Raw genomic sequence first — 63,368 nt, 5'->3', positions numbered from 1 at the left:
TCCTCTGGGTAGCATAAATATCTGTAACAAACGGCAATTGATCCAATAAAAAAAAAAAAAAAACTCAACAGCAACCTCTCTTTCCACAAAAAAGGGCCTTAATCTCTGGTAAATAAATGTAACTTCTGAAAATGCTAAATCCTATTTTTTAATGCTGTGAGCAAAACAAATAAAATTCCATCCACCTCCTCTGTATTGGGATGGAGGCAAAAATCTCAGAAACAGTGTTCTCAAAACCGGGACAAATAAAACCAACACTTGAAACCACCAGTGATTTAATTTCAGTGAACCAATCCTTTAAAAAGTCAGTAACAGAGAGATGTGGCTCACAGTGGATGATGGGACTGTGAGCAGCTGTGGGGTTCATGTCTGGAGCTGCTCTGCACAGTTAGAGTCCAATCACACAGTCTAACTGAGCTCCTGAGGGGCGCTTTAGTTACCAGCACCTGCCTGAGTGGGTGTGTGAAGAGATGGTCCAGAACAGATTACAATAACATTACATTTCTCAGTCTGGAAGTCTAATGTAAGACATCACTCAGAACTTGAAATCCTTAACATTTTTTACATCAGTAAATGTCTGTTTTGGCAGCCAGTGAGTGTGAAGGCTTATCTCAATCATCCAGGTGGTATGATGTCTGGGAAAAAATTTAACCAAAATAATTAGATGTTCTGCTGTTCTCCTATTTTCATTACATACGATACACCCCTGAGTAGGATTAATCAGGATTAATTAGTTTAAATCAAATAAAAAAGAAAAGACAGAACCTCAACATGACATCTGAGGGCAAAGTGCTGGTGACACTGTGTAATAACTTTATGATTTCTTCAAGGTGTGGCTAAGAAACGCTCACCGTCACTCACATGAGTTACAGTAAATTACATCAGATTATTGCTGCAGCCACTAAGGCAGCGGCATGAGCAGCGTTTCATGCCATGAAACTGAAGGTGAAACAAATGGCTGTAATAACCTGTAATGATGACCCCAGGTCTGAACCGTTATCAGGGCGAGAGGAAATTAGTTCAGTGCAGATATTACACAAGAGCAATGCGAGTGAAAGAGAAAGAAAGATAAATGAGCACATAAAGGCAGGGAAGGGAAAATTCCAGCACAGAGAATTCACAGAAGACGAGTTGGCTAAAGGAAAGAAAAAAAATGGATGCAGGAATTCCCGGTGCCACACCAAAGCCAATAACACACAAGGTTCAACCTAATCAACTGGGGCACCCCACCTTGTGCAAAGAATCTGCTAAATGATTTTCAATTCATCTTTCACATCTAGGAAATGGTCTGACATGAGCAAAGACATAAAACAACACACATTATGCATGAAGATAAACCATTTTGGATGCAGTTTTATCAGTTAATTTGGCACCAAACATATATCAGAATCATATGAAATAATTTCCATGACCTCATATTGTGGCATTTTGTCCATAGTTTGTTGCAGAAAAGTTTTCGTACAATGGTGTGGTAGGTTTTGCATTTTGTGTACAAAAGGAGGCAATTTCTACCTTAGCAGTATATTTGTTTAACATTACATTACATGATATTTCCAGTTTAAATTTTGTGTGAAAGGAATGAAAAGATATTGAATGAAAGACCACTGTTGCAAACTTTTGCTAAAAGAGTTTGGAAAACTGTCTTTATATGTGCAGAACATGTTCCCCTGTTTGGAGTGTTTTTATGGGGAACATTTGGAAAACGTTATATTTTATTTGATATTTGGAATTGTGCATCAGGGAAATGAAGGCTGTTTGTCTGAAAATGTCTTTCTCAGCGTGATGGGACCACAAGGAGCAAGCCCAGGAAGCTGGAAAGTCCCTTTATTAGCGCACAGGTTCTCACACAATGCATTCCTGCAGTCCCAGATCCTACGTATTGTTTGGCTACTTGGCTCCAGCTCGCTGATCACTTCAGCAGTGTGGTATTGACCCAACAACAAAAATCTCCATCAATCATACCAGAATGCAACAGAGGTGCATTGTGCAAAGACACTGCGGAGGGTGTTTAATCACTGCTGATCAGGGTGTAGGCTGGTGTTTCCGAGTCTGCATACCTTCACAGCCACCCAGGAGCTGGACGCCTGCGTGGGCTGAACTATGAATGACTGGCTGGATGGATGGATGGATGGACAGGAAGTGGTACTCAGGAAGCAGACAGAAAGACACAACACCAACAAACTGAATTAGTCTTTTTCTTGATTAATCAACTTGCAACAGGATGAAGAATAATGGTTGCAGTTGGCATAAGTTGTAGTTTTGCTAAACAGAAAAACTAGCAATGAAGTAGTATTGTGGTAAAAGTAGTAGCAATAAAAATGCAGTAGAAATACAGCATTTTGGTCTTTTATGATGATATACTAAAGGAAAACTCCTCTATTTTTCAAAATGGATAATCCAGGTTGTCGATCCAGTTAGCTACATTAGCTCATTCAGGGGGGTAACTTATGTTTTTTACTACTTAAAAATCAGAGAATTTTTTTTTTAATGATTTATGAAAATTCCAGAAAGCTTTAGGAGGCTTGAGATGTTTGCCCCAGTATATGGTGTTTTGCAGGAGTCCGCAAAGTTAGCATGACTTGACAAAATTATGCAAATATCACCCAAGTTGAAAAAAATTGAATTTTCCTTTAAATACTTATTTCATCATTAACTTATCAGTCAGTTTATTTGTACATTTAAGACGATGTTGATACATAGCAGTAGCAAAGCTGTGTCTCACTTTGTAGTGAGCTGATTATTAACATTTGACAGTCCAGATAAAGAGTAAAAAATGGATTTTACTTTGTGCTTGAGAGAAACAATTTAACATCTTTTATAGTTTTTTGTCATTGCAATGTATCATAGCTGGAAACAAGTGTAACTAATTACCTTAATAATGGCTCAATGCCATTGAACTGTTGAACTGTTACACCTTAATGGAACAGAGCCATCGATTATCATTAATTATTAATTACAGGTCTGTTACATAATTAAAAATCTGAAATGTTAATAAATCTCTGTTAAAAACTCAAACTGCGCAATTACGAGACAAAGCAAAACTCTGGATGTGTCAAGGTCAAACCTGACACTGAATTTATGTGACATTACAGAGCTGTAAGTGGGTGCTTTATAAACCCCCTATAGAAGAGGGAAATGGGAAGACTAAAGCCTGAAATAAGAGGAAATCCTGTTTTTCATGGCTCAAGGGTCTTTCCCAAGAAGCAGGGGAACTCACAATGGCCCTCTCTGTCCGCACGCAGCACCGAGACTGAGCACAGTGGCAACCTTTTGCCAAATAGGCTATGGTTGTGTTGGAGGTCAGCATTAATCAAATTAGACAGCACATTTAAAGTGCAGCACAAGCACACTTCAACTATGTAAACACAGGTATTTACACCATGGGCCTGCTATACCAATAAAAATGTGGGTCCTTGTCTATAAAAGGTTCGTTAATCTGGACACAGTTGTGTAATTTCTAAGTAAATGCCAAAAATCATAATAGTGGTATTTATGGGAGCTTTTAATTTGTTAAAAAGTTAAGAAAAAATCTGGAAGCCCATATTTGGCATAGCAACTTTTTTTTCTTCAAATTGTAACCATAGTATTGGCTTCAGTTTTGAGAAAAATGTGAATGCAAGGATCTTGCACAACTAGCACAACTAGTTCATGTGAGAAAAAGTGATATTCTCCTATAAGCAGTGCCAGCAGCCTCACTGACTCCTTTTCTTCTCCACCCTGCCTCACATTTCACATTGAATCAGTCTGAAACTGGGCACAGACTGTAAGCCAGAAGTGTTGCATTCATACTCAACATGCATAGTGTGTGACTTTATGGATAACGTTTTCCCATGAATGCAAAGGCAAATTACTATAATGTCTCATGAGTCAGTGTGTATTTCAAAATGTAATTTTGCCCCTTGTCTTCCAGACAGGAAGTCCCAATGATCTCATCTCCTATGGATGTCATCTTTAATGAACACACTGTATACAGACACCCAGCAGTATGGTAAAAACATACACATCTCCCAGACCAATTGCTAAAACATGGGCGCAGATGTCTGGTTTTGTCCCCACAAGGTACGTGTTCACACCAGTTAAAGGTGGGGGTATGACATATGTGAGCTATGGGAACAGGAGATGTGGTGTAGGTTTACACAACCCCCAAGGAAACATGAAGAAATGACTCCAGCAGGAGAGATGGAGCAAGAGATTAGCATTTCAGGTTTATGCATGAAAGGTTGTAACATTAAATATGAAATCTGAGATCTTCTCTGATAAAATGTGTTCCACATGCTGTTAAAAATATTAGATGACATAGTGCGGTGGCTGTGCATGTATGCATGATAATACACATGCATAAGCAAGCTGACATACAACACACACACACACACACACACACAGAGGAGTCTTTCACAACAATCTTTCACACAATCCCTTTTCCTCTGAAACAGAATCTCTTTTCTTCAGTCAACGATCGACGAGTGTGTGCGCGAGGAGCTGTGTGTCGGCCATCTGAGCCAGAGGACAAGGGGCAGGGGCTTGGACTTGGACCGGGGCGAGGATGGAGATGTTTTGGGGGGAGGTGGAGGGGACATGAAGGGTGGGTGGATTGTTGGGTAATGAGTCACTGGAGCCTCCTTCAAAGCCTGTGCTCCAACCTCAACGCCCCCTCCCGAACACCCGAGCAGGGAGGTCCGCTGGAATCTGGGCCTGTATGGATGGAAGAGCTGAGTGGGCAGGCCACATACAGTGTGCATACACATGGATGACAGCAGCACACACACGCACATACACACACAGCTTCTCTCTCGCTAACTGGGGTCAGGATCTTGCTGCAAAGGACGTGGCCCCAATGACAAAGGCTTCTACTGTAGAAAATCTGACGGGTGCATGTACAGTATGCTCTTGTCTGTACTTTGTGAAAGTGCAATGTAATTTATTATCTTTCCATAGTGAGCTGGTATACACACTGTGAAACTGTGTCTTGTATATTAGTGAGTGGCAGTGTATGGCAGAACAAAGATCTGTTTATTTTTTGACAATCTGGGTATTAAAGTGAGATCTAGTGGCTTTTCTCAGTCTGTGACTTGCTAATTTTTAATTTAATTTTCATCTTTTTTCCTCTTGCACCCACGTGCGGTTGTACAATGTCCATTAATGTGCAAATTCGACCCAGAGACACCAGCGTGTTTGTTCGAAAACACAACAACAGTCTGGCAACAAACTCCCCTGTGTCACATCTCTGTGTTAATGCCCACGATGATCCTGGTAGCAAGTATGACGTCTGTATAAGATTTCACACACACACACACACACACACACACACACACACACACACACACACACACACACACACACACACACACACACACACACACACATAGACAAACACACACACACACCAGCTGTGACCTCATGTCACAGCTTTCACTCTCCTGTTTATTAGATCATGAGCAACTGTTGACTGCAACTGCAGAAATAAGAAGAGAAGAGTTTAAAGTGACATGACAACATGACTTGGACAGCAGTAACACCTCATATCAAAAGCTTGCAGTGCTTAGAGAACAAAACAACAACAACAAGGAGACACAGACAGGAAGCAGAGCTCAGTACACAATAGCTTTCAGTGTATGTAAACAGGACCAGTGGTGGAAGAAGTATTAAGAAGAAATGAACTACCAATACAGCAATGTAAAAATACTGCATTACAAGTAAAAGTCCTGCATGAAAAATTCAATACATAAATATTAGCAGCAAAATGTAGTTGAAGTATTGCAGTAAAAGTAGTGGTTTGGTCTCTCTGACTGATATATTATTATATATGACATCATTAGATTATTAATACTGAAGCATCAGTGTTAGAGCAGCATGTTACTGTTGTAGCTGCTGGAGGTGGAGCTAGTTTGAACTACTTTATATACAGTTAACTAGTTTAGTCCAGTGGTTCCCAACCTAGGGGTCGGGCCCCTCCAAAGGGTCAGTAGCTAAATCTGAGACAATTAATGCGAGAGGAAAGAAGAAAAAACAAAGTTCTAATACACAAATCTTTTTTCAGTTTTTGGACTGTCAACTGCATTTTTTGCTTTGTTTTGTGACATATTTAATATAAAATTTTACCCCTTTCAAGGGTGAATGGTTGAACAATTGAAATGAAACCATGTGAGAAGTTTAGAGGGAAAAATCACTCTTTGGTGGAGCTGTTAACAACTGAGAGACATCTGAAATGTGACTCTGACTGCACACTGCTTTTTGTAAGATGTCAAAAGCCAAAAAGGTTGGAAATCACTGGTTTCATCTTTAATAAGCTTGTTATATTATCCATTGTGACAAATCTTCATCTGAAAAGTAACTAAAGCTGTCAAATAAATGTAGTAGAATTTACAATATTTCCCTCTGAAATGTTGTGAAGTGGAAGTATAAAGTAGTATCAAATGGAAATACTCAGGTAAAGTACAAGTACAATGTACTTAATTACTTTCCATCGCTGAACAGGACACACAGAGGAACAAGATCAAACACATACATAACCTTGGCACCATACATATATATAGATGCCTCAACTATACTTAGACACCATACATCCTCATGCGGCTGTAGGATTGTATGCATGCTGTACAGGTCAAAGATCACTTGTCCAGTGACCCCGCAGTCCATAAATGTTTAAGAGCTGTGATAAAAATGATAGAATACTCTCTCCTCTTGGAGTGATATACACTCTTTTTGTGTTTGAATAGACAGAACATGATGACCTATTTTTCTGAGATGAATGGGAGTTACTTATTGTGAGATGGATGGGTGTGTAGTGATAAATCCCATCTGAACGAGTGTGTGTTTGTCTCATTAAACTGTGGGACGGGCTGAATGCTGTGGGACAAGATTCGACAAGAGCGGCAACACTATATGGAAACTCCACAGGCAGGCAGACAGACAGGCAGGCAACGCGGCTGACATGGCAACAGATCAACTGACACAGCACAGGTGGTAATAACTGTGTTTGAAGGTTGTGTAATGGTTTGCTGACAGTAGAACTTAGAGATGGATCATTATTACGCCTCACCGCTTTTGTCATTTTCCACCTGTACTTAGGTTGTAAATGTTTCTTCCTTCTCCCTTAGTGTTCCTTACGGGTCATGTGTCCCTGTCTACACAAGACCACCCCACATCCTTTTCCTTGCAATTACATCGCATGTTGTGGGAGGTTGGCACGGTAACAGACAGACATCGCTAAAACCACCCCAACAAATCAGAACACGCCTAAAAGAGTTTTCCTTTTATAGTGAAGTTTAATGATTCATCCTTTGAATCATCAAAGACCATGTTTTATGAGTTAATTTAGAATAAAAAAAATGTAAATTTGGGGTCATTATCTCCTCAATGACACTGAGATGGTGCAGGCACAGTAATAATTAATGAAACACAAAGTTGGACAGATCATCACACAGTAACTCGCAACAGGATCTGCAATCAAATACAGATAAAAGTTCAGAATAGCCCCAAGACCCAAATCCACAGTGCATAAAATATTGGATTAAATGAAATAAAACTGAATAAGGTTAAATCATGAGGAACCTCTCACACTCGTGGGCTTTATTATTACTCAGACGTGTCAAAACTAATGACTAAAGGATTCAGCTATGTTTAAACTTTATCAGCACAGTTTAGGATGGAGGAAGTTCAAAAGTCTTTTCATTTTTACAATCAGCATTCTCGGACCAAAGAGACTTGAAAACAGATCAATTTGCAGGATGTTCGTTTTTGTAAATTATGGTCATACTTATGAATATTACATTACATATCTGGCAAGTCTGTTCCGCTAGATGCCACTAAATTCTACATACTGCACCTTTAATACAGGTTTAAGTGAAGCAAGTACTTTGAAACTAATTACTTCAAGTTAAATACTTGAACATATGTACTTAGTTACTTTCTGCCACTGTCTAAGTACATTTGTATGGTACAATGAGTCCCTGAGAGCAAGGAGTTCCCCATCATTACATGACTACAATTAAAATCAAGATCTCAGCAGTGATTTACTGCTTTTAAATCACTTTTACTGCAGTTAATCTGACACCATCTGATCTTGTGCAGCGAAAGATAAAGAAATAGACACATGACACATATCGCCTGAGGGTGTCCCAGACTGCCAGACTCTCCTCTGTCTCCATCCTCTGTTCTGCTCTTTTTAAGGCAAGTTCTAACATGTCCTGTGTCTCTGCCTCCCTTTGGCCTTTCAACATGATGGTTCAGCTTAAATCGGGACGGGCCTGGGCTGCAACAGAGCAGCAACCCACAGAGCAAACATCCGACCTGACTACTGGTGTCACTCAGCCAAAATAAGCAGGGCACGCCTCGGTACAGCTGGCCTCTCACTGGCTTACCTGGGGAGAAAATGTGGAGGAGGACGAGGGAGGGGATCATAGACAGAGAATAAAGGATTATTTTCTGTCTAATTATGGCTCAGTGATGTTGAAAGTTGGAGCAGAAAAAAAAGTTGCTCAAAATGAGCTTGTGCTCATTATGGAATAAGATCTAGGTTAAGTCATTATTAGACATCATAATCTCATATATTACATAATAAGATCAGTTTTACGTCAACTTTGGGGAAATATGCTTACCGGTATTTGCATTTTTGCAACTCTCCTATTTAAACACGTATCAATCTTCTGACTAACTCAGCAAGAAAGCTAATTAGGGTATTTCCCAAAATGTCAAACTATTCATTTCAATTCTAAGCAATGAGAAATGATTTTTCTGGATATGTAAGAAGCATTTTGATGAGAAAAGGAAATGTTTCAAAGATGAAATAAGTCTAGTTGATGTCACATCCCTCCACTTCCATCTGACTCAGTGATGTTTGAATGTTAACCTCCACTGTGGCCATTAATACTAACAGTGTGTGGGATATTGTATTTGACAGCGCTCATGCAGTGCCAGGAGAAGTAAACACACCGACACACATGTTGACAGACAAAATGCAATCCAGAGCAGGGAAACTGTTGTAAGCTCAAAGTTACACACAAACTGTAGGGGACCTCCTTTGATGGAGCGCTTACTGCATGGAAAATAAACAGACACACACGCCGATGGCCTAATTTGGACTGTCACTCCCTCCGTCAGCCCCACACATACAGTCGTGCAACACAATGGTCCAGTGTGCACCCACTCAGATATCCAGCTAACTCTGGAGAATAGAAACAAGACATGGGGGAGGAGACTGCCCCTTGATCTTTACTCTGCCACCGATCTGCCCACTCTGTTGCTTCTACCTTACTCTTCACCACAAGCCTCTCATTTTAAAATGAATCCCTGCCAGCTTCACATCTTTGTTCTGGTGCTCAGTCCCATGTGGAGGTGGGAACAGGAAAATAAAACAAATATCTCTGCAAGGCTCAAGTTTTCACCTTTTATCTAGATGTTCACAGGCTTAAAAATGCAAAATCTGAGCATAAATGGAAGCAGCACGGTGTGGCATTGCTGTAGGCTGCATTAATATCTAAAGTAAAAACTTCTAATTATATAAGCCTGGTTATTTCACAGGGTTTGTAACAAGTAGGTTTTAGTGAGAGAAGTGGAATTCAAATCAGGTTGATCCACACCAAAGGTTTCAGATAGCTACAGTAATCACTAAACCACAAACACATTCCACTTGTGCAGATTAAAGGCTGTTTAGATAGACTTGACACTTTGATATGCCAGGTATTAACTTCATCACACTTCATAGGCTCTCTTTAAAAACCAAAGTGACTGAGAGGAAGTTATATCATTACATGTAGAAGCAAGAGAAAGTGAAGTGACAGGTTGATTTATATTAGAAATGTTACACAAGAGACAGCTTAAGTCTTGTTAACTCCTCTGCAAGAGACCTGTTATCTAACGTAACATACAAATCAAATATAAAAATGATATGTGAGGCAAACATGAAAGTTAGTTTTTAATTGGTGATTAAACTGGTACAAAGCAATGTTACAATATTAGTGTGGAACATATGTTCTGGTGTATGTGAACATGCTAATTCATTTATTTTTATTCCTACAGATTTTTAAAACAACGACCCCCTCCACAGTTATCCAATTTCATTTACAAAAATGCTGCCAGCAGATTTTCTTGTTAGTTTCATGTCTGTGGAAGCAGAATACAACTTAGTATCACCTCCTAAACCTCTGTTACCGTGATCTAGTAGATTTTGTGAGGACTTGTACTTGGGGATGTTTTTAAATCTGTAATTTTGTTGAAAGATTAATTGGCAAGAAATGTAGTTCACTTTACTTGTTGAGACACAGACAAGTATGAATGTTGTCAGCTTCTCATGAGCACAGCAGTAAACTGACCTATTTGTGATCTTTATTTTAAAATTTTCAAGTATTTTAATAAATCTAATTGCAGCTTTTTGTCTCTAAAAACAGTACTTCTATTTAAAATGTAAATGGAGTAACACAGTGTAGACATTGTATGTTAACAGTGCATCAACACCCGTCACTCCACAGCCTCATACATCGCAGGGAGGCTCCTGAACACAATCCCGTTACCAACACAAGGGCTTAAATCTGTGTGTGTAGCAGAGATCTTGATCCATGTGGTGTCTACCAAGAGATTTTCACCTGCTCATGTTGGACTCTTAGGCCTGTGAGAGGGTCTGCAGCCATTGTGTCAACCACTCATCTCAGTTATGTGGCTTGTACAAAAAAAAAAAAAAAGAAGTTGCCACCAACGTTTTTTTGTAGTATATAGGGAAGGATTGTCACCTGAAGTAGCCTTGTAGTTTTGTCTAGTCTCACATTTTCTTTCATTTGTATCCAAAACATGGAGGATTTCTTATCTTGACTGCTGCAGTTTAGTAATGTAGAGGGGATTAGACAGATGAGCAGGTTGCATCTCTATAAAGGTGATGAATACTCTGGTTAATCTGTATCAATCCCACACCGACATCTCCCTCTGCTGGACAGTCTGACTACAGACAGAATATTTTCTCTCTGTAGTCACCAGTGAAACGTTTATCATTATCCTGAACACCAATGGATACAATTTCCTTTTATATGACATTAATAAGAACCAAAGGCAGTGGCAGGGTTAAAATGTTTTACTGTAGTGCTACAGTACGCAACAGATATATGAATGAAAACATTGGGCATCATCATGTTCTCTGTAGTTATGTTCCATATGACAAAAAATATCTGGCATGTAGAATCCCCACAACATGGCAGTAGAGTAGAAAACAGGAAAATCATGAAAAGAATAAACAAATTAAAGTGTAAATAAAAGCATTCAAAGAGTCGACTTCCTTCTTGTGCTCTCAGATTCTCTCCCGCCGGGTAGATCAGTACTGGCAATGGACTGAAATTCAAGGGTTAAAAACCAGTAAGAACTATGATCACAACCCTGGCTTTGTTCAGCACAACCGTAATGGCTTTCTTGCACACATGTGCTCCCTCACACTGACACACACACTGACAGACAGACAGATAGACAAACAGACACACACACACAAAGATGACGAACCCACACAACCCTGGGAGAGCGATTGTCACCCCTGGTCTCCGTCCTCCAAGCTGAATTAGATTAGGAAAGTCAAGGTTAATCACCCAATAAATACATTCTGAAATCTCTTTTCAAAACAGACTGTCAATGTACTCCAGACAAATATATACAAATTGGTTAAAAGAACAAAAAACAACTAATTACTAAGTGTTTACATCTTTAAACAGTCACTTGTACATGGTGTGGACCAAGATGCACACACAAACCCCTTCTAAATAGGCCAAGGTATTACATTTTTTTCCTTATATTTTCACTCATTCCCTCTGTCCCTTCCTCCACACGCTGCTTCTATATGCAACTGATTGTACACACTAGTGTCATGGTCTAGACCAAAGCAGTGCTATGCTATAATCCCTTCCATTACGGCAACACAGGCACACAAATACAAAGACACTCTGTTTGGCTCTCTGCCCTGCCTCATTCCCATTATCCTTCCTTCACTATGTGTCACTAGAAACACACACAGTGCTCCCTGTAAACAAGTACTCTTTGTCCTTTCGGATTATAAATACTGTTTTGGTAAAATCATCTTCATTAAAAGACGAGACAGAGTGTATTTGAGCGTACATTGATACAAAACACACAGAATTGCACTGTTGGAAGATATTCCTTCTTCGTTTGTTATATATACGTCATGTTTTTCCTCCTTTTTTTTTTTTGGCTTCAGCGTTAAGGCCCAAAATCTGGAGTGGAAGGGAAGTAGGAGAAGTCCAAGCGGTGATCTGCCTGCGCCCATAGGGCCTACTGTAGGTACGAACAACACACACACACACACACAGGCACACTCACAGATAAACAGTATTGCAGGGCAATATAAAAAGACACTAAGGAATGGTGAAACATCCTCTCTGTCATTCTTTTTACAAAATCATTCTTCATCTTCATCATACATTTCATCTTTTCATTTTAAATCTTTTTAGCCGTTCTTGTCTCTCATCCCTCCTTTCCTGTCCAAAGTGCGTGGGTGCCGGTGCTGTTTCAGTCTGGCTACACTAGGGGGTGCAGTTCCTCTCTGCAGATGACTGACAGGCGGTGGCTGTGGCTGTGTTTATTGCTATAATGTCCGTGCTCCTGCCCTCTCAGAGGAAATGGGACAAAGTCGCCTGCCAAACACTGATCTGAGGTCTCAGCCCCCCTCTGCTGATTACAGTCTGTGCTTGCGGGAGGGATATGATGCCAGATCAGTGCCGGAGGGAAACTCCTCCCAGAGGAGCGGGCTCAGGTGAAGACGTAGTTGAGGAGAAACTGGGAGAGGAGCAGAACACAGAGGATCAGACAGTGACGGCCTGTTAGCGACACGCTGTCGTCCGCCGCCCTTTGATGAGTCAGCTGACGACTCAGAGCCACCAGGTTCCTACAGAGAGAGAAAGAGAAGGTTTTCAACTTAAATTTCATTTAAGTAGAATGAAGTCTAATCAATGTAAAATTGCCACAATGAAAATCTATAAAAAACAACTATTTTCCAAATTAAAGTTCTGAAAATGTTACTGAAATTATCTGATTCTGGGTATTTTTGTTACAGGCCCTATTTTGCATTCATCCAATAGTGGATATGAATGTGAGTTTCTGATTCTGCTTTAGAATCAGGGTCACAAAATGTTAAGTCTGACACTATCAACAGTGAAAAGAGCAATGACCACATGTATCCTTTCTATACCAGTTTTATCTCCAGAGGGAGGATGTTTGTATCTTTGACCTCAAGTCATTTTACTAACCCCTGCTTCCTCCACAAATGTGTGTGAGCATAAATGTGTGTGTGTGTTATTTTTACCTCTGGATATCCTGCTGTGTCTTCTGTATAGATGTGATGGAGGCCTCTATTTGGGCAATGTCTTTCACCTCTTTAGCGCACCGTGCACACTGGCTTGAGAATCCTGGGCACATGACAGGAGAACATTAATGTTAAATTCACGAAATTAAAGAGAGTCTATGTGTTTGTAAGTGTGTGTATGCTCCTCACCTTCATTATCTGAAGACTCGTGTGTGGGTTCTGGTGTGGTGCTGCTGCTTTCGGTGTTCTGGCTGCAGCTGGACGGCTGGCTGCTGGTCTTCCTGTGCTTCCCATTCACCTCAGCCTGGGAGGAAGCAGAAGACAGTTCAGTTGAACAGGCGAGTGTTTTAACTTTTAAATGAACATTTTTTAAGTGAGAGCCAGTCGGTCAGAAATGAGGACAGTATACAGATGTGTGTTAAGGTCTGACTAACCTTCTGTTGGCTGGTCCAGCTGTGACTGTAGGAAAGTCCGTTGTGACGTCTCTGGGTTTTCTCATGCGTCTGAATCACTCCGTCCTTTTCAAACTGAACCAGACAGCGCTCAGGATCCCACGGCCGCATGCTGCCAAACATGACAATACATTATTTCCATGTTTTTCCTCTCCTTACAGACCTAAAATCATAACTCAAAAGACAAAAATATGTGAAATATCCTGTCTTATTTGCTTGATGTGTGTGTTCGTACTCCATGTGCTTGTAGGTCCACTCGGAGGTCACAGGGTCCTGATGGAAAAGTCGAGGGTTCCACAGTTTGTCTCCTCTCTCCTTGGCTTCTTTCCGCTGAGCTTCCTCCAACACAAACTTCTCCTGGGTGGCCCGCAGCTGGTCCCGATCCATGATGGCACTGGTCACATGCTGCCACAGTCTGTTGAAACCACATTAAAATCAGATTCACAAACATATTGTACATATATGTCGTCAAATATGTTATTAGTTACATCTGTTCTTTCTCTGATCAAGTGTCTCTTATCCGGTTTTCCTGTTTGTTTTCTCCAAATAACGTTGTGTACATTAAGAATAAACATAGTGATTGACATACGAAGGTGAATTTAGTTAAAAAATACGCAAATTTGTGGTTTACCTTTCAGACTCAAACTCTCCCTGCTGGTCTAACTGGACCACTTGTCTCTTGAGGCGGCTGCTGCGGATGTCCGGGCTCGGGTTCCATAATGTCTCCTGCAGGCCTGAGCGCTTCTCATGAATGAAAACCTCGCCGTCCTGATTACAACAAAGGCAACCAAATGTTAAGTCCCATCAACTAAATCAATTCATGACACAGTCTCTAAATGTTTCTTTGGATATGAATTAATAATTTTCTTTTGTCTCCTTCACAGTGAGGTCAGACTGGAAGAGATTTTTTCTAAAACTTTCAGTTTTTATGAACTATTTCCAGAGCATGCAATAGTTAATTAACTTTCCATAATTTTTTTTTTACTTTCTGAGACCCTCCAGCCCACTTTGAGAGCCTTCCTAATAGTGTCCTCTAAACATGTCTCTGTGCTGCTCCTTAACCTCCAATTCTGCCCTCATTACTACAGAGAGTTATTGAATACTAGGTGGCAGAGAGGGATGCTGAAATATTAATTGAAAAGGGAGATAGAGGCGGTAAAAACTCTCACCCAGTGTCCATCAACGGTGGCCACTAGTTCCTCTCCCACAAAGATCTTCCCGCTGATCTGATTCACAGAGCAGGCGCCTCCCAGGAAAGGCTGCATTGAACAAAATCAACACCTTTACACAGACTGTCTCAGAACGTATCAGTTGATAACTGGTACAGCTTATAATGTTAAGAAAAAAGATAAAAACTAGTCAATGTAAGTTAACAAACATTAACCCGTACCTTGAGTTTGAACTCCAGCTCTGTCAAACATTTTGTTTTCTCACATTCAATGGTAACCTTCCCACCCAGCTCTAGTGTCATTGTGCCGTACAGGATACCTGCAGGAGACACAGATACAGTAATAGAGCATCAGGTCGGCAGCACATCAGTGAGCAGAATGTAGATGAGGAGAACAACAAGTTCCTGTTGATTTATCATACTGTTCCCTGTGTTCCTGTTCAGTTAGGAATGTAATTTATGATGTGCTCACAGCGAGCGCATTCCTTAACTGAATTGTAAGACAAGATAAAGAGGGTAATTTACAACATACCCAGGTACACTCAGAGAATAAACGGAAACTCAACTCGACTTGGTTTCCACCCATCATCCATCTCTACTTTTGGCTCTCAGCCATGTGTCAGTTCATGACCAGAGCACGGCAGGATCCTGTTTGATTTCCATTGGTATGAATATATTGGTTACAACAGATGGCTTCAAAAGTAACCGCCCACACATAATCTGTCATAGAAGACAGATTTCATTGTATCCATGGTAGGTAAGTTTCTTTGTTGACCTCCTGCACTGTAGCTGTGTTTAGTGATTTAAGTACTGAAAAGCCTGGTAGCAAACAGCCAAGATCAGTTGGGTGAAGCAGGAGCTAAAATCATCTAACAAAACTGCTACAATCATGTTACTACCAATTTAGGAATATTTCCATGATCAGAGCAATGTTACCTTTTAGCAATACAGAAAAAAATTATTCATGCTTTGATTTCCTCAGGTCTGGATTATTGTAACGCCATGTTTACCTGCCTCAGCGCCTGAGCTGCAGCTCAACTTCACACTGCAGAACTCAACAGCCAGACTTCTGACCCACATCAAAAGCTTGTCTTACATCACCCCAGTTTTGGCCAGTTTTATCGATTTCTTTTAGAATCCATTTCAAAATCTTACTAATGACTTGCAAGGCTTTACATGGCCAGGCGCCAGAGTACATCAGTGAACTCTTAACTCCTTACTGTCCAAAAAGGCCTCTTAGATCTGCTGGATCAAGTCAAAGGGTGATCAAGCTTTTGCTGTACTGGTACCTCAGCTTTAGAACAGTCTTACAGTTAGGATTCGATCTGCTGACACCGTTTCTGCTTTGAAATCCTGTCTAAGACACATTTTTACAGACTTGCCTTTTTGCCTGACATCTAGTCTTATTTGTTTACATAATACAGCTCTGTTGTGCTGGTTTTAAGTTGATTTTAATAGTTTCACTTATTTTAGATGATTTATTTGTAAATTTATTTTTATACGATCTTTTAATTGTGTGCTTGTATTTTGCTGTTCTTATTTTTATATTTGTGATTGTTTCTTTTGTGCTGTCTATGAAAGGCAATTTGTGCTCCTGGCTTGAAAAGTGCTATACAAATAAAATTATTATTATTTGTATAATCATTATTATTATTATTACAATGTGATAGTGTATGTTTCGGTGATTTATGTGTATACTGATACTTGTTGTAGGTTTGTGCAAACAGAATCAATTTTCACCAGTGGTCACATAGTAGCAAGAACATGGACAGACTTATAGTGGTGGTCATCAAAATGACAGCCGACCTATTACCTTTACAGTGAGCGTAGGGCATGGTGATGACATATTCCTCCTCCCTGCTCAGGAACAGCAGCCTGGCTTTGCCGTCCAGAATAGCTGACAGAGAGTTACCTACAACAGCAGAGAGACAGACAGAGCACATGATTAAAGAGCAGATCCCCCTTAAAAAGTTTACAATTACAGCCATTTGTGAGTGGGAAACTGTTGGGCACCACTTTAAGACAGACTTGAAAAATCGTGAAGGTTTCCTTTAAACTGAAACATGACTAATTGTTATTGTTTTGTTTCCAGGGATTTGCTTCATTTTTATTGAAATGTAACAATACATGATGCTCTATAGATGTTAAATATAGCATCGCTATCTATGTTGTTTAATTAAAAGTGTGTATCATCTTTAAAAACTCCTAATCCAAAAACAGGTGTTGCAGAAGGGGGGTTCATATGAAAGTATGCACCATAGAACTTGGACTTGGCCAGGATGCTTCCACTGATAGAGAAACCATCCTTCCTATTGCAGACATAAAAGGCAGAGATGGGCGGATGGTGGGACACCTGGCAGAGGAAAGAGAGAGAGAGAGACATTTAAACAGCAGCGTAAGAAAAAGAGGTGTCTGGCAGATACTAATTTCACACTTGCAGCATTTCACAGGTGTGTGCTCTGTGTGTTTGCCGAATTCTGCAAAGTATTTCACACAAGGGATGAATCATGTCCTGTGTATTATGTGTTCTAGCTAAGAATACAGTTTAACCTGTTCAGCAATGTAGAAAGTGCAGCTATCTCTTTGAGGATGAAGCCAGCAGCAGCGAAATGTTTCTCCCAGGATTGGGTTGTAAGGCTTCTTCAGACCCTGGAAAATGCAAACATACACAGCAATGTTAGAATCTTCATACATAGACACAGTGTTTGTGTATTGACTATTTTTACCTTCTTTTTTGTCACAGTTGGGCCAAATTACAGTTCTCTAACATTTAACAAATACCCAGTGATGAGGATGAATTACATTGCAGATGATCACATCACCACATTGGCCAAACCGATGAGATTTAATTAATTCAATCTTCAGGAAACAATGCACTGCATTGCAGACAGACAGTACTGTAGATTTCAATTCAGACATTTAAGAGAAACTGCAGAGGAGTTGATATACTACTGTTAAACTGCAGTATTGGTGTAAAATGTATTATGGGTTGTTCATAGCCATACTAATGCTATATTAGCAAGTTTCTACCTGTCCGTGTACAGCAAGTCATGTGGAGTACAGCCAATTTAATCTACAGGCCTTATCTGCTGGCTCAAGTGGGGTGTTTTGCTGCCACTGAAGAAATAAATTCCTATCGAGTGGGAAAATGTCTCCTGATATTTATCTTGCAGAAATAGATACTTGACAGAGTAATTTGTCAAGTGGCCAAGAAATACAGTTTCACAGAATGTCGTGTTAGAAGATGGTGAGCCCAAATAGAAACATACCAGAAAATCTTCAAGTGCTCTTTAAACGGCTGTTTCCAAGAGAGGAGAAAGGAGAGAATGAGGAGTATGTGACGGACAAATAGAATGGAGGAACGTCCATCTCCAGAGCTGTTGTGCAGCCGAAGGCTTTGGCAATGACCTAACAGTTCAATCCTCTGGTAAATACTGATTCTTGTTGAGTCGGTAAAATGGAATTCACTAAGTAATAGTAAGTCAGGTATACTGTATTTTATGTAATCGAATGAATTTAGCTACTTTATTGTTGATATCTTGTGTCTATTGATTTATTGTGTCTTTATTAAAATGTAATGATACGTTTAGGAGATGTTAAATGTGGTATTGTGTTTTATTCAAAATGTGTCTCATCTTTAAAAAGCCTTTATCCAAAAACAGGTGTTGCAAAAGGGCTGTTCTATATTTGAACATGATAATAAGCCATTTGGCAGTGAACAAATCTTACCTTGGGCTTCTTGTAGAAGCCAGACAAGTACCATCTCAACACCTGTTTGATCCGACTGTATGCGCTCTCCTCCAGTGCAGCTCTGTGGCAGGAAAGATGGAAAGGTAGTGAAGAAGATAAACGAGACAAAATTATGACGATAAAAGCAGATGATAAATCCTAGTCTTTATCTGTCTCTTAAAGAAAACATTACAATGTGTCTACTCATATGCAAACATGCACAAAATATAATGACTATGAGTTACTGACTGTGAGAGCAGATCAGCGTGGTAGTAGTAGTCAGACAGTTTGTCCAGGAAGGAGCGTGGTTCCAGGATGAAGGTGGGCAGCACCACCTTGGACAGGTCCATGCCCGGCCGCAGCTGCTTCAGCAGGCCCCAGATCAGACCCTTGTTCTCCTCTGATACAGTCTCCACCTGGGATGACTCCCCAGCCTGAAGTAAAACATACAAACATGAGTACACAGTGGTGTTTTTTTTTTTTGTTTTTTTTTTTACAGAGCCATATATATATATTTACATATTGAACTTGTTGCCTCACCTCAGCCATCTCTTCTGTGCTCTGCTCTGTGTAGGCTGTGGCCTGTGACCCGGGGGACAGCTCGTCTGATTGGTCCATGTCGCTCTCCTCTGTCAGCCTTCCACCATTCTCATTTGCTGTGGTGTCCCAGTCATCATGAGCCTCGCGCTCCGATTTGTCTGAAAAGCCATCATGGTCCATGTGGTGATTGCCCAGCAGCACGGTGTCATTCAACCTGACAGTGACAGAGGAGAGATGAACATCAAGGTTAGAACTATATTAAAAGGACCAGTGTGAAGTATTTAGTGGCATCTAGTGGTGAGGTTGCAGATTGCAACCAACTGAATACCCCTCCCCTTCACTCCTCCCTTTCAAGCGAGTAGGAGAACCTACAGTAGCCGCAAAACTCTCGAAAAGGCCAAGGGCTCTCTTTAGAGCCAGTGTTTGGTTTGTCCGTTCTGGGCTACTGTAGAAACATGGTGGTGCAACATGGCGGGCTCCATGGAAGAGAACCCGCTCCCTATGTAGATATAAAGGGCTCATTCTAATTTAACAAAAACACAACGATTCTTATTTTCAGGTTATTACACACTAATTAAAACATACTTATGAATATTATATTCCATTTCTGCCAAGTCCGTACTGCTAAATGCCACTAAATTATGCACACTGCACCTTTAAGAAAGAACTAAACCAACCCTGATTTTCAAACACTTTGTTGTTACCGCACATCCAGTCCTTGAGTCAGCTCAGAAACATAGAATCTGAATAATCAGAGGATTTAATTAGGTGCATCCTCCATTGCAGATTTTGTACTCTGATCTCTGACTTAACTTAATTTTAACTGGTATCATATATGGCTCTCATAATGATAGCACATCATTACCATGTATAATTTAATTTTATTGAGAATGGAAGCTTGAGGAAGTTTTATTGACCATGATTAGACATTAAAGATGATTAATGTGACAAGACATTAACATCACAAACATCTTACTTCATTATAGCTCTGTGCTACCGAAGCTTTGATGATTGCCTCGTCACTACGGCAATCTACAAACAGCTGAAACCATGACGCAGATTTCTGTGAAAAACAGAATTACCTGCCATGAACCTTCAAGGCTCTGAATGGCCTTTGAATGTGTTTTGAATCTGTGATCTCCTCCTCCTCACAGCTATGATGAGTAAGCACACTGTGTTAGAGACTCTCCACTTTAAAGCCTCGCGGGTCTGAATGCATTTAACACATCTGACCTGTCTGGTTGCTAGGACAACCAGACCACACACTACATCCTCATCCTCCCCCATTTCCCGCCTCCTCTTGACCTGGTCTGAATGTCACTAGTTACAATCAGGGGGCACAAACATGATAATATTTGCACATGCTTGTGTATTACATACTTACATGCACGCACACGTACGCACAAAGTTGAGAGACAACTAATTCAAAATGCGTCCTATGCTGAATTATCATTTTCATGCTGGCCAATGTTCCACATAAAACACAGACCTCAGATCTGAAAGCTCTCTAACAACCAGAACAAAGTCTAAAAAAAAAGAAAAGAAGAAAAACACGGAGAAACAAGTCACGCATCAGCTCATAAATGGCTAAAGAAAGGAGAAGCGAGAATGAGAGAGAGAGACAGACAGAGGGGTGAAATCGATAGCTAAAAAGGAACATCATGGTTCCAATCCTACAGCCATTTTACAAGTCAGACAGTGGACGTCTGTGTCCTCTGTGGGTGCAAACATCAAGAAACACACTAAGACACCTTTAAACAGAGACGGGCACACAAGTAGACAGACACAGAATTTAAGCAGGTCTTAATCAAATGCATACTCCGCTGGTTATAGGATATAGAAAAACAAGAACAGGACAGCAGAAGACAACTGTAGTGTCTTCTTTGCTTTCAAAACCACATTCAGTGATTGAGTAATGGTCACAGAAAACAACGAAACAGCTTATTTGGCAAAACAACAATGGAGGGCAGTTCAATTTTCGAAATGCCTGAAGGCTTGACAGACTTGAACAATTACATTCTTGCATACTCTGTGAATCACTAACCAGCCAGTCATGTTATTTATTAACCCAAACACGCCCTGGAGCTGAGGCAGCTTTCCTTACCTTAAAGACATAAAGCACAGAGACAAACTCTTCCTCAGGAATCAAAACACCACCGATGGTGTTACCAGCAAATCCACACACAAGCGCAGCCTGTCCTTGTCTCTTCTCCTTGTCTGTATGTGTGAAAATGTTTTCAATCTAGTGTCTAAGTGGTGCTGTTTTGTTTCCTCGACTCCGGCACACCTGCTTCCTGAATGTGTGTGTGCGTGTGCCAGTGTTTGTGTGTGCGGGCTTGCAACGGCTGTGTTGCTGCAGTCTGTTTCTGGGTGGTGTATGGTTCACATTCTACTCCATCTTCCTGCTCTTCTGTCAGTCATGTGATCATACGGGCTGCTCTGATTGGCTGGAAGAGGAGCAGGAGAGGAGGGAGAGCTGGGATGGATGGCCAGAGGGAGGGTTCAGCCACAGAGGAAGGGGGGTGGGGAGGAGAGGGATGTCTGATGTGTGATGTAAACAGTATACAAATGACGCTCACTTTCAAGCAGAAATGAGAAAATAAGTAAGATGCATAAATGCCTACATTTATGAAGACTGAAGAAATGACAGACAGACATGCACACTCACAAGCAGAAGCATATAAAAACACATATTATTACATATCTATAACTAGAAATATAACAAATATTGCAGATGCAAAACTAGGATTCGGTAGGATTTCATATAAGTAGATCTATTAACAGAGGCTACATACACACCGTGGGTGGGGTCAGGTAATATTTAAACATTTGGTGTAGCTCACAGTTTTACAGATTTCTTGTTACAAAACAGTAATTCTCTTCATCACATTAATTTTGCTCCACATTCAGACTTCAGAACAGTCACAGTCATCTTCTGTTTAACAACTAATAGGTTAGCTGCCTTGATTGAGGGTACATTAAAAGCAATTATTGAGGATCAACTTCTCAATCACTTTCCTATTAAGGATTTCCTCAATTTAGGCTAAAACAAATCTGCTAATAAAGCTGTATTTGTAATATTTTATAGACAATACATGTCAGTGCAATATCAGGGCCAACACATATGACAACATGAAAACATAAACTGCTGTTTAGAAGACATTTTCCACACTGCTCAAGTCTTCTCTGTTCTGCTGGTATGAAAATATTCTGCCCAAGTAAAGCAGATTTTTAACTGGTTTTACAAGATGCTACTCAAAACACTTAACCAAGCAAAGATGGCTACCAGAAGTCTACTGTAAACAGTGTTTGAATGTAAAGATGAATGATTATACAAGAGGCACAAACTAGGTCAACACCACATTATGTTTGCACTGCTCCAGCAGAGGAGAGTAATTATAGCCCATATTTCATCAATGAAAAATTACACACCATAAAAATACCACTACACACACACAGTCATGTTTCCATCACTTCAGAGAACGTTACATTGACTTACAGTCCTAAACCTAACCACAACTTACCCTAACCTTACCATAACCCTAAACTTACCTTAACTTTAAACCAAGTCTTCACCCCACATGTGACTATGTAAACAGATTTATGTTCCCACAACATGAGGAATATCTGGTACACACACACACACACACACAAGCACTCGCGCTAGCATGTAAGTAGGCCTACACATAGCATTAGCTACAATAGACAGAGGAGCTCCATCCTACAGGATTGTGAATGGCATTGAGTGCTGGTGAGAAGTCAATTTCATGGGCTTTATATTGTTAAATGATGAGTGTATTGTGTAGAGTCTACTGTACTCTCTTATTTTTGATATACTTTTCTGTTTAGCCTCCAAAGTTTTGAAGTTTCTATTCTACAAAGATAGTTTTTTTCTTAAATTCAGCATTTAATTTCCCAGTATGAGCATTGACTGTATAAAAATAATGGACATAGCCACTGTGATGTCCCTCATTGGTTTGTGGACTCCTGTTATGAAGCCTCGAGTTTGGCATTATGACCTCCGCCATCTTGGTTTTTTGGAGCCAGAAGTGATTAGAAGTGACCATATTTGGACAAGAGTGTGGAGCTGGGGAGGAGCTGAGGCCGGCCAAATGAAGCCTGGTTGCCGAAACAAGTCACCTAGCGGCTAGCAACCTGTCACTCCAAGCAGCCACGCCCTTAATTATGCATAACTTTAAGCCTTAATTAAATTTGAATGCGTGAGTTATAAAAAAATTCACTCCTGTACAGTTGTCATGAAAGGGGAAATTAGCTATAGAAACCAGAAGCATTTTTGTACCAGGCTGTAAACACGATTATTTCTGCTGTAAAGTTGAGTATTTTAACATGGGAGTCTATGGGGACTGACTCGCTTTTGGAGCCAGTCTGAAGTGGCCATTTCAGGAACTACAGTTTTTTGCACTTCCACATTGGCTTCATTTATCAACCGTTTGGTCTTGTAGGGTAATAATGTGTGACTGTTTAGCCTTTTTAATGGTTACAGATCAGATTAAACTAAACTAAATGACCTGAGACCTGTTTTCTCTAGGACAATTTTCTAACATATAGGACAATGTAAAGACTGCACAGCATTAAGGCGCAAACGCACTGAAAGTGTCTGATGCACACATTTTGAAGAACACCTATTGTTTTAAATGGCTAAATGCAACCAAAAGCGTTATAAGGCACATCAAACCGCCTCGTCAAATGAGGACCCAGCGACCAAAGCTGTTTTTTCTGCAGCTGAAAAGAGAGAGATGGCAAGAGTGAGCTGAGAGCACCAGCGAGCGTGTGAGAGAGAGACACAGCGCAGCGGTGGCTGAGTGATTCATGGCGGTTACGTTCTAAACGAAATAATTAACCATCAAACAGATGATTTACTGTGGAAACAGATGCTCTTAGTTTAATTTTCTTCTGCATTTTTCCTTTTCATTCATTAATACTAATGCAGTGATAAATACAAAAAACAACAGGACAAATCTGTGTTGGTTCTGTGGTGATGGCATTTCAAATCTGATGCCTGTAGTGCGCCATAGGAACATCAAATGACGTGTGTCAAATGAGGTGCGTCAATAATTGCTCTCAGTGAGTTTGGGCCTTTACTTTTCAAAATTTTCTGTCACTACATGACCTCAAATCTCACCTGTGTTACATCATTTGACACAGATATGAAACAAACTGAACAAACTGGAAATGTTGCTAACACAGCACACCAAATAGCTAACACTGCTAACTTGTGATATTCCATGGGGGGGCAGTGTTTTGAATTTAGTAAATAATGCTCCCCTCCTGGGAGTTGATTTTTCTTCAGATGTTATTCTGAGCTGACAACCAGAAAGCACAGAGACTGTATTTTGGACCTACCAGCTGGGAATTTCTGACTTCTTCATGAAAAATACAGCACAAATGTGTTTGGTAGCAATGCCAGCGTTCTTGTGCATGAACTGGCAAGCATAAAAACTTTGAGTGTGATTGCGGGAAACACAGATCATCTGCAAACAACAAATGATGAATGCAAGATGGAGATAAATTACATCTGAGGGTGTATGCAGCTGTATCGCTGTGTGTATTACTCACTGTAGCAGCTCTGTGTCTGTGAGTGCGGTAGACTGCAGTAGGTGGAGTATATGGGAAGACTCTGATGATGTGCTGATATCTCCTTCTCTCCCTCCTTTGGCTGTCAGCTTGTAGAGGCTGGAACAGCTAAGAGCCAGCTCCAGGGCATCCATCCAGCACCGGCCTTGAGAGACCGACAGATTATGGAGACAGGGAGGAGCACCTTCAATAAATTTTGCTCATAAACAAATTGCATCTAATTACATTACACATGCAAGAACGTACACTTCCAGCGGAAAGAAACACACATAAGCCTCACCGTCAGACTCAGAGGTTGCTCTGAAGATTAGGTAGTTGCTGGGTAGAGGCTGCGTGATCGAGCCAACATTCTCTCCTTTGGGACCCTGAGCATATGGATCAAACAATGACTCACACTTAATGCCACCTTAGTCATGTTGTTCCAACAGAAACAAATGGCTCTCGCATAATAAAGCACTAAACAGGGAAATTATAAATTAAAAATACAAAATATCATTGTAAAAAAACATTAAAAAGATAAATAAAAATCACAGACTATTAACAAAACTATACAGAATTTGCAGAATGAAACAAAGTGCCAGTGAGTCTACAAACATGTCTAACCTTGACAGCCCAGATGGATTTGTCCAGTGGGTGGTACAGTTTGAAGCAGAAGCCATCCTTCTTGGAGGGTCTCTCGATCAGCTTGCACGCGCTGAGCAGGATGGTGCCCACCCAGTGGTCTGCTTTGGGGGTCTTGTAGATCAAAAGGACTCCAGGCTTCAGGGCACACCACAGCTTGGTCCAACTCTTTAAAGAGCCTCGGATCTAAATAAAGACAAGGGATGAGGAGGTACACAATATTAGTATCCGAACAGAATGGGAACATAAGAAATACAATATTGTTACACATTACACTACAGGATTAACATGCTAGATTCAAAGAAGGGTAACTGCATGCTTTGTAAACTAAATCTATAAATGAGCACATTCTGAGCTGTAGAATTGTTCCTGTGCTGCAAAATCTATTGTAACAGTGAATGTGCAATTTACAGCTAGGATGATAATTAGCAAAAGGTGTAAATATCACACAATACAAAGTCTGGATAGCACATTGTTGGTGTGACTGCAGAGACGATCATTATTCTGGGTGTAAAGTGTAGCAGCTTTGTGCGTCACTGCTGAGACATTAACCCTGCACCTTTAGCCAGTTGGACATGATGACAACACTGGGGTCCTTTAGTGCGCTAGAAAGCTCTTTAGCTGCCCGTTTCTTCTCTTGCCTGTAATTCTGCTTTTGGACCTGTGAAACAGGGGAAAAAAAACATATGAATGAGTCATCAGTCTTACTGGTCAGAGAGTGGATCTGAAAGTGCAAACACTAGGTGGAAGCAGAGTCAAACTAATTTCATGCCGCCATCCTGTTGCCTTTGGTTATCTTTAATGTGATTCATTGTTGGTTATTTGAAACGCTTCACAAAAGGGCACACATTTAAAATATAATTGGAAGACATTTGAAAAGGTTTCCAGATGGGTTGTGTACATGAAACCCTCCAAGCTAACAATGGAGATGCTTGAGTGCTAAATTGTACAGATTTAATGATAAACCCCATTGCACAACATTACTCATAATTGTCTCAGGCAAGCTTTTTCAGTGCGGAACAGGAAGCGACGTGTACCTTTAGTGACTCCTTCCGGGCCAGCTTCTCTGTCGGGGAGGGGCAGTCCTTCTCAAGACCATTAAACATCCTGGACTCAGACTGGAGGAGGGAGGAAGGAGAGAAGACAGTCAGTTAGGATGAAGAAGAAGGAAAACAGAGGCTGTAAAGGATTTAAACTAAATACAGGAACTGTTTACTATTACAACTCTGCACCTATTTAGCTCGCCACCCAATGACTGTGCAATAAACTTTGCAGCGCTATATGTCAAGATATTATTTAACAAAAATGATTGATTGTAAAAATGGATTGTGAAAGCATAAATTAGTCCAAATGTCAAAAGTACAGAAAAACAGTTATGTCATTTGCATTAAATAAAGCCAATAAAGCGTTTGCCAAGTATCACATCTGTTACACTAGTGGTTTGTGTGCAGCAGGTGGGTGGCCCTTTCCATCAACAAGGCAACTTAGTAGGCAGCCAGTTCTGGTGATGTGACCGTGTAACCACTGTCTTCCTTGGTAAGACAACAAAGGGGAAAGACTGTTTGATGGTCTCCACCGATCAGCAAGTACAGATTATAGTCTCAGTGGTAAATCGTCCTGTGATTTCACTGTGATATGTAATTACATAAAGACTTGTTCTTTATGGACTAAACCAATATGGCTCGCAATTTTATTTGGTGAGCACACACAGGCACTTAGCCGTATCCATTTGTGGTAAAAGAAGCCATTCTTAAAGCATAGTACATAACTACAACCTAATATAAATGACAATATGCGAGGGTAAGGCTTCGTACAATATCATATTGTCCCATAAGAGCTTCTGAGATGGAAGAAAGGGCAAACAGCCAGCGATGCAGCTGCGCCTGTGAATTATTCCACATATAAAATGGGCCATATTGCGAGACGAGGTGAGGCGAAGCGACAAGAGGAGGGGAGACAAGACAAGATGAGATATCGAGTTGTCCCTGTAAACATTTATTGACCACTCCTAATTAGTATTACTGAAAAATGGAGACAGATTGTTAGAATTAATGCAACATAAGCAAGAGGCAGCACTAGGACAATTAAGGTCTTGGTTGCCAAAAATAAATAGCTTGCGGTGCTGAAGACACAGTTCCCACCATGGCCCTAACATATAAAATCCCAGTTGTTGCATGACTACACTAGTGCACTGCCATGACTTTACAATGTAATTTATTTCTGGCATGTTAATGTGGATTTACCCAAAAATTAATTTATCTGGTTTCTATATCAATTGCACTAAATGTTTTAAACTAGGAGAAAATCACATTCTCATATCCCATGACCCATTTCTAAGATGCCCTAATTTTACTTGACTTCCTCTAAAAATCTACTTAAATATTTGTCTTTGCACATCTCAATAATCCTTTATATTCCAGATTTTCCCTTCACAGAGGGAAACCTGTAAAACCAGTGGCAGGTCGGTCTAGTTCTAATTCTTGTTCACATTTCAGGCTGCAAACAATCAGAGGAAAAGAAATCATCATAAAATACAAAAGACTGTGTGCTCACCTAATCAGTCAGTTAGAGTGAGCTGTTGAGGAGCTGCCCAATCAGGAACTGTGTTCTTACCTTGCTGCCTGGTGATTGGGCAGGACTAAGTTCATTACTCAGCATGGAGAGACCGTTCCTGTCTGTCTCACTGCCTGGTGGGAACCCACAACACACAGTCACATACAAATGAACTCAGTGCATAAACCTGCTGACAGACAATTAAAGCATGACAGCCCCAAAAGCAGCTAATAAACAGCAGCTGAGGTCCACTGATTTGTATGTGAGTAAGTACAGTACAGCACAATACACCATCATTTCACAGACTCCACTAGCACACATCACTGAAATATCATCTCTTGTGAGATTCATATTCTGCTTGTCAGCTTCTGGCCTTTTACCTGGGCTGAGGCTGTAGAGGTCGTTTTCTCCTCCATAAGACAAGTTCCTAGTGAGGGAGCGGGGGTCAATTTTGGGTGGGGAGGTGGCGTTGGGGCACAGAGAAAACCTCCGCTGGAACAAACTCTCCTCCTTCATCCTGACAACCTGCTTGTCCTCTGCAAGGGGAGGAGAACAGAAGGAAGGAAGGAAGGAAGGAAGGAAGGAAGGAAGGAAGGAAGGAAAAGATGAAAAAAAGAAAACAGAGGGATGGAAGAAAGAAAATCCTGGTTAGAACAAAATACTACTTTCAAGATTTTTACATGCATGCAATCCTTAATATAATGATTTATAAACATTTCAGTGAAGTGATTCATCCTGTCTATAGCTCTTCTTCTCTTGAATCTGATCTTACTTGTTGTGTCTCCCTGCATCACTGACTCAGAGCTCTCTAACTCCATCCTCACTCCTTCTCTCTGTGTATCTATCAGTCTGTCTGGACCCCTGCCCTTTCTATCCTCAGACACGAACAAAGACCTACTGTAAGACGACATGTCAGCCTGTCCACATTATGTCAGCCTGTCCACATAACAGCACTGTGCATGGCAGTGACAAGCAGTTCAGACTGCACATTGTCAGTGTATATGACAAATAGCGTCTCCGCCCATATTCGGCCACTCTGTCCACAGAGAACCACTGTCCAAGACGACGCCCCACCACCGCTACGCCGCTATCCTCCCTGTCTGCTTGCATCAACAGGCTTCAATCCACATATCGCTGCACCCGAAAGTAATGCTGTTTCTTTAGTCATTCAACTAATATCCACAAGGATCCCGTCTACTGAGATGCACATCTTAGCACATGTGAGGGCAAATGCAGCTACAGCAGATGAGTGCAGGATCAAGCTGTGACTCTGCAGCTCCATGCTGTCATTGTGCTGCTGTTCTTAATTTACAGCAGTGAGTGGATGAGTCATATTTTTAGACCACCATGCCCACATAAAAGAAACTGCAACAAGCACACACACACATAAAAGCAACCACACACATATTGTATGCATGTCTGCACAAACAGGGGGTAGACAGACCTGTGTCAAGATTTTTAGTCTTCTGTGAATCTGTGTGTTCTTAATGACAGAGATGTTTTTCTTCTTTGATCCCCGGAGACGCAATGACGTAGCACTTGTTTCCTCTCAGCCTATTCAGTCTCTTCTTCTGCCTTCTGTTCTCCTCTACCGAGCTCTGTGACTATTGACAAGTTGTGCACTATTCATAGTAGTAGTGCCGTACCCGTTCAAAACATGCCTGTTTGAAACCGGCCGATTGCTTATTATTTCTTAAGAACCACATATATATGTATCAATTAAAAACGATAAGGATTCAATAAATTTGATGGTTTTAATCCAGACAGAGATTTCACCAGTGAGACTAAACTGAGGTTGAACTGTAGAGGCAGTTTATGGCCTTCCATTAGTTGATTGTGCTGCCAATCAAACATGTCTGTGCTCCTATTGGCTAGTTTTACTGCCTTCGGCTCTGTTTTTTTTTCTCCTGTGTGTGCTCGTTCCTCTCTCTCCAGCAGTTTAACTGAGCGGGGCACGTGTCTTTGTCCCGCTTAGCAAGTCAGAGCCCAGAAGCTCCACCCTGCTGTGATGTGACGGTGTTTATATCAAACAGCCCCGCTGTACTCAGATAGGGAGCTGAACGGCTCGCTGTTTGCTTGTTTATTCACAGTTTATGAACATTAAAAACATGTTGCGTGTCCAAATTGCACCAAAAGAGCGTCTGTCTCCACTGTAAATTACCTGTTGAGAGTTTGGTTCTTTATTTGAACGTAACCGCCGTGAAACAATCAGAAAATTACGTATTTCTGTCATTCACACGTTCCACTGCTGTCTCTCTGTCGCTTGCTCATGCGCTCAGCTCGCTTGCCCTCCCTCTCTCTCTCTTTCTCTCGTCTTTTTTAAAATGAGTTGGGAAACCCATTACAAAGCTGAACTTTTAACGTTATCAAATGAAAAGAGACGTCCTTCCCTCCTCTCATGGCGAGGTTGTACAGCTCTGATCACGACATAGTCGTAGAGCCCAGAAGCCCCTCCCCGCCACTGCAGAGTGGCGTGGCTGATAGCTTGTTTATTCAGAGTTTAGGTTTATTAATATTATTTGTGCTGTATGTCCAAATTGCACCAAATTCGTCACTGCACTCCCTTTGTTCCCCAGTAATGCACCCGCCAAGTGTGGAATTGATCGGATGAACGGTTCAAGAGATACACGAAGGACATACAAACACGCACACACAGACAGAGATTCCTTCCTTTAGTGGATAGATGTTATTAACAACTGCTGAGGGTCACGGCTGTTTCCAGACAGATCATTATGCTCATTCAAACGTGTGGTGAGCTGATCAGAGCAAATCGGAACTGACGGTAAAACACTGAGGTTAATGGAGCGTAGCTGTTACCACCTGGGTCTGTCTGGACTGCCACACTGTGCTCTGCTTAGATCAATATAATCCCATTCATTTTCTCTCAGTGCACAAACACATACAGTAAGACCCTCTGACTTCCAGCCTACAGAGCAGTCTCGCCTACAAGCCCTAAATTATAAACATCCAAGAACAGCATGTTACATAAAATTCATTCACAGAATGTTTTTCACAGACTGATTCATCATTTTACCCTCCCACACTATTCAGCTGCAGTTGCGATTCAAGTGAAGAATGTCAAAAGTCCACATACTACCTGTATTGAAGTCAGGGTAGAAAATGAACTTTTAAAAATGTGAACATCTACCACCCACTGACAGATAAATGTTCAAATTCACCAGCTTCTCAACAGTAAACCATTATTTTGTGTCTGAAATCTACCAGCCACTTTAATATTTTACCAGCATTTGGCTGGTGGCTGGTGCTAATTTCCCACCCTTATCAGAGTTCGTTATAAACTGTGGCCTAAACTGGAAATTGGAAACCACACACAGTGTTGGAGGAGTCTTGGTGGTTAATAAACTGCACCTTCCTTCTTCAAGTACATACATGTACATATTAAATATACACAAGCCCCATCACACATCCGTATACCCGTAACACCACTCCCTGCTTCCTTCGTTTTCTACTCTCCCTCTGTGACTCATTCTCTCACCCTCCTTACTCCCTTCTTATTTCTGATCTTGCAATACATCCTGTTCTTTTCTTCCTCCTGCCCTCTGTTCCTTTGTCCTTTTTAAAGAGCCAGCTATGAATGACTGAGATACGAGAGAGAAAAGGTAAATTTATTCTTCCAAAAAAGGAGCCTTATTTGTCCTTGTGGGGCAGGTCTATAAATAGCATTCCATTGCTGCAGTGCATGTGTGCATGTGCAGTACAGTGCAGAAGCTTTGGCGTTACACAACGGTAAACATAATGGGCTGGCAAACTGTACATGGCTGGAAATACACACACATGCACGTGCGCACGCACACACACACACACACACACACACACACACACACAGAATTAATACCACTTACAGTACAAGCCCTGGGGTGGGTCAAGATGTTGTGGGCAGACATGCAGACCGACAGGACAAACCAATCACAGCTGGTCTTCACAGCTGCAGGGTGGGATTCGTTGGGGGGGAAAAAAAAGACTGACTACTGTGTGTATGAGCGCATTACGCAGTCTAGACTGAGCGTGGGTGTGGCGTCCACGCATGCTTAATGTATTTGTGTTGGGAGTCCGTCTGTCAGTTGAGCATATATAGAGGACATGCCAATAGTGTGTGTTTGTAGAATGACGCAATTGTAAAAAATGAGTATGTGGATGTGCATACGTGACCATGTGCATGTGCCTGCCTTGTTGCTGCTGACTCAAGGGAGGATTAGACATGCACACGATGCAGCGCCAAAAGAGAGAGAAAATGCTCCTCTCCAACTAGCCAATCCCAGCAGCAGTGGCAGAGCGGGCCGCATTGAGTGCGCATTACTCATAAACACACAAACACACCTACACACCAGCAGTGGCACTTGAGTAACAGCCTAACTACATCAGAGGTGGTGGAAAAATATTGATGTTTGAAAGAAAAAGCAAAGCAGATAAATATCGGTTTGTGCGTGCATCAGTCTGCCTTTCATAGCAAAATGCTGGCTGGCTGGAAAATGTTCAATGCTGAAGAGTTCCAACAGCAACGGTAATATTATACAAAACCAAATTATTAACTCCTGTTGCTTCAGTCTGTGGGAGGTCCAAGAAACACTCTGCACTTCTGCTGCTCTACCTGTGACACTAAATCTACACTGGGTGCATCTGCATCTAGTTACTGTGGGTCAACAGATTAAAGTGATGATATGATTTCAACTGACACGCTGCAACTTCTTCATAAAAATGTCTGTTTTTCAGCTTGCCACACTGACATGAATATGAACACATTCAATGTTTAAGATGCTAGTGCACATTTAAAACTACATGAAAACACACTGAGGTGTTTTCATGTCCTGATATAAACTTTGGCTAACCTCCAAGGTTAAGGAGTGCAGTGTTGGCCTTTACAGAAGTAAGAGAACATGCAGTGTGTGTAACAGAGAAGGTGCCACTGTGAGGGGAAACATAACTTGGCATCAACATCAAAAGGACTCATATATACATATCAGTGTGGGACCAATATCAGTGTGGCCCGGATAAACAGATAACAAGCCAGAAATGAAGAATATACTACTGAAACTAGCAGAAACATTAGAAGAGAAAGTTTTTCACGGTGAGTGAAATATAAGGTCTTTTATGTCACATTAGTTTAATATATTGAAAAAGGAGAAAATGTGAGCGCAACATATCCAATGAGAATCTATGTAGAAATTTCAGCACTATTTTGTGTCCTCTAAGCGGTCATTCTACCCTTTGAATGACCTCATTAACACTGAAAAACAGCATGTGATGGTGCTGACTTTCCCCGCTCACTGTACACAGTTCTTTAAGTTCACAAGGATAGGCTAACATTAACTTCATCCACCACAGTCATGCTACATAGTAGCTCAGCTAATATTTACCCAATGATATGAACATCTCGTGGAAAAGATAACAGCTAAGTAGCAGCACTGGGCCAGTCAATAACACACATTCCTATGTCACACATTAACCTTGAACTATGAGTAGAAGGACAGATAAAACAATAACGGCAAAAGTGTCTGACCCACAGTTACCTTGTCGAGGTAACAGCATTGTCACATGGGGCATGCTCCTTTTTAGTAATCATTACACCAACGGGGAGGAGGAGGGAGGGAGAGTAGAGGGTGATGTCTGGAAGGGAACATGTTGACATGTTCAAACCTGTATTTTGGTAATATGCTTGACTGATCTAACTAGCATAAATCTCTCTGTGGGAAACACATGGCTGGAGTATAGATGTACTGGCTGATAGTAACCATGGCTGTACTGGGGGAAAAAGTATTTGTTTTATCTTAGTTCAATGAAGCCCTGAAGCTTTTCGCAGCTTTAGGATCAGTAGAATAGACTTTTATAGCAAAGCAATTTCAGATTAACCCAATCCACACCTAAATTCTACTCAAAAACACTGTATGACAATCTGACTGAGTTTACTTCATTTACTCAATACACAAAGACACATAAACACCAAATTGGACCTGAACGGAGGATGGTATCATGCTGGGCTTAAACAGTAAGACAAAGTCTATTTATACACCAACGCAGCTAAATTTGAAAATGTGGCTTTTCCTGTCCATTATGGTCTTCCTTCCACTCTGAGCAGAAGTTTTTCACACCCAAAAGCTGTTTATTTAGAAAACAATCCCAGTAGATAAATCTGGAGACGATCTAATGCTTCCGCATGTGGAAGGGAAAAGGGAAGCTTTTACCAAAACCCGACGCAGTCAGGCACTCTGCGGCGGTAATGTTATGACACAAACTTTGTGTTGTCTTCAACTTTCTCTGTCAAAGTGTTGTTATTTCCTTCTATTTATGATAATGTTCAGATAAAACGGTGACAAGATTAGCCGTCTCCATGAAGCACTGCAGGAGCTACGGTGGACTGTTAGCATACCAGGGCTGCACTCAAATCACATTTCTATATTGATACTCTCTGACAAAAGAAACTGAAAAATGTGTCAATATGAATAACAACATAAATATCATATAAATAATATCAATAAATTATGATTCTGGCTATCTTGAAACACAGATTACAACTAAGAACGCACGCTGTGTCCATCCCACTTCTCTCAAGTACAACGTAAGAGACTTGAAGAGGAAAGGAGCAGTTTCAGTGTGGACAGCAGTGTCCTGAGCTTTTTTCCAGTAAGTTCACACTGAAAGTGTGGTTACTTTTTTGGTTTACACAGTGTCCAGTAAACCTAAATTATACTCTGACACCAAACCTGTCAACAGTATTGCTATTTAAGGTGATAAATGTCATATGGAGTTACTCATGTAAATAGGGTACTCATGTTGGCCCTTCACCCTCTGTCCCTGCTGCCCATTCCCCTCAAGTCTCATGCCATAGACACACACACACACACACACACACACACACACACACACACACACACACACACACAGTCAGAATATATTTCACTAATTAAATACAGCTGAATGTCAAAAAAATAGTACATTTCAAGTATAACAAGTCTATAAAATGAGCCAAAACTAGATGTTTGTTCAGTTATTTTCACAGCTGACTGAACTAATTTCACACTGGCTCCCCCCTTGGCTTCATAGACTGATTTTCTGATGCTTTACCAGTAGCTCACAATCTTACATCTCTTTAACTAGCTTGCTATGCTTGCTAGTGAACAAATATACACAAATGTTTGAAATATACCTAATCAAAATGAGAAAATATACATCCTCAACACCAACCCCCAATTTTCAACCTGACTCGTGGCCCATTCAAAAGATCTTTATTAAGCATGAATTTTGGTCATATTCAAAAAAAAAAAAAATGGGTGAAGGGTGAAAAGTGCACAAGTCTTGGTTCAAGAACTACTTCAATGTCAAAGGGAGATTATGTTGAGAGAAAGCACAGAATCACAATGTTGCTCCCCACACAAACATCTGTACATGCGTGAAAGTTAAGTGACCGCCGAGTATAAACGTGGCCTTGACAAGTAAACTTTGCTGTGCGTGCGTACGTGTGTGTCTACATGTGTGCTCTGCAGTACGTGCTCAGCTTGTGTGTGAGAGCACTGCAATACTGACAGCCAGCATCAAGCAAGCTGTTGCTAATATGATGGCACAGATTAAATCCAGACACTCCCTCCATCCTTCCATCACTTCATCTATCCTTCACCCCCCCAACCTTGTTAACCCCTCCCCGTCTCCAGTGACGACAGGACTAATGGATGGCCATATGACCTAGATATACACCAATAGACTGTTGCCTAGCATAATATGTGCATCAACAATGAACACTGCCACATTGCAGTCAGACTGCTTTAATGTGGTAGACACAAGGGAGACAAGAGACATGTGCAGACATTTGTTCTTCCATTTGCTCATGTGCGGTGCATTTCAACCGCTTCTCCTTCTACTGCTGCTGCAGGATTGCTCAGACTCATACATTGTTTCTCATACAACGTCCGTCCGCTTGATTATTCCTGCAACAGATACATTTTTTAATTTCTCATCTATTGCCACTTCCTGTGTGGCATAAATTCTTAAAACACAACTGAAAACTGAGGAAAAGGCAGATGGTAACTATATTCTTTTCTAAATACAGTCATTATCATCAATGAAAATGAGAGGAAAAATTAAAACAATTGGTGCAAAAACATTCTCTTTAAATAATAATAATAAAAAAAGAGTAATATATGAACTAACTCAAACAACACGATTACTGTAAAACCAGATTTTATTTTCATCTTTTAATACAAGATGACCCTTGGTTTTCCAGACTAAGCATAAAAACACTAAAACATAAGTTTAAAAAAATTCAGGTCAAGACATCAGCAAAGCCACCCACTAACACACTATTTAGTTAAATGACTCCATTCAGTCAATAACACACTAACACTGGCCCACGGTCGCTCCCAGCAAATAAATACAGCTACTATGACTCAACTATGGAGATAGAAATGTTGTTAGTGTCCACAAGATGGTTTCAGTTTCACCAACTTGTGTTAAATAACCGTAGTCCAGATTAATACTTGGAGCGAGTAGCTTTAGAGGCTGTTACTGAATAAACTTCCTTGTCTGAGAGATAAAGACAGCACAACTAGGTCTACTGTTACTGTTAAAGAAAAGGAGACACATGAGCTAATTTTGTGACACTCTGTGGGAGGATGTGTGGTTTAGTTGATCTATTCTTGGTCTTGCCGGGGGTGCAGGTATATTTTAAGGAACTCACATGGAAAAATGCCTTCCAGCCCGACTTCCAATTTGATCTGACTTAAAATAGGAAACCCCCTTTCGTTGTTTGGGATTGCAGTAGTCCATGGCAATGGCAAACCTTCTCCACCCCCCAGACCTCCACCCTGTTCTACTAAGCATGCTCCTCCCTCATGCTGCAGTAATGTCAACAATTATAGAGCATGTAACTATTAGGCTATATGACCACCTACTAATTTTCTTCAAGGTCTTGCTTATCTGGTGGAGCACTGAGAGGAAAGGAGAGGGGCTAAAGATTAGTCAGCTGTTCCCTGTGCTTCAGGTTAGACTGGCAAGGAGACACAACCTCCCTTGGTACACACAGACAGTTTCTGAAAACAGAGGCTTCTGTCAGGGAGAAGGGAAAGAGCAAGGTAAACATAGCCTGAAAATGAGACCTAGAAATCCCTACAAGGGGGTGGGAAATGAGCACAGAGTCTGGTTGAGGCTGTGGGTGATAAGTAGGTGCAAAGATTAACCGACACATGTCTGAAAGCAGATGCCGAGGATATGGCTACATCGAAACAGAAACACAAATCCAAAACAAATAACAGGTTTCAAAAAAGATCTCTTCAAGTATGTCTCTCTCTGTGCTCCTGTGCCTCTCCTGTCGCCCACCAAACATTTTCAAAGTTTATATTCTTGACTGTTTTGATAAAGCAGTCACACTGTATGCCTTTTATAATAAAACTGAAAATATGTTTGTTGATATGGTCCAACTTTCAACAGCAGAATCCAATACGATCCTAAAAAAAGGCCACCTCTTCTCACAGACTCATTATTGTACATGGACCTGCTTTACTTTGAGATATCAATCTCTAAAATGACGAACAACTGTCGCAACACTATCTGGAAGAAAGTCAAAAATGAACTATTGAGCATTGATTTTGAAAGACCTCAGACTGTCATTTCAAATCATGTTCACATTTGTTTTCATAGAAGACTTTTTATTAGAGAGCAGGAGAACAGACCAAGCCAGCTGACTGTCTAGATGGTTGGATCCAGGCCAGGGGTGGCTTTGTGTGAGAACCAGCCTTAGGCAGGCCTAACCAGGCTGATGGAAGTAGGCCTTTCAGTGGTGCCAAGCATGGCCCCTTTGTTTACATACAAATGCATCAACACACAAGTGCACATGCACATGTCTATAAACACACAGACACTGGCTGTAAAGTATCAGAGGACCTAAATACTTTCTTGAATGCTTTCATTTTCATGGTGTCCATTCTCTCTGAACGTTAGGGACACTCTTAGTACAGTGCCACTTTAACAACTTCCGCCTTTCAGCAGATATATACAGACATACAGACACGGATCCAACAGCACTTGCTACATGAAGATCAGCCTGCACACTGATTCCCACATACAGTGCATGCATGCACACAGACACAAACACACACTGACACAGACCTGTAGTGACTAACTAAGCTGTGAGGATTAAAGACACACTGTGGAATTTCTGGTCAACAAACATGGTAAAGCAGCAAATTATTCTACTGATTACTCTAAAGATTAAAGATAAAGATTTTTTGGGGGGTAAATATGAGAGAAATGAAATAGACCATGTCTTTACCAAATGAAATTATAATATTACATATTTATGTTATTATTTATCTAGCATTACAGTAAACAGTTAAGTTATGATACCCTGTTATAAAAACAACCTATAACTTACAAAAATGAAAATTAAGCATTCTTAAAATAGGACTACACCAGTGGGGTTTTTTCTCTTTAACTACATTAATAATACCATATTTCTATGTTCCATTTTGAAATACATGCTGTACAGTTTTAGGTTTTTGGATATTTTCCTAGCATTCAGGTTGTCAGTTGTTGCCATCCATTTTCATACCATATGAAACTCAACTAACAGAAATGCTTGCTTGAATAGTGAAAGTGCGTTCATTTCTATTGTAAACATAAATACACTTTCAATCAGTATTAAACACAATGTGCTGGACTGGTTTACCATAATAAATTCTCTTTCTATCACTAGTGAGAAAAGAAGTGGGCTGAGAAGACAATGCTGGAGAGGGGACATTCAAAATGATAGCTCAAAGCAGCATGACTAAGGAAAGTGGGTTGTTAACATCAAAGCTGATGATCTGAATCTCCTGCCTGGCTGGGAAAATCTGACTAGGACAGATCCAAAGCTAACTTCCTCTCTGCCCTTTTAATTTTCTAACAAAGTGCCCTTCAGCAAAGCACTTAATCCTAAACTACAACTGGGAAGAAGCTAATGAGTGAACAGCAATTTACTTTGTATTTACAACGTCAACCCCAGCTTTCATTGTGTACGTGTTTGACAGCATTGCAAGATGTTGCTGAAAAATACGAGGCACTACGAGAAAACCAATGGGTAAATAAAAGTGAAAATGGAATATATGTCTTGGTAACGCATAATTGTGTTCATATGCCAAAAGAGCAATTTCTTCATGGGGGGCAAAAAAACGGAGTTACAGCAACAACTTATTTCCAGCTAAGGCAGCCCACTGCCACATCGACCTTCTTTTCAGCTCTAAATACCATTCCTACATTTCTACTCCCAAATCTGAAAAGGTCAAGGTGATAAAAAGCAATGTATCAGCCAATTTCACTTATGGCATTGCACCTTGAGTTATATATAGCTAAGGGCGATGCAAATTAGATTCTTTCTCTCACTCAACTTCAAGTCACTGCAGCGATTTAAAAGCCTTGTTACATCTCTTGACAAGGACTTTTTATAGAGCTGAAAACCTCTGTGGCAGAAAAGGGAATAATAAGCTGTGCAGGTTGCATAGGAAGAGAAAGAGAAAATGAGCCTGTATCTGATTAAGCCGGCAAAGGCTATGAAGTGTGGCCCTCAAGGGAGTGAGTGTGGTGGTGAGGGTCTGTCTGCTGGTGACACACGAGGTGTGAGAGGATGGGAGGAAGATGTCTGCCGGCAGAGACCTGCAGGCTGCTTACCCTGACTGGACAGAGGGAGGGTCATTAAGCAAAAGATAATAGATGACAAGGTGTCGGATAAATGTCTTTAATTAACGATGCTAAAGCAAAGAGCAGTCCAGTGGAAGGCAGAGGGCAGGAGCCCCATTACAGACTCCACAGAAATTCATTTAATCAGTGGTCAGCTGCCAAATATGACCGAATCACGGCTTACATCTTTTCTGAAATGAAATTTTATTTAGTCATTTGTCAATTTTTCCTGTTTATCATGAATCCCTCAATCATCTCTTTGCTTGGCAACACTAACATGCTGCTCCCATCTTCCCATCAGTCCGTGAGTTGGTTGTTAAATACTAACTACATATTTGAATAAATATGAAAATGAATAAAATACTGTAGCTATAAGCGTAAAAATACAAAATAAATGCAAGACAAATGCATCGCCAGCTAAACTGTGGTGCAGCATCTATAAATAGTACTGAAACTGAGCAAAAAATGTGCCTATCTGCCCAAACTGAAGCTACAGAACATCATGAATAAACAATCAGGATACAAAAGCAGAGGATCTAGAGAAAAATAAACAAAAGACTAAAGTCAAAGTCTGAGCTGTCAAACACCCACACAGTAGGACTAGGTAATATCACCTACAATCAATACCATGATTAATTGTTACCAGGGGTGTAAGTGTACACATCTAGGGTCACAGTTCGGTATGGTTTCGGTAAAGTAGAAAATATTTTGGTCCTTCATTTTGAAAAATGTAAACATCCAACAATGGCTCGCTGGTCGTAACTATTACTGAAACAGTTTAGTTGTGCTGCAGTGGAAAGGGAAAACAACTCTTCTGTTTCTTGCAAGGAGTCAGGACACCTGCTGACAGCTGCTTTATGCAGATTTATTCTCTAACTGTATATAAAGTAGTAGAAATGCGATGTTAAAAGTCCATGTAACTAAGAATTGCAACTGCCTTATTTGAGCTGGATTTAGTCTCTTCCTTGTTTGTTTGATGTTCATATTCTCTATCTGTTGTGTTTTATCTCTATTTTAACTGTCACTGATGTGCTGTCTTGACCAGGTCAAAAGAGATTTCGATCTCAAGGGACTTCCTGATTAAATAATGAAAAAAAAAAATTTATCAGTAAGAGGGATCAAACCACTACTTTTACTTTCATACTTTTTAACTACGTTTTTCTCACTCAGAACTGGTTCCTGTGCTGTCGACATGCTGTCTGACCACCACAGATATCAAATGTTTTTATCATTGTTCTGAACAGCTTCACTCAAAGGTGGAGTGAAAACCCGACCATCACAGAGAGGGGAGGGGGGACAGGGAGACGCCGTGTTGTTTCACTATGGAGATAACGGAGCATGTTTTAATAATAGTGTTGCACTCTGTCAGTGTTATAGGTCTCTCATTTGTCAATCTGATGGCAGCGACGCTACAGGGTAACCACGGTAACCAGGATAATTTGGCTAAGTTGGCTAGCATACACCCATAAGCATGCTATAGCTAAGTGGTGCGCTGCCAAAACATTCCAGGTGGAACTCATGCTCTAGACTTATTGTTCCGCACTTTGGACTTCGTGGATTAATAAACTATTTTGACAGTAATTGTTTGAGTCATGGAGCGTATTCTTCATACAACTGCATGCACCAAACCATAATATCCGTACAGTTCGGGACGAATACACGTACTGTTACACTCCTAATTGTTACATTAAGTAACATTCACCTCAGCAACAATTAATTAAAACAATAGCTTAAACACACCTGTGCACAAGATTGTCTATCAGTGCTGAGTAGATTAATGCTGAGTAATATTTAACATATTCAGTCGTTAAGAACACTTTTAGGAATTTGTTTGCTAAAACAGGAAAATCAAAGAGGCTACGGTACGGAGTGACATTATTTTAACACACGCTTGTGTAAAAGACTGTTTCCTGTGTAACGATCTGCTTCAGCCTCCAGAGTGTAGTCGGGGAGCACAAGAGGAACTTCTTTACAGGCTTTTCTATTTTTAGACTGTATTAACATTTGGCTTAGTTTTGTTTTGTATCACGGTGACTGAAGCCAAAGTGTGCACAAACAACCAACGTGACATCTTTTGTATGTACAAGCTCTTTCTTATCTCCACCCCCCACGGCTACATTTTTCAAACAGTCGTTTTGTCCATCTGGATTAAATGATTTACATCGCTTAGCACTTTAAAAAACAAGTTGGAACAATGCTGACTTGACTTGTTGTTGTACATGCAGGTACATTGCAGGGGTCTGCAACTTGATGTGAAATTTGTGCAAATAATGAGCTTTGCGTTGAACTTAAACACAACCTCGAACCAATTGTCAAGTGCTGCATAATCACAGCAGCAAATGTAAATAAAAACAAGATTCATGTGGCTATTCACACTGCTTTTAAAAGTTTTGTGTTAGTCCAGACCAGTGTAATCATTGTAATCGCTTCAACACTATTAAACATGATCCTTTTCACAATATCGATGTTTCTTATTGCCTTCAAGGTTTTATCTTCCAACAAAATAGCTGCAATGCTGCTTAGAATCCAACTTTCAGGTCGTCAGTAGGTGAATGCACCATACGAGCAGACTTTTCAAATTAGTCTTCGCTTGCAACTGCATTAGCTGAATCCATCATCAGAAAACTGAAATCCTAGGCGAGATCAATGAGCTTCTACTCTCCTCCCTCTGATCTCAGCACATAGCTCCTCCAACTCCTGTTCCCAGCAAGCAGCGGTGAGAGAGAGAACAAGCTAACTCAACCCACTTCTATAAACTGCCAACTTCTCTTATCTGGGAAAAAAGAAGCTCTTAAAAAAAAAAAAAAAAAGGAAAGCTGGCTAACCACTCTTTGTGTTGGACTGCTGGATGCTCTCACACACACAACCGAGATGAATGGATACTGCCACAACAAGACTTGCTCGCGATTTTAAAAACATTTAATGGGAAACAACTGGGTCAAGCTTCTAGGAGTGCAAGCTCTGCCACTTGTCCAAGCAGTTACTTGATAGTCGTGTCACAAACCACCCCAGGAGCTAAATAAGCGTAATGTAATGAGGCTTCCTCTATAGATCTAATGTTGTAACAGCCACTGTGCTAAACTCCTGTCATGGTGAAATCAGCTCATGCTTGTCCAGCATTTTTATCCCTATCAAGAATGTACTGACATTGTTAGTTGTTTGTCATTTAAACATAAGTTCCGCCAGGATTACATACATTCTCTGAAATATGCCAGTTTGTCACAGTTCTTCCTGCAGGAAAAAGTGTGACAAAGAGAGAAAAGCAGATTGTATTCAGCACTACTTCCTTGCAGGGATGTGAAAATGTCCCTCTGGTGTTTATAGTGCACATTTTAGTTGCTCAGCAGTCGTTGCATTTGTGATGGAGTGCAAAGAAAGCTTTCTGTCTGAGAAACTGGCTTATTTTGAAATATCCTAAATAAAAAAAACAACAACTACTAATTTTTTACAGTTGACAGCTTTTACAATATTATAATCAACAAGTAAATGGTCAAATGCAGCATCACTGACAGACATCAAGTTCATTCTTCTAAATAAGTGAAATTTAGCCCTCTGGTTTGTCTGATGCTATGAACTTTATCATTGGGCCACGCTTCCTGTCTGCCAGCACTGATTAGGTACTGATAATTAGGGTTTTGGTCAACAGCTCAACACTTCCCACAGCCTGTCAACACTCCCTCGTTCCTTATCTACCACCTGCCCTCTTTCTGTCGCTTCATCAATCTCACCCTGACGGACACTTTGCCGCAGCTCCGAGGCTTTTCGCTTACAAACACACAAGCTTATCCCAACCAAGTGTTAATTGCGACAACCTATTAAGGTAAACAGGAGACATGGATTTTAACACATAGTAATGGCTCTGCTAAAGATGCCACTTTGTTTTTCCTTAAAAAAGGCAGTTCAAGCGAATGACATGAAGCATGTCTTGTAATATCTAGCCATGCAGACAATTTCAGTTTTATTAGTCGAGGTTTGAAATCTGAACCACTTAGAGTTCTACCACCATCCTAATACAATGGAGATCCATGTTTTGTAGTGTTATTTTTAGCTGTCATTATGCTGTTTCAGAAAGAATAGTACAGAGTAACAGAGTGCTTTCTGCATGTCACTTATACATAAGAAAAGTCTAAGATCAAACACAAAGTCCACTCTCCAACCATTAGGGACACAATACATAAAACATAAATCTATCTCTGTCTCTTTCAGGGTTGATCTCATTAAATTACACTTTGCTTTGCTGATCAAAAGAGACTGCTGGATAGTCTATTTTCTGTGAATGGACTTCTACAATACCCAGTGTGGATGCTATTTAGCATAACTGACACTTCCTGTGATTTATTCTGCCTGACATCCAATTTGGACTTACTTTTCCTTTATATTCATTATTTTAAGGTCAGGCCCTAAACATATAATTAATCTTTCAGGAACTGGCTCCAGGCTAACATTAAGTAAAAAACAAATTATAGGCTGCTAATTTAGGGTATGACCTATACATCTCGTGCCATCCTGTTCCTCTGACTGCATCTATGTTATGCAATGCTACTGCTACATCAAATCATATGTTGTTCAAATGATAAGCATTAGACCCTTAAGCAAGACTAAATATGGAAAGGAGAGCAGTGCTGCTATTGACACCATTTCCCATATTTGTATTTATCTTGCTATCTCTCTCTACAGCAAGTCAATGACCGGGTAAATCCAGTTTTTTTAATTTAATTAACAGTAAATACAGGCTCCCTACTCTCCTTTGTTATCTGGTCATGACACATGTATTTTTTTATTCAAATTTTAGATCTCAGTGCACAAGAAAAAGAGAAAGTAAAGGTGACATTTCAGTATTTCAGCATGTACCCTTTTTCAGTCAATTAAATACTGAAGTGAAACCAAGTTTAAAGTTGAGCCAGAGGAGATAATGAATATAGAACATGACAGTTTTTAGCTTTTTGCACTTTCTGTGCACGGTCCGCTGGCCAAAATCACATGAACTTTTTAAATTCCATGCTCAGTAAATGGACACTACAATGTGTGCACAATATTAAGCCTTATAAATGGTATACAGAACAGATAAGTGCACTATCTGTCAGTCGACAGAAAATATTTATCTTTACATCATAGTAAATCAGATAGTCTGACTGTGTGTGGCTTTTAAGGCAGCCAAAAACGAGATACAATAGCCGGGGTGTGAACTGCTGAGTACAGGTTGAGACATTTTGCTTGGTTAATGTGTAATTTTCTGTTAAATCTCATGCGTCTTCCTGCTGCAAACACATGCCAAGATAAACAGCTCGGGCAAGTCCAAATTCAAACACTTCCTGACTGATATGAGTGGCCAATGAGGTTTTTCCATGACTACCACAGTGCTACCATCTTAGGTCTGTAAGAAACAACCAAGCGAGACTTCTGACTTAAATAACCTGAGGACAATTTCAAGAAACTAAAAGCCAAGATAGTAAATTTACTGTGGCATTACTATTCATGTGGATTCACCACACCAAAAGTACAGTTTTACAGTAAGTGGGCTTGATTTCTTTGAATATGTGTCTGCTTATTAGTGTAATAAGATCACCTGGTTTCCATTTTTTAACCCAATGGACAGATGTGCTGAACAGCTGCCTGTCTCCAGTACTGTTTATAAAACTAGCCCACATGCATACGGACATGGTACACTTATTCATCCAGAAGATACAAAAATACACACAGCATGGGAGGCTGAAAAAAGAAACAGAAACCAGTCATTACACTTTAACGCAGTTTGAAAGATCAACATGTACTCAGGCAAACTGCCTGTTTTAGGACTTTGTGTATCTCTCTAAAGTATCATTCTGTAGCCAACTGTCCTTGTGCAACCCCAAACATTTACTCTCCTCTAACCCAAATGAATCTGACACACCCTGTAAGCTGCTGATCTCAATTCTGTCAAACATTTTCTCTTCTTTCAAGGCTGCACTGTGCTCCAACTTCTCAACACCGACGCAATTGCTCACGTGTACATGCAGAAGTCACCAAAACAGCACAGATGTAAGCTTTACTGCAATAACTCATACTGTGATCAAATAGCTGCAGAAAGAAAAGGAAATGTAATAAAACCTGGCATAAACAGAAAGTAGATCTACTTCTACTTTAGAGACATGCCCTAATTCTCTATTCTGCTGAAAAAGTGAGTTATCCCTTCTGGCAACTCTGGGTAAAAATGTGCTTGCATTCGTGTCAAATTTTGAGACTAGACTGACGCCTGAGAGAAAACTGGATCATGAATTAAACAAGCACACCAATGTAAGCACTTATAACCTGGGACTGTAGCACATGAATGACTGAAGCTGACTGAAGCTAAAACAGATAGCCAAGCCAATTTAACAGAGCGTATGCATTATTAAGACATTAAGGAGTGGGCCAGCAGGTGAGAGCTCAGCTTACCTTTCACCTGAGCCGCAGGAGACACCACATCCAGAAGCCTTTGTTGGAGCAGCCTGTCTCACCTGCGGAGATACAAAAGTTAGAGTAACTTTAACTCATGCAGTATAAACAGACAAACTGCCTCACTCCCGGTTTCTCTCCTTCCCATGCTCCTCCTGGTCACACCACTGTGCTAGAGAGGGTGGAGCCCCACCCTACCCAGCCCCAGTCCCAGTCCTACAGGGAGCCGTTAACGTCTCTCTGGGCCAAATGCATAAAGTCTGTTTGCCACCTGCGCACACACCACTGTTAATTACAGCTAGTCTCCTGCTAACATAGAATTGGAACAATATAACTACTTGAGCTGTCTACAATGGATTTAACCCAATGAAAAATTAAATTAAAAAATGTAACAGTATAACTGACAGCACTCTTAGTGTTTGTTTTTTTTTTAAATGGAAAGAAATGGGATTCTATTTAGAGTTTGTGTTTACTGAGTCAACAGAAACACAGCAGCAGTTGCAGCTAACCATACTCAAGCACACACACATTCACACATGTTGAGGACCACCACATTAATCAAATACAAATCCTGGTAGGATGTGATTCCAGCAGTGAGAGAGGAGGAATGTAACTGCTGCCGATAGTGTGATGTCCAATTTAAACACACCCACTTCCCATTTCAGTTGAAAAATTTGACTCTTATTGTAATTGGTTGTACTAGACATGTATTGTTTACAATAAAAAAAGAAAAAATCTGTTTTCAACACCCCATTCTAGTCTTACTTCTGTTTTCCCTTGAAATGCCTCTTAATCCTGCCAGGGCAGAGAACAATGCATTCTCCAACAGCTGGGATGTGTGATAAGCCACAAATCCAACTAGAAATACTGCCTCGCGGTTTTATGCCTCCACCAACCATTCAAGTTGCAGTTTACATCCATGTTTGTCTAGACTCATAATATTTGTAGTGAAGATGTTGAAATAATTTAATAAAAAGGAATTAAGTGTATTTTTTGGCAAAATGGAAGTTAGCACTATATTGACATGTATCATTCCAGTGAACAGGGTGCAGTGAGAAACATGCTGTCTTCACTTTTTACAGAGGAGTACAGAGGAATGATAAAGAGCTTCATCATATGGTGCAACAATAACCACCTGAAGCTCAATATCAGCAAAACCAATGAGCTAGTGGAACAGGAGGCCCTCTGTCCTGGTTGTCATCCAGGGAGAGGAAGTGAAGAAGGTGGACTCATACAAGTACCTTGGGAAGGCAAAATGCAAAGAAGCTACAAATTCTAAAACGTGGATGCTTCACACACATCTTCAACCCGGCAGCACAGAAGATCTATACGGTCACCACAGTTTCAAGGTGAGCACCCAAGATTAGTGTCACCAATTCAGTATCCAACAAATGGCCAGAAAAGTGTTTTTGCTGAACGTTATGATGTCACAGTGAAGGTGACCTTTGACCTTTTGGATATAAAATGTCATCGCTTCATCATTTTATCCTATTAGACATTTGTGTGAAACTTTGTCGTAATTAGCGGATGAATTCTTGAGTTATGGCCAAAAACATGTTTTGTGAGGTCACAGTGACCTTGACCTTTGACCACCAAATTCTAATCAGTTCATCCTTGAGTCCAAGTGGAGGTTTGTGCCAGATGTGATGAAATTCCCTCCAGGCATTCCTGAGATATCGCCTTCACGAGAATGGGAGGCACAGACAGACGGACAGTCTGAAAGTCAGCCACGGCTGTCACCAGCACGGAGGCATAAAAACCAAAACAAAACAACACACATAACCATGTACGCAGCTGCTTTCATGCACACACACATATACTGTACATAACCCTAATATACAAGTACTATATAATTCCCACCAGAATGCCATATTGTAAGGAGAACTTAACAGACTGAAAAGAAATTATAAATTCCCACTACAATTCCCAGACTTTACCAAGGTTTTGTATGAATCCTGCATATACTTCAGCATATTGTCAGCAGTACAAACATGGCTTGGCATGGATCTCTGATGATAACACCCCAGTTAACTATCTAATGGCAAACCAGCAAGTGTAAAATGGGTTGGGCAGCGGGGTCGGAATCTGTGCCTTTAAATCCTATCACTCAGCAAAGGAGCAAACCATAACACTTGAGTACATCTAACCTAAATAAGAAGTGAACTGAGAGAGAATCCCTGAGCTGACAGCGCTTGAGGGACAAAGACAAAGGGGGAGGCAGTGCAGAGGAGATAGGAGCCAAACACAGACAGCAACTAGAGGGAAACTGAAAGACATGGAGTCGAGGAAAAAGGGGGCTAATTTAAGATGGACAGCGAGGGCCAAGGCATACTTAAAATAAACCAGAACAGCACTATATTTAATTATGCATTGACTTTGTCCAACAGAAAAGTAGGATTGGTATGATGTAGAACGTACTATGGTGCAAGTAAAAAGATGAATGTAAAAAGAGTGAAAGGTGGAGGAAGACACTGTGACCCAAAATGTGGCATGGTTTGGATGGAGGGGATCCAGAACTACACCACTTCCTCATACACACTCCTCGCTGTCCTACATTTTATCACTCAAGCAGACCAGATGTTCAAGTATCAGTTCTGGGGACCACTGTGCAATAAAGTGAACTACATGCCACGAAGAAGTGAAACTGTGAGACTGTGAAGATGTATTCTCCAATATGCTGTTCAACAACACAACAATTAACCACTAAAACAACATTTAAAACCCCCTAGTGGGGGATTTACCTTAAATATCACTCTCAAACGGATCTTTAGAGCATGCTGTAATGGCTGTAGCAGTAGGAGACCAGTGGTTTAACTGGTCAGTTCTACAGCCTGCTTTTTATGTGTTTCTTTTATATATCCTCAGGTACAATTGAGCACACAGTCAGGGTGAAAAGCGCACATTGATTCAAGACACAGAAACTACTTGTCACTGTGACAGCTGATGTACAACACTATCAGTTACTGCAGAGACTGGTGGGTTTGTTCAAGTCTTTTACATTCAATTTTTATTGATAGTAGATTCATGTAACTGGGCCAAGTAAAATTCAGCGAGGGAAAAATTAGTCACACCACTTGCAAATTGAAAACCACATGGTAATGGATGGGTGTAACACTTCCACGTGGATACTGTATAACCTGCACTCTGCATGCTTCTCTCCGAGCATACAACTAAATAGCATTTACATCTGAATACTGTGAGCTCACCAACTTTCCCAGAGGAGAGTCAAGACTGACTCATGGGAAGAGTCCAGGCCAGATTCTGCCCACTGACTTATAGTTGTGTCTCTGGCTCAATTAAGGGAATCAATGAGTGAATAATGACTTTAGGATAGAGGTAGGTGCTCCAACTGAGAATATAGTAGTTGGTAGAAACTCAGGGAAAACTGATAGACCAGTAATTAGCTGATATCTTAACTTGATACTACAAGTTCTTGCATATCCATATCTGTACATCTAGTGTTTGAAATTCTGCACATCACCATGCAGATTATTCCCATCCCCAGTCAATTTTATTTAAAGTGATTGTTAACGGTGTCCTTTATAAGCTGATTTGCAGTGGAAGCCAGTGAATTCGTGAGTAGATAAGGAAGAGGAGAATGAGGAGAAAGAGAGACAAATTTTTAATTATGGCTTTTTGTGGAGCAACGGCCGATACATCTGTATGGAGGTGTGTGTGAATGCAGAGTCGGAGCCAGGAGTGGTGGGATTGTGACACGAATGGCCTCACAGACATAGATTTCATCCAAAATGTCAGTATGTCAAGGGCTACGTTTAACTACATCTTTTTACTACTTTTTATTACAGCGCCTCTCCAAAAGACTCTTGCGGCAATACATTTAGTTCAGGTGACCCATCTCCCTGAGAAATCACGCAGGAGTTGGGTTGTATTGGCTGGCAACAAGAGCGGGTTACTGAACGTTGTCTAACCTGTTTTGCACTGCACAATCCTCCGTTTGCCTAATTGTCCATGAGTTTTGAAAGGCCGTGCGCCATGTCCTCATGCCTGACTACATTAAGATACCTCAAGGAGATGACCTCTGCAAGGTCCTAAAAGGCTCCCGAATGAGGTGGGTTTTCCCAGAGTGTACTAAAGCAGAAAGAAGAAAGAAAGAAAAAAAAAACAGATCTACAATCAGATTTTAAACCCGAGGCTGCACAGATGAAACAACTGTTTCCCAGTTCTGCTCTGGAAAACGGCTGACTCAAACGTTCTGAAAAAAAATCTCTGCACACTTGAATGTGTGACCGATGTGCAGGAAGAAGGTGCAACTTGAAAACAATGAAAAGAATTCCTGCACACTGTCTTGCTTGCTGCTGAAATATTACAACGTTTCGGTCTGTCTGACTTTCATCAGCTAAATGGGCAGCATCCAGTGTTGCAATGCTGCCCATACACCTGATGACCAAAATGAACACCAAAGTGAAACTGTGCTATTCTGATTTCTGCAGGTTTAATAACACTACTGTACATAGCAACATCAAAGTGTAACTTAGGTGAAAGAAGTGTTAAATTGGAATTATAATGAACCTTTAACATTGCTAAACTTGTCCAAAACTTAAGTGTATCCTTCTGTAATACTGAAAACATTTCACAATATTCTGATGTGATTCCTAAAACTATTTCGTTTTCCTCATCCTCTAGAGGGCAATAGAATGGCGGATGTGCTGAGGCCTGGCCTATGGGCTGAGCCAGATCTGGAGGATGTGCAGGAGCATGGCTGAAAGGAAGAGGTTGAGCCAGATCTTGCAGGAAGGATAGAGGCTGGTTGGTTGTCTCGTTAAATGGCGGAGACTGAGGTGAAGCCATGTGGAATGGAGGGGGCTGGGTAAAGTTGTGGAAGGAATGCTGAGGCGGCAGTTGTCTTGGGTTGTAAAGGCGTGGAGGCTGGACTGGTGCCTGGTAGAAAGGTGGATGTGGGGAGTGGTTTGACCTTTCAAGAAACTGTGTGAACATTGAGAACATTTTCAGCTTATGCTCATGTTGTGCAGCTTGCATGCTCAAGTGAAGCTCGGGACAAGTATTTGTTGAAAGCTATCGTAGTAGAATTACAAAAATAAATATTTAATATAAAGAAAATAAATAATTAAGCTAACAGAGGAGGGTAGAGATGAGTAGAAAGAGAAAGGTTTGCAGTAATACAGTACAGTAATAAGAGAATACAGTATAGTGTATTCTCAGTACAGAATACAGTAGTGTACAAAACAGTAATGGATGGATCTGATTAGCATCCAGCTAAGGCAATCAACAGTGTTAACTAATGATTTAACAAAAGCCTGATCAAAACAGGGTCCGTTACTTCCAGAGTAACGGACCCTGGTGCAAACAAACAGGTAATTATAATGCTATATTGTGACTGATTAGACCATAGCTTATCAGTCATTTGCAGTAGCCTATACATTTTTTAACATCCTCTGACAACTTGTGGTAAATAAATTATGGTTTGATTGCACAGACATGGGTTAAGCCTTTTCGCTGGAGACCTCCATAGAGAAAATGGTTTTTAGTCGAGGACCAGGCTTAACCCATGTCTGAGCAACCAGCGCTATACATTGGAAGTAGATCACAATACCGTACAATAAACTGAAGCTCACATAAAACAGTGCCTGTGTTACACCGTATTTGGTGACCCATCAGATTCTGTGACCTGCAGTGTTAGAAGAAGTACTTAGATCCTATACTTAAGCAAAACTATCAATACCACAATGTAAAAATACTTAATTACAAGTAAAAATCCTGCGTTTAAAATAAAAGTATAGAAGTATTACCAGCTAAATTGACTTAATCCTCCTATTGTGTTCAAGTTTCAAGTTTAGATGTGTGAAACATACATACATACATCTCCTGTCCCCCAGCGATATAGCAGTATATAGGCTGCAGCTTTGTCGTGCTTTATTTCTCACATCTCACCATACACACAGACACACAGACACACAGACACACAGACACACACACACACAGACACAGACACACAGACACACAGACACACACACACACACACTGACCTAAGCCACTTTTGGGGACATTACATAGACTTACATTAATTTCCTGGAAACTTACCCTAACCATAACCACTGGCCCAAAAATCAGCTTTTTCCAAATTGGGTACACAGCTTTTGTCCCCAATTAACTGGTCTTAAATCTGATATGTGTCCCCAAAAGTAACCTGACAGACACAGACACACATGTCCTGTTCCCCAGCTGTATAGCAGTATATAGACTGGGGCTTTCTCATGCTTTATTTCTCACATCTCATCACACACCTGGCACAACACACACACACACACACACACACACACACACACACACACACACACACACACACACACACACACACACACACACACACACACACAATAATAAGTGGCTGGTGAGTGTATATTATGGTTATGGATAAATAGTAACTCACTTAGCAGATAAAACATTTTACTGGATGATAATTTGTGTTTTTTCCAGTGTTTATTAATGAATTCAAACATGGGTCAAACACAATACGAGGTTTTAAATACTAAAATTAAAGTCAATATTAAAGTAATTATTACTAAAGTACTAATTTTGCTTTAGGTAAATAGTATTACCATCTAAATTCACTTAAGAAAATTTAGATGGTAATACTTATATACTTCAGAAGATTTTGAATGCAGGATTTTTACTTGTAATGAAGTATTTTTACATTGTGGTACTGATACTTAAGTAAAGGATCTGAGTATCACAGAATCTGATGGGTCACCAAGTTCTGTTTAACACCTGCTACTAGGATAGGGAAGACTTGTCACTGACTGCACAGACCCAATTACATTGTGCTGTAGCTAATCATTCTGATTTAATCAGATTTGGGCAAAATTTATACACCACTTACATGCAACATAGGCCTACGCAACTTTTAGTTTTGCAGTTTTTCAAGTTTTGCTCTCACAGTTGTGTCACCCCAAGTACTTACGAGGTCTTACATCTCACTGTCCCTCCACTGTCACAGCTGTCTTCCATGTTTGTATTAACAGAGTGACTCCTGCCAGCGCAGAATTCTGACCAATGTCTATCTAGAGTGATGTAAAAGTTTCATGAATTGTGATATGACTGTTCAGACTGAGGTCAAAATGCAAAAAAATCAGACGTGATCTAGGACCACATATGAAAGTGGCCCAAATCTGAATTGATAAGATCAGATTCCTTGTGATTTGTGCTGTTCACACTGTCATGAAAAAAACAGATCTATTTTAACAGTAATTGTTTGGGTCACAAAGCGTATTCTTCGAACAACTGCATGCACCGAACCATAACGTCCATACCGTGAAGGTTCGAGATGAATACACATACCGTTACACCCCTACCATTCATGCATGTCCACTTTATCTGAATGTAATCTTAAGCAAGGCTGAAGGAGGTGCCACATGGCTCTGCTGTGACGGTAGAAAGTTGCCAAAAGACCTCCCAAAAGTCAAATATGAAGTCAGTGTCTCTTGTGGGACTAAGTCTTTTCAATTAATGGATGCTTTGACAAAGACTTTCATCTGCTCCTGAATCTTACAGGCTTTAATCCAAATTAATAATGGAGGCTGTTTATTTACCTGTTCTTAGGTATACAGGGATTGTCTGTCCAGTTAAGCCAGGGCACTAAGACAAATAGACCATAAACGTAATCACCCTCCCTGCTTAAATACAGAAAAGTCAGAGGCCTAGGTCACAGGGAAACAAAGCCAGCACTCACTGCTCATGATGGCACTGCATTAGACTTTACAGAAATTGCACTGGGTCTAAGGGCACTTAGCAGTAAGTGCACTTAAATGTCTTACAGGCTAATTATTGCTCATCACATGCCCTTCTACCCTGGGGCTCGTTTGTGCCATTAGGTTTAACTCTGGTTCGGCACAATAAAACGGACGAGCAACTGTTACATGGGAACCAGCAACATGGGACCAACAGTCAACAGCACCAATATAAAATAACCTTTTTCATTATAATGATACAAAAGACACACATATCTAAGATAAATACTATGAGGTTCAAGTTGCTAATTGCACTCAGGAAAGAACAATTTGTTGTAACGAAAAGTAAACAAACACAGAGCACAGTCTCTTATATTTAACTGGATGTGTTTGCCCTGTGCAACTTAAACTTCACATTTCTAGTAAATGTAAAATGTGTCTGTATTGTGTCACCCTGGTTAATTTTCTGTTAATTGACTAATCGTTGCAGGTATGCACTGCTTTCTTAAACACGGCTTTTTTAAAGAATTACCTCAGCCTTTTATTTGTATTTGTATGTTAAAGCCCATTTATCAAAACAGACATTAAGTTGATTTACACTGGTCTTCTGCTTAACTCAGATCCCAGGTCATTCTGCATAATAATCACCAAAATAGGAAAAATTCAATGTGAATGGCCATTTTCATAAACTAACTAAGGCTGTGGTTGGCCAGGTTTTTAAATTACACAGTGATCACCAAGTTGTTCATTGAATGTCACACACCTGCAGCACAACTGCAAAGCAGCCTTAGAAGAGTAACTGTTAAAGTCCACAAATAGAGGGACCACTGGGTGTTTTAATAAGCCTTTCATACAAGAAACAGGTACGACGTGGTTCTAGTAAACGTGAGATAGATAAGTACCAGATACATTTAACTTACACTTTCTGTCTCACTCCTGCTCTCCTGCGAGTTAGTTAAATGACATTTTAACATCAGTATCATGTAATTAAGTTTCCATCCCTAATAGAGATGCCTGTTCACCAAAGTCTGGCGGTGTCTGACCTCCGTTCAACCATGAACAGGAGGAAAAGCCATGGAACCATTCAGATCGACCACTAACCCGCTCCACTGTGTCAATATAGAAGGGTAGGTAAGGTCTCCTTTTTCCATCTGTTGACCGCAGGAGCAGGTGATCTACTGATTTCACTATATCACAGCATGTCATGGACCATGGATTATAGACTTATCCTTCAATACAGTTAGGACAATGAGTGGAATCCAGAAGTGACACACTCGTCAGACATGAAAATGCTGACGTTTAAAGAACATGGTAGAATTTATACTTGGTAGATGACAGAATAGTTTATAAGGCAGCCAAAATATTATTCTTTTGAAATCAAGAAAAGACATGTCTCATAAAATATAGACGTCAATGTCAAAAATGTAACACCACATCATTACTTATCATGTTCCTAGTTCTCTCAAAGGTAAGTGGAACAGCCAATAAACCATAACCAGCTGTATCTGCTTGTGTAGCTGTGTGAAAATTATCAGCATGATTGAAAGAGGACACAGACCAATCACTTAAAGACGCTTAAAGTGCCGCATCAACAAAAGCATCATGATCTGGCATTAAAGGAATACTCATGACATTTCAGAAAAATATACTTTGTTTGCTCCCATGCCGGGAGTTAGATGAGAAGTTCGATATCAATTTCATCGCTGTGCATTCAGTAGAGAGATCAGACCAAGATGTGTTTATGTAAGTTCAAAAGAGCGGAAGCAGGGGGGAAATGCTAGCTGCACAGAGACACAAACACTGGAGGGAGGGAGAGCGGAGAAATCAATGCTGCAGCAGTTTCCATGGACATTTTGACACTTTTTTCCGGAGCGACACCTGGTCACTGTGGGAATCCATTGTAACCAACATGATTCAAGCTGACCATGGGCACTATTATTGGAAAAAGTCAAAGCTGCAACACTTTTACAGCCACCTCTCAATACTAGACTGAGAAAATACCCAAAAGACAGATTTTGGGTGGAGTATCACTTTAAGACCGAAGTCAGATGATGGTCCCGTGTCATGGAAACCGTCCATGCTGTGAAACCTGAGGTCTCTCTAAAAGGTTAAGGCTTGCTTTTTGGGAGGTGGTTGGCAAAGACAGCTACACCTGGGTGCCACCAGTTTACTTTTACTGTAATCTAACACAGTGTCACTTTCTCCCTTCACCTGACTACTTCATTAGCAAAACAGAGTCTCATAAATACAATGTGACAAAGTTATGACATTACACTGATAGTCACCGATCAATTTGTCCGTAGGCAATGACATGCTATGACACGAAAAGCCAAAAATTAGAGCCAATCTGACAAAGTCTGCACAGAGCACCGTGATGACCCTCCAAAGAGGGCTTTAACAGGCTGATGTTAAAACCATGACGTAATCAAGCCTCTCAACAACACCTCTTTCGTAATAAAACAGTTTGTATGTCAAAAACCTACAACAACCCTGCTGTAAACTCAACACAGACGCTGCAGCTTATCCCTTGAAACTGCAGATTATCAGCATTTGACATGGGGTGTGCACGGTGCCAATCATTTTCAGTGACTGGACCAAATCTCTGTGCAAGGCCTGTCACAGCTTTAGACAGATGTAGACAGTGACGAGGACATTATGTGCCATTGCCACATACTTGTCACTAACTTGTACAATTGTTGACCGCTACACAGAAGTACATCAAATAAAAATACACACAATATCAATGAACATAGGACATGCAGGAAGCATCAACCTTCAGTCTGAATACTCAGTGAAGTCATGTGACTGGTTATTACCTAATAACTCAATAATATGTGTATTCCATGTACACAAACAGACACACACAGGCATTAAATAAATATTTTCTTCACATTGGACAGTTTCATGGTGCTTGTACTTGTCTGATTTTCTGTTTCTCTGTGAAGTTTTGCAACTGTACCTATAAATTCTACAAAACAGAAACACTAGGTACCAAAAAAAGTTGGCAGCATTTACACACTTAGCAGCTCCATACATTAAGCTAGAGACGAGTGAGAGGTGGATATTGATTGCAGAGGCGCTAGCTACTGTGAGACTGCTGCGGCCGCTGCTGCCTCTGTAAAAAGAACAGTGGATCTATGGTGTTAAACCTGCTCTATAAATACACACGCCGGCTGCCCTGCAGCCTAGGAAGAAACGTCAGGGGTCATGAGGGTTAGTCGCAGACCCTAAATTTGTGTGTGGGTGTGTGAGTGCACGTGTATGTGGTAAATCAGAGAGACGTTGGAGGAATGGTAACGTAAACTCTTTTTCTGATCAAAGAATAGAAATTTAAAAAATAGTCTGCATTTTCAGTTATAGCCAAATATCTACCAAATTACATTAAAGAGAGAATTTTATTTAGAATTTTGCAATACATAAATTAATACAGGTTGCCACAAGCGACCCCGGTTGAATCCACGAAGCAGTTCAAAACTCAGTACACACTGTTGAGTTGTCGAGTATTCTGTGAGGTTTTAGTTAAGAAAATAACAACAAGAAACCTGAAGAGACAGAGATTATTAGTTATCAAGTATTATAAAACACACAATACAAGTAACATTGCCAGCATTCTACAATCTGCATACAGATCGCATAATGGAAAAATCCAGTTTCCAGTTATATTGTAAAATGTCACAAATGCAGTTTATGAGGTCTGAAGTGTTTTTTTCTCACTTTCGTAATAAGAAAAAGAGAAACAGCTTCCCCAGATTAATGTGGTACCAATACAAAAGACTACAGTCTACACACACAACAGGGTGTTATAATCCTGGTGTCTTCATGAAGAATAGCTAACATTTTAACAGTTCACACTGAGCCAGAATGGATTTCCACATCAAAGACAGGTGTATCAAAGTTCACAATGATGTAATGTAGCTTTTATAATGCGATATACTTGTTCTAAAAGCTTTCAACAGCTTATTACATATGTATAGGGCCATATAGCACACAGTGCGTCACCTTGTTATTTTTTTCCCTATTGAATAATGAAACCATACCATAACTTTGAAAATGTCAGCACTGCCCTATTTTGTTCACACAAATGAGTTTTCTCTGGGAAAAATATGACATTCTGCAAGAACAAAACCTGTTTTTTGACATAAAGGCCAACTTACAGCTGTAAAGTTACTTATGACAAAAACTCTGTAAGACCGAGGGAGGGGGAAGGGAATCTTGGCACAACAGAGGCTGATAAAAGTGCGTTTACTCTCGAGGGGCAGAGAGACAGATTCAATATGGAGCAGTATTAGCCTAGATTCCCCCACTAGATGTCGGGGAAAGCATTCACATCTCGGGGGAACTGGAAAGGCCCTGAGCCACTTATCAAACCCTGGAGTAGGACACTTCCATTGTAAAGAGCAGTCAGATTCAAACTAATAGTTCACAGGACTCGCTTTTTGGAAAATTACTAGGCTTGCTGCAGTGGAAGAATTTTCACACTTGTCCTGACAATCAAGTGCAATCAAAGTTTATGGAAAAGACTGCTATAGTGATAAGTGACACTCTTTGGCAATACAGCATGCCAAGAGTCTGCATTAGTGCACTCTTTGCACCTTGTACTGCCTATTTTGTATTTTGCAATTCAGGCAAAAGCTCCACTTACTGGCTATGAAAGTAAACCTGCCATCAGTCCTTGTTGTCTAGTCTCTCCTCGCCTCTTGGCACTCATTTGATTTTTTTTTTTTTTTTGGTGTTACTGCCACTATGAACACATGGTCATGGTGCAGTTAAACATTAATCAATGAGGCACGACAACATGACACAAACAAATCAGAACAGTCAGTTTCAATTTCAGTTTAACACCCTTGTCAACAAGCTTTTGGCAGAGAAACAAACATCTGAAACATTGCATGGGATAAATAAACTTCACTATAGCTCTGATATGACAAACTGGATCTGATCAAAAAACAGCAATGTTCCAAACTGTTGAATGAACATATAACCCAGTAAAATAAAGGTGAAACTATGGAAAACAAAAGTAACTCCTGTGTTTAACAGTAGCTAGGTGAGAATCTAATTGTGATATCTTTTGACTTGCATGTATGCGATGCTGCTATTTGTTGTCAATTTAACATTTGTCAAAATTTGACTAATCTTGAAAATACCAAATCTTGAATCCCAGCCCTAGCTGATGCACCAGTGTGCTTTTTTTCCTTGATATTACACCTGTACAGAGCACACTTTGCATAAGTCTAGAGGTGTAACGCACCCTTCAGGCAACACCACATCCACCTTCTCCAGCAATGCAGTTCAGCTTGTAGCTTTTTAAGCAAATATATTTTAGCTGCAAGCAATGGCGGGTATGCATGCAGGAAATGCATTTTTTAGTTTTCTGTTTTGTAACTTAATTTTACAACTGCACAGAGCACACTCAATACAGCATAAAGCTGCATGAGCTGCATAAAGAAATTCAGAGGTGTGGTGCACCTGCAGTGTTTCCCCTAGGTTGACTGCTTTAGGGTGGGGGGGTGTGCTTCCTAAGACTTAGGAGAGACTCAGCAGCCAGACATTTCTTTGTTTAGAAGTGGCTGAGATAGATACTAAAATGAGAATAGCTGGTCCACCATAAAGGTCAGTCGACTTAGGTAAGCCTGGTCAGGTTAGGCTTACTCATTGTTGCTAACTTCAGGGCTAATTCCCTTCTCTTTTCCAGCAGTTGATTCTTGCTCGTGTTGTATAAACTCTCAGATGTACATCGCTTTGGATTAAAGCGTCTGCTATATGAAGTGGTAAAATTGATCATTAGCAGCCTATTGATATTAATGATCGTGTGAAAATTTTAGCAGCTGTGCGCTGCTGCAGAATGAATATAGGGGAAACACTGACCTGAAAAATGTCACTGAAATATACACAAGATAACTGTTCCAAGAGGGTTGTCCTCCTGTCACACAATGGCTGACATATCATTAATTGAAACACATAAGTATCAGAGACAGTTTGGCTCCAGAAATCCCTAGCAGACAGAGATAAAAGATACGCAGTGCTGTAGCCCTCTCAAACGCTCAGGTGTGTGTATTGAAATATCCAAACTGCTGACCATTCTTCGTTTTAGACTTCACTCATGACTGACTCTGCCCATAGATAAACCTGAATATGCAATAACTGTTCCGCTGGTTGAGTGGTTTAAGAAGTGTGCCACCAGACGTGAACTGATTTGATTCTGGCTTGAAACATCCTCTTTGTCATTTGTGTCACTGTGTTTTCTGTTGCTATAATGTCAAGAAAGATTCCCTTATTCTGACACCCTAGCCTCTTTTCTTGTTAAGTATTTTCGGGGCATTTTCTCACATTTTCTTAGAGGGGATATTAGAGGTTAGACTGGAAATGAGGGGAGAGAAAAGGAGGACATGCATCAAAGTTCCCCAGCTGGACTGAAACCAGGGACACGGGTGGCTTCTTCTCTAGGTCAGATCCACAGTGTCTGCTTGGACATGCTATTTTTTTTTTTTAAGTATTTCTCACAGCACAGCATGGAAGTTGGGACATCTGTTGCTGTGTCTTCCTCCTAGAAAAAGCAGTGATATTAAAAAAAAACCAAACAAAAAAAAAAAAAAAAACACAGCACTAACCACCCACAGAAAGTGACTCAAACAGCTCTTCACATTCTCACCACCCTTCTCTTTCCTTCATTCAGTATCACTCTCGCCTCATTTGTCATCCATGGCAGAGCAAAGCCACAGTTCTAGTTGATAGGCTTAGAGACCAACACCATTAAATATCCCTGCCTGATTAGTGCAAGGTAGACTGTCACATGGCATGACGACCAGACTTCGGGTGTTTACAGGTCAGCACAGAATACCTCCCATCATAACAAAAGCTATATTGGAAAAATGGAATAGATGTTGATTTGCTTAGTTGTAGAGGATTAAAGCTTAATCTGAAGAACACCATTAGTATTTAAAGCAACACAGACTAGCATAAGCAAATAGTGTCTGTTGTTATTGATCTCTTGACCCATTTCCAAATGGCTGTTTAGTATTAATGACCTTCAAATGCCCAATCTGTTACCATCTCTGCTACTGACACCACTTGCAGTATGACATTTTGAGGTCATTCAATATCAGATCAATTTTTGTGAAATGCGAGTCTGACAAATAATTCTAATACTGGACATTTATTGCTCTGTATAACTAAAATATGTTGCTTGAAAGTGAAGACAGATTGCAGAAAGACTGAGGTAAAAAAAAAAAAAAAAAAGCAAATAAGGATTTTGCAGAGCTAATATAAAAACAGAACGCGGGGAACAAGAGACATATTGTTAAAATGTCTGTTCACACTTGGTTGCAATTTCCCAAACATCACTAGACATTTCACTTTCAGCACTCTGGTAATCATTTCCTCTTGTGTTCAGATTGCCTCTTTTCAGATTTATTTTTTCCCAGTATTTTGAGTGACACACTCAACTAACCCTTTAAACTATTACCTAAAGTGCACTCTGGTGTTATTCTCATCTCTAGCCAAGCCCAACTCCACATAATACCCCACAATTAAAGATGATGAGCTCTTCTATCTTTGTCTCTACTGGGAGTAGACAGAGATGGATGAGGCGATGTGGCACTGTAAAATCTCCACATTTAGTTATTATCTCATCAAGATCAAATATCACAAGTGAAGCCCTGCCAATGCTGGGGTCTTTGAGGCCAATATTTTCATTTGAGAGTTTAAAAAATCTGATTATCATGCATCAGCCAATAGTCTTTTTTTATATATAAAAGATATATCATTTTAGATAAGTATCATCTTGGGGCCAAAGACACGTACTGAGTGCATAAGTGTTCTCAAGTGATCTCAAGCATATTTTGGCATTTCTCTACTGCAATTTTTGAGTTATTAACCGACATACATACAGAAATGTCTGCAGTAAACCTATATTGGCTGATATATTGGCGCTACCGAATTATCTGACTAGCTCTAATCACAAAGCCCCTCATTTAATTTCTAGTCAAGACAGTCATGTTCACACCACGCATAATGGCTGTGTCATAAAGCAGATAATATGAAACTAAACAAAGCAATAACCGTCTCAAATAACTAAAAAACTACCTCTAAATGCCCCTAACACCACCTGAGAGAGGACTCTGCAGAAAAGTCTGTTGACAATCATAACGTGCTGGTAGTGAACACATCACAAAGGTTACAGCTTGGCCTGCAGTGCCTTTATTTGACATTTAAATGCCTACAAACCTATCAAGGCTTTTTATGACTCCTCTGCATATAGTCACACGACATTATGTGATGTCATTACACATACTGCATGCTACACATTGCGTGCTGCATGTCATTAAGTACTATTTAAGTAGTCTTAGCATTGCCTTAAATAATGGAGGTTGTTACTAAGTGCCATTTATCGCTATGGTTATTCCTCAGATGACTGCTCTGCCACATGTGCTCTTATTCCGTTGACTGGTCCCTTTACCCACACACAGTTTCCCATTTAGCGCAGGTGATAGCACGAAGGTAAAACGACTGATATACAAGGAAATCGTCCAGATGCTTGTCATAGCCACCCCAGACATCGGGTAGGTATCATGGTTGCCATGCAAACAAGTGACACCCAAGCTGCAGCCGCATGGGGCTCCGTCCGCTCCGCTAACTCGCTAACATGGTGATGAGGGTTGACTTTATGTAGCTAGCTAGAAACGTTAGCCAGACGGTAAACCAAACACATAAAGTGACCAAATTCCTTCAAACATTTGCGTCGTTAAGATGCTCAAAACTACACGTCTGGCTTCTGGGGGAGAAGACAAATCCTCCTCATTCTTGTGAGTCAATGCTATCTTTGCTAGCTAGCGTAAAAATAGCGCATAAATTATATTCCGCACGTTAGTTGTAGAAATACGAGTAACGTTGGCTAAAAAAAAAAAGATTAATAGCAAGTTATCTTTCTCGGCGTGTTGGTGTGGTGTAGTGAGACAGAGGAGCTAACTTAAAATGTGAACTTACTCTGTGTCGACCAGGGTAGCGCTCATACAGTTGTTTCCCAGCTTCCTTCCCAGTCCGGCGTCATAGCACGGGGCTGTGTGGGGGAGCAGTAAAAAGGTGGGAGTCTGCTGAAGGAGAAGTTGCTCCGTTTCAACATGGAGAGTGAGGAGCGGACTGGACTGGATCCTCCTGCTGCGGTTCATGTGGCTGCAGTCTGCTGCCACACAGGGAGCTCTTGCGACACCTGCGGCCACAGTAGCGCACCACACCTGCTGCATGGCTCCGAGCTGCGGATCAACTTGATTAATGTGACCTGCAGGCAGCGGCGGAATGTGGCTAAGTACATTTACCCAGGTTGGACAATTTTTAGATGTCTGTACTTTATGCGTTATTGAAAGTACTGCTCCACCACAGTCCAGAAGGAAATGTTGTATTTTTTATTTAACAACATTTAATCCAGAATCAGAATCTGTTCATTAGCCAAGTATGCAATCATACAGAGAATTATACATACATACATAGAGGAATGAAAATATAACAAGATTAAGGTAATAATAATAATGAGATGATAAAATAAACAAAGTAGTGCTAAAATTAAATGAAAAATTTAAAATCTATTTACGGAATGGAGTAATTATAGTTTTGAAATGGGAGAAAAACGTGAAATATTGACTGTACAAAGG

General features: G+C 40.4%; 1 protein-coding gene across 3 annotated transcripts; it reads right to left on the bottom strand.

The window, feature by feature from the left end:
- Positions 1-11,044: 11,044 nt before the first annotated feature.
- osbpl5 (oxysterol binding protein-like 5) lies at positions 11,045-62,898 on the bottom strand. Of its 3 annotated transcripts, XM_067589267.1 has the most exons (23): positions 62,707-62,898; positions 46,019-46,080; positions 28,327-28,482; positions 28,007-28,080; positions 26,431-26,511; positions 25,953-26,054; positions 25,376-25,579; positions 25,053-25,137; positions 24,755-24,917; positions 19,178-19,391; positions 18,887-19,071; positions 18,638-18,719; positions 17,459-17,557; positions 17,165-17,261; positions 16,722-16,820; positions 15,131-15,228; positions 14,910-14,999; positions 14,372-14,508; positions 13,976-14,155; positions 13,723-13,852; positions 13,478-13,592; positions 13,289-13,391; positions 11,045-12,871 (listed from the first exon to the last, which is right to left on the bottom strand). In XM_067589267.1, exons 3-23 carry the CDS (start codon positions 28,460-28,462, stop codon positions 12,736-12,738), a joined length of 2,610 nt encoding a protein of 869 aa, XP_067445368.1. In that variant the 5' UTR covers positions 28,463-28,482; positions 46,019-46,080; positions 62,707-62,898; the 3' UTR covers positions 11,045-12,735. The 3 variants fall into 3 exon arrangements, with proteins under 3 accessions (XP_067445368.1, XP_067445370.1, XP_067445371.1); XM_067589269.1 differs by lacking the exon at positions 28,007-28,080; XM_067589270.1 differs by lacking the exons at positions 28,007-28,080; positions 28,327-28,482; positions 46,019-46,080; positions 62,707-62,898 and adding an exon at positions 27,947-27,978.
- Between the last annotated feature and the right edge of the window lie 470 nt (positions 62,899-63,368).

Source organism: Thunnus thynnus, chromosome 5 (genome assembly GCF_963924715.1).
Source record: "Thunnus thynnus chromosome 5, fThuThy2.1, whole genome shotgun sequence".
Taxonomy (NCBI): domain Eukaryota; kingdom Metazoa; phylum Chordata; class Actinopteri; order Scombriformes; family Scombridae; genus Thunnus; species Thunnus thynnus.
The sequence above is the reverse complement of the archived record's forward strand: the minus strand, read 5'-3'. Positions and strand labels throughout refer to the sequence as shown.

What these genes read in the sequence shown, in the direction of transcription:
- osbpl5 (XM_067589267.1), bottom strand. Translation starts at nt 28,462, where the DNA reads ATGAAGGAGGAGAGTTTGTTCCAGCGGAGGTTTTCTCTGTGCCCCAAC. An exon ending in TCATGTCCAACTGGCTAAAG is followed by an intron (nt 25,580 to 25,952) that starts GTGCAGGGTTAA and finishes GTCTTTATTTAG; the next exon opens with ATCCGAGGCTCTTTAAAGAG. An exon ending in CTTTCTACATTGCTGAACAG is followed by an intron (nt 17,262 to 17,458) that starts GTTAAACTGTAT and finishes TTCCTCTGCCAG; the next exon opens with GTGTCCCACCATCCGCCCAT.